This window comes from Azolla caroliniana, unplaced genomic scaffold, assembly GCF_043228905.1.
Source record: "Azolla caroliniana isolate FFs.n. ecotype wild unplaced genomic scaffold, voAzoCaro1.0.p SCAF_18, whole genome shotgun sequence".
NCBI lineage: Eukaryota > Viridiplantae > Streptophyta > Polypodiopsida > Salviniales > Salviniaceae > Azolla > Azolla caroliniana.
The window spans coordinates 4,540,083-4,612,171 of record NW_028230453.1 but is presented as its reverse complement, the minus strand read 5'-3'; the positions used below and the strand labels follow the sequence as shown (position 1 = coordinate 4,612,171).

The following is a 72,089-nucleotide window of genomic DNA, read 5'->3' as shown; positions in this document are numbered from 1 at the left end:
TTACAGAACACGGCCTATGGCCGGTGACCTTACGAGTTTATCTAATTCGAATGAATAAGCTAGTGGTTCCGCCTATAATTTTCTTCTCTCCCTTTCTGAGGTACTGCTCCTTGTTTAAATAACTTTTCCCCTTACACACAGCCGAGCCATCGGTGGCCCATGATACTCGGACTCGGCGTTTGCTAATTTCCTAATTTTTCATTTTTGTCCTCTGGACAACACCTAGCACGCCCGTGGGACAGGACCTTGTCCGTCGGACCCACGACTTACAAAATACTAACAATATTACAAAAATTGCCTTTTAGGCGTGATCCTCGTTTCATTCCTCCTTTAAGATGTTGAGGATGCTTTCGGGGTCCGGGGTGGTAGAAGGGTGGTCTGGTTGGACTGTCGGTGCGAGGGTTTGAGTTTGGTCCGGGGGTGGCATATCTTCTCGGCTGTCCGCCTCGGGTGCGGCCGATTCTTCTGGTGGGGGTGTGGGTTCGTGGGCGCTGGCCTCTCCTTCGACAGGCTCTGGTACCGTGTGGACGTCCATGGGGTGTCGGTTGGCCGGGGCAAGTTCCTCCTGTCCCATGTCCGTGATCTCCTCGCTGGGAGGTTCTTCTTTCTGCTCTGTGGCTGTTGGAGGGCTGGTGGGGATGGCTGCGAGTCGTTCTCGTTCGAAGGCTTCTGCTTCCAGGCGAAACAACATCTGACCGTCATTGAAGTCCTCCATTAGTTGCTCGATTGCCGCGGTGTGAGATTTTGCCAGAGACTGGTAATCCTCGGTTAAATCTGCACGCAGGTTTTGAATGTTGGCTTCGTCCATTTTGTAGAAGCCGCGGCCCTCCTTCCGTCGGTTCTCGGCGTCGGCGCGTAAAATATGCAATTCGGCAGCTTGGGCTGCCCATTTGTCTCCTGCGCGACTAAATGTTTCCTCGACCTTTTTGGTAAGGTGCTGGCGCTGTTTCTCGAGCAGTATGCGGATGCGTGTCTCATCCATGCCGGGCTGTGCTCGGATGGCTACTAATTCCTGTTTTAAGCCGTCGACCTCGGCCTGAATCTTCTGTGCTTTTAGCTCATAGATGGTCTGACTGTTCTTTGCATCCGCGGTTACGAGCTGGAGAGCTTGCTCGTAACGCTTGGTGAGTTCTTCGGTGGCCTGCTCCCGTTCTTTCTGACACGTGGCCCGGATTTGTTCTCGTTCAACGATTCTCTCTTCTTGTAGGGTGAAGTAGGAATCCGATAAAGCGTCTTTTTGCTCTGAAAGTAGCTTGCACTTGATGAAAAACTCGTCAGCCATCTCTTTAAGGGTCGTACGCTGACTCTGCAGCTCGACATTCTCCACGTTCATCCTCTCCTCCCGTTCGCGATTTCTTTCCTCCTGCCGCTGGTTCCAGTCGTGTGCATTGTCGAGTGCGGCCTGTAGGTCTAGAACCTCCGTCTCTTTCTTCACCACTGTGGCTGCGTATTCCTCTAGCTTGCTTTTGAGTTCGGCTTCCTTGGCCGCGGCTTGCGCTTGTATCCGGCCCAGTGCTTCGTTCTGGTCGTGTATCCTTCGGTCGGCCTGGGCTCTTATCTCGGCCATTTGCTTGGAAGCTTCTTCTTTTAGGCGAGCCATCGCCTCTTGGTTGTGCTCGGATGGCTGTCGAATGGTGACGTCATCAGCCGTGTTGTCTTCCGCGGCTACCTCCCCCTCCCATTCTTGGCAGGTCTCGGAAACTACCCTTTTTTGTTGGGGTTGGGCGGGTGGTGGTGCCGATGCGGTTTTTTGGTCGGCGACAGGGGGTGAAGGCGATGTGGGCTCCTCCCATGCTTCGTGGCTAATGGCCACGAATTTCTCTCTCTGCCTTCGTGGTGGTGGTGGGGATGTGAGTGCACGAGGGGAAGGAAGCGACGAGGGTGGGTATAGCACCATCAAAAAGTGGGTAAGAACAGACAACATCTTCTTACCGGACTGAAATGAAACTAAGGCGGCGCGGAGCCCTTCGCCTGTGATGATTCCCCAATCGATTCTGTTTCCTTCATAAGCGCTGATGATGATGGTTGCCTTGTTCTGCGGCATGCTCGTTGGGTTCGTATGCACGAATGCATACTCCATCAAGATACGAGCAATCTCCCCGAAAGCTTTGTTGGGTCCGCCATACGTGCGATATGCCTTCCCTGTGGCTGAGTACTCACTGAAGTATGCCTTCATCTTTGATGTCGGGGGTATGTCGACCTCATGGTTCCCTCCCCGTTGCAAGTTCAAAACAGCCCGAAGCACGTTGTTGGTGATGGCTTCGGGACTTATACGTTTCGCCACAGTTTGGGCATCTGGGTGCGCGGGAGCATCGATGATCTTCAGGTAACCGCCCATTCCTTGTTCCTGGAGCCAGGCGTGGGTTTCTGCTGAGGCGGTAAGAGGCATAGTGGAGATGGAGGCTGAGTTCGACTGTGTGGAAGCGTGAAGCAAAGTGATGAGGCGAGGGTGAGCTACAGCAGGAGCAGCAGGAAGTGGAAGTCCAGCAGAGAGGTTATGGGAGCGGAAGAGGACTTGAGAGCAAGAGCGCTTCGCGTGTTGAGAGCGAGATGGGGTTTCTATTCTTGAGAGCAATGAAGATGGAGAGCGATAATGGTCTGTGCTGCATTTTGGAAACGGTTTTGGTAACTTATTCCTAGGGTTTTGTACCTGCAGCGAATCCTGAAGATTCTGAGTCGTGGGTGCCATAATAAGTGACTAGCACCACATGTCCTGAAGGTGAGTGGGGTGCTTCTAGTGTGCTTTGCATGTGGTTTACATGTGTGAACAACTTAAATAGGTACTAACTGAGTGGTGGCGAGGGGTGCTCCTAAAATTGAGGTGCCTAGGTGGGTGGTGTAGGTTTAGCTAAACAGTGGCTAACTATGGTTAATCCTACCTACTACTACTTTTATTAATTTCAAGAAGGTGGGTGAGTCCTTATGCAGGGGGACACGTGGCGTCCTCCGTGGTGATCTCCCGAGTCTCGTTGGTGTCGTGTAGCTTGGTAAACGGGTTGGGTGGTGTAGTCCCTCGATATGGTCTAAGCCGAAACCCATTGGCCCAGCTTTTGACCGTGTCGCCGGCGAGTGTGCCGAGTTGGAACGTCCCATTGAACTCGTCGATAATCTAGAATGGACTGGTCCACCGAAATCTTAGTTTTCCCGGCATTGACCCGAGTCGTGTTTGGAAAAGAAGGACTAGTTTGCCGATGGTGAGCTCCTTCTCCAGCCCGTGTCGATGTCGATCCACGAAAGCCTTGTGTTGCCGTTGGCGTTGTTCGAGCTGGGCCATACTTTCTATCCTATCTTCCCCGAGTTCGAGGAGTTGTTCCAGCCGGTATTGCTTGGCTTCCGCCTCGGGGAGTCGTGCTTTGACTTGAACTCGGAGGCTCGGGACTTGGAACTCAACGGGCATTACGGCTTCTAATCCGAACGCCATTCGAAAGGGGGTCGATTGGATGCTTGTTTTGAAAGTCTTACGATACGCCCACAACGCGCTCTGGAGTTTGTCATCCCAATGGGTCCTGTTTTCATTGATGATCTTCTTCAGTATGGTTTGGAGGATTTTATTTGTCGATTCTGCCAAACCGTTCACCTGCGAGTAGTATGGTGTGCTTTTCTTGTGCACCACCGCGTAGTGGTGTGTAAGCTCACGTATTATATGATTGATGAAGTGCCCACCTTGGTGACTAACGAGCTCGATTGGACATCCGTAACGGCACCAGAGGTGCTCGTACACAAATTTAGCCGTGGATGCCGCCGTGTTATCTCGGAGTGCCTTAGCCTCGACCCATTTGGTGCAGTAATCTGTGGCAACAATAATATATCTATTCCCTGTTCGGGCTACGGGTGGTTTGAAAGGACCTACAAAATCCAAACCCCATTTTTGAAATGGGTCCAACGGAAGAATTGGCTGGTGTGGCATCCGTGACTGTTCCATTGGTTGCCCCAGACGTTGACACAAATCGCACTGCCGGCAAAACTCGTGAGCGTCTTTCTTTGTTGTCGGCCACCATAATCCACTTTGCCAAACTTTCCTTGCCGTGGAATCCCCGGCGTAGTGTCCCCCAGATACTCCCTGGTGGGCTTCCTGAAGAACAACGTTCTTCTGGAGTTACTGCTGAATCGCTCGGCGCCATATGCCGTCCGAGCCTTTGTGGTAGAGAATGTCCGAGAAGAGGCAAAAATTCCGGCTCCGCACTGCTAGGCGTTTTCTCGTGTCAATGGTCATGTGCTCGGGAGGTACACCGGTAGTGAGAAAATGGGTCATCTCCTGATCCATTCATCTCCGTTATCGTCTGGTACTGTGGTCAGGTTAAATAGGCTGGCGTCCGGTAGCTCGTCGTACGTTGTTTTCGCCGGTTCTCCTGACTCAAGACGGCTCAAGTAGTCGGCGACGACATGTTGTACCTCGGGTCGATGCTGAATCTGAAAATCAAACTCTTGTAGTAGGAGCATCCACCGAGCCAACCGTCCGGTGAGGGCTTGTTTATTGACCAAATAAAGAAGGGCCGAGTGATCCACGTGAAAGGTAAATTTTCGGCCCAAGAGATAATGCCGAAATTTATTGATGCTATAAATCATACCGAGAGCCTCCCGCTCGGTGGTGGAGTAATTCTTTTCCACGGTTGAGAGCCGTCGGCTGGCGTAGTACACGGGCCTATACCAATTCGGGGGTGTGCATTGCATCAGAGCACTTCCGATGGTGATGTCCGAAGCATCCACGAAGACATGAAACGGTTCGGACCAAACCGGAGACTGGACCACCGGGGCATGTGACAACATTCGTTTGAGGGTCTGATAGGCCATGTCTTTGACTGACGTCCATTGGAAAGGAAGGCGATGGACTGCCGCGTGTAAGGGTGTCGCGAAATCAGCCAGGTGTCGTATCATTCGGCTGTGCCACCGGATCTGTCCCAAAAAACGGCTTAGTGCCTTAGCGTTCGAGGGTGCGGTGGCCTCCAGGATTTCATTTACTTTATTCGGGTCCATAGTGATGCCTTCTTGACTAACAATGTGGCCGAGAAGGTTGCCGTTGGTGACTAAGAATGCGCATTTCGTCGAGTTTAAACTCAATCGAGCTTGGCGACATCGGTCCAGGCAGAGTCGTAACTGGGTCATGTGTTCCCGTCGATGGCCATACACGGCGAAATCGTCGAGAAAAACTTGCATGAACGTCGGGATGTAGTCATGAAAGATTTCAGTGATGATGCGCTGGAACGTAGCCGGCGCTATTTTTAGACCGAACATCATAACTTCTGCTACAAAAACACCCCATTCCGTGACGAAGGCGGTTTTCTCCTGATCCTCCGGGTGCATTCTTATCTGGTTATAGCCGTTGAACCCATCGAGGAAGCTGTAGCATTCGTGGCCGGCTACCGTGTCGAGGACGCTATCCGTGAATGGAAGAGGGAACCCGTCGGTGACTGTTGTCGCGTTAAGCTTCTGATAGTCGACGCACACGCGGATTTTGCCGTTCTTCTTTGGGACCACTACGATCGGGCTCAACCATGTAGCCCGTTTAACAGGACGAATGAAGCCCACTCAGAGTAACTTGTCAATTTCCTCTTTGACTTTAGCGGCGTAGTTGGGGTTCATCCTGTAGCGCCTCTGCTGAACCGGCCGAGTGGCGGGTAAGATGTGAATTTGATGTTGGTAGTATTGAGGATCCAGCCCCTTCATATCAGTGTAAGACCAAGCGAAAACATCCTGGTAGTCGATGAGTAATTTGACGAGGCATGCCCGTTCGCTGGTTGGTAGATTATTGGCAATTTGTACCGTACGGGGATTCTCGTCCGAACCGAGGTTTATTGTTTCCAGGGTTGATGCTTTCACTCGTTGTGAAACGGCGAGTTCGCATTTGAAAGCCTCCCGAGCATGACGTAGCTCGACAACTGTGGTTGTTGCGGGTTCATCTTGGGGTGGTGACTCCTCCGTGACTTCCTCGTCTTTAGATGGCTCGATGATTGGTAAGGCATTGATTTCGAAGAGAGGAATGATCGTCAGATGATCATCTAGGAAGTCATCGACCTCCTCATCGGCCAATCCGTCGAGCATATGGACCCCTTCCGCGTATAACGGCGAAGTGTTGAGGGCGACGGGGACTCATTCTTCAGTGATGATCTGGACTTTTGTCTTCCCTCTTCGGAACGAGATCATGTTGCGTTGCCAATGTTGCTTGATATTCGCTGTACGCAACCACAATCGACCTAGTAACATAGGATAGGCGCCTTGTGTCTCCAGTCGTAGCATGACGGCCGGGATCGTGAACATGTGGCCTCCGAGTGTAAAGTCGAGATGGCGGATTAAACCAATGGGTCGAACGGAGCGGGTGTCGGCCATCCGAAGCCAAAAGGGGCATGGTTCCCATTGATTCAGGCCGAGTTTGAGACACGTTGATTTGCTAATAACGTTTACGCCAGACCCACCGTCGATGATGCATCCGTGCAGGTCTTGTCCCTTAATGATGATTCGCACGGCTGGGTTTTGAGAATCCATGAGTGGTGGACCGGTTCCTACTTCGGTGAGGTGTACCGATGGTGTCACGGTCTTAGTATTGGCCTGTAGTGCCGCCAGGGTGTCCCGAAATCTCGGCATGAGTGGTAGCAGTTTATGTAGGGGCAGCGAGATGCGGGAATTGGTAAGCATATCCCATAGCTGGTCGTCCTCCTCCGACGTGGGTGGTGCCGGGGTTTGTGGTACTTCACTGGGCCCGTCCCTCATGTCCGTTTGCATGCGTGCGACATTATTTTTATTGGCCGTGTCGACCCATTCTTTTGCTGCTTGTCGTACTTCATCCTGGATTTGCCACTGAGTAGTCTGTGCTTTACTCCGGGTAGTGACCGTTTCAACATCGGCCATGATACTGTTTACCGCGGGTGCCTTGCCACGGTTGGTTGTCGGACATTGCGTGGCGTAATGGCCTAGTTGGTTACATTTAAAACATGTCACGTTGGCCGAGCTGCTGGTGTCCGCTCAGTCTGTGTGTGGAAGCTGTTGTTGTTGATCCTCGGTCTCGTTTGGTGGTGGGTTGTTCCGAGGTGCATTGGAGTTGCGCTGGTCATGTTGAGGAGCGTCCCGTCGGCGGTTGTGATTAGGTCTTCTGTTGTTGCGTGTGTTGCGATTGCCGTTACGCCGATCCATGCGTGAGTTCCTTCGGTCATACCGATCATCGCGATCATCATCGTATCGAGCATAATCGTCGTGCCGGTCATCGCGATAATAATCACGGCGATTATCACGTTGGTAGTCGTCGTTTCGGCGCCATCGATCCGGGGATCGCGGTTGGTCGTTATCCTGGTCACGGTAGATATATCGCTCGTCCTGCCGAGAGTATGTATTGCGTGGCTCGATCTGGCGGACCGGTGCTGTCGTTGTGTGGTTCAGCATATTATATTCGCACTGCTTGACCGTGTGAGCTCGAGACTGTTAGATCGGACACTGTGGTCGGTGGGGACATTCGAGGGCTAGGTGCCCTGATCTTGAACACGCAGTGCATTGGAGGGCTTGGCGAAAGCGATTGTCCTCTTGGGGAAGAGCGTTTTGCAAGGATGTCATCGAGAAGGCCGTGCCGTGCTGGTTCCGATCGAGGGCGAGAACGCGCGCTATGACTTGTTTGATAGTATGGTTGGCGAAATTTGTAAGTGCGAGAGTCGTTCGTAGCGGCTCTCGTAAACTGGATAGGAAAGTGTCCGGTATATGTTGTGCCGAGACATCATCGGCCACTTGTCTGTAGAGATCCTGGAACCGGATCGTGAACTGCGCGACCGTTTCGTGCGGTTCCTGGCATATAGAGAAGAATTGCCGTAACAGTTCCCGTTTAGGCACCTCGCGATAAAAAAGTTCAAGTAACTTTGAGCGCACGATTTGGAAAGTGGTGGCCTCTCCTATTTCGAGACGAGAGTACCATCGTGCAGTCGGTCCCTCGAGGGAGAGTGTGAACTCGGCAATCTTCGATGCATCGATTTCGGCTGGTGTGAGGCGGTGCGTGGAGTGGTTTGCCTGCCACGTGGATATGAAGGCACGGACGTGTGACTCCGTGTCAGGTCCATCGGCATATCGTGGGTATGGGTACGGCATGATGTCGTACTATGGTTCTTCTGGTAGCACCGGAAAAGGGTTGAGTTCCGGTTGATTGACCTCCGGAGGGCTCGACGGGGGCGCTGGTGGTGAATCCACTCGCGATCGAGTGTCCGGTGGCGAAGATTGCACTGGACAAGCCCCCGATTGATCGGGAAAGGATTGGTCAGTGACCGCCGAGTCAGAAGTTCCTTCGACTGGCTCAGGGCGTCGGGCAGGTGGCCGAGACCTCGTGGTGCGAGAGGGCGCCGTAACGGCGGCTGGTGGTTACCTTCAACGAAGTTCGTTGTGCACTCACAGTTGTAACCGGGCGTGCCAAATTGTGTTACCCGTTCCTTTGGGTGAACACCTTCGATAGATCTTCGTCTATCGGTCTTCAAGGGCATGGTACATGAAGGCTCGTACAGAGGCGTCGAGAGAGATATAGGGCTCAGAGAGAAAACACTAGCGAGGTTTTGATAGACGTGGCGGCGTGAAACTCATAGGTATAGATCGAAACATAGACTCGTGTAGCCGAATAGGCACAAATAAGATATATTACTATGGCAAAAAAGGATTACAGAACACGGCCTATGGCCGGTGACCTTACGAGTTTATCTAATTCGAATGAATAAGCTAGTGGTTCCGCCTATAATTTTCTTCTCTCCCTTTCTGAGGTACTGCTCCTCGTTTAAATAACTTTTCCCCTTACACACAGCCGAGCCATCGGTGGCCTGTGATACTCGGACTCGGCGTTTGCTAATTTCCTAATTTTTCATTTCTGTCCTCTGGACAACATTGTCCCTCCCAAATTGCACAATGGAGCATTAGCTTGAACATAATTCGCACGACAAATCTTTCAAGGTACAAACGGTAGAATCTTTTTCTAAGGTTAATAATCAATTAATGAAGGACAAACAATTGGTTTTACATAAAGTACAACAAGATGATAGGTCCATAGTTTTGAACGAGTTTACAACAAAGGAAGTGGTCAAGGTAGACCTACCACATGCTGACATGGATTGTGGCAATATAGTGGCTTTTACAGCTGCTAAGTCTTCTGATAGGGTTGCTATAGTAGATAAACATTTGCCAATGCGTGCAAAGTTGTCGGGGAAAGACATTTGGTCAAATAAGAGACAATTAAGGGTTGCGGAGGATGGAAGGAAAGGTAGAGAAGGTGCACTAGCTGAAAGGAGAGTAGGAGGGCAAAACATGAATGATGGATAGGTTAAATATTATTTCATGGAATGTAAGGGGCTTCGAAGGTAGAGATTGTTGTAAGGTAAGGAGTGTTTTCTGCCGTTAGTTAAGGAAATCTTTGATAGGTAGGATTGATGTTTTTCTTATTCAAGAGCATCATTTAAATGAACAAAGGATTCAAAAATATGGAAATTTGTTGCCAGGCCAGTGGAAACAATTCTGGGTGCCTGCAATTGGGGATAATAGTTTGAAAGCAGGTCTTTGCATTGCAATAAGCGATATTTGGTGGTCTTCTTTCTTACATTACAGAGTTTTGGCTTGTGGTAGAGGTCATTATATAATTCTTCAAATTGGTTTAAAGAAGTGAGGTTTGTTGAATATTTATGCACCAAATCATGCAAGAGATAGAACAACATTATGGAGGAGCATAATCCCACAATTACCAGTTGTTGAACATTGGGCAATTGTGAATGACTTTAATATGTTGGAGGATGGGTGTGATAGGTTAGGAGGCACATCACAGTCATTATTTGGTTCAGAATTATATGAATGGGAACGTTTGATCTTTTCTTTAGGTTTAATGGACTTGTGGCATGTGTCATCTTTTGTACGGATGCAAGATTCCTTAGCTTATTCACGATCGGATAGAAGACAATCACAGGCCAATTTGTCTAAGTTAGATAAATTTTATGCGGATACGTTTTTATGGGACAAAGGAGGCTCAATTGGAATCTTACCTTCATTTTCCTTTTCTGATCATGCACCACTTCGTTTAGTTATAGTCTTGCAGGAGCAACATATAACTTCTAGGTTTAGAATTCTGAATCATGTGTTTCTTAGCAAGATTGGGTTCTTATTGTGCATAATATTTGGAATAAATATGATTATTCATTATCTAGTGTTCACAAGGCTATTAGCGAAACACAACAATTTTTTCACTGTAAACCTAAACAAGTATTTTATGAGTCTTGTACTAAAATAGGAAGACTTCATAGGGGATTGGGATCCTTGCAACATCTGCAAGAGAGAAGACCATATTCGAGTTATATAAATTCCCGAGTGGTACATATAGGGAACCAGATATTGGAATTACAAAAGATTTCAGCGGATTTTAATTATCATAATATATCGTCTACATGGGCAGAGTCGGGAGATAAAGTCAATAAACTGTTCTTTGCCTTTGTGGAATTGCATAAGCAAGACCTAACGGTGTTATTTCTTGATTTTGAAAAGGCTTATGATAGAGTGGACTGGGATTTTATGGAGGGAACATTGGTTAGGATGGGTTTCCCAAACACATGGATACGAGGAGTATCAGCGTTATATCGTAATGCGTATAGCTCTCCTTTATTTGCAGGGCATATTGGTAGGAGATTTTCGATTTCAAGATCAGTACGACAGGGATGTCCACTTGCTCCTTTCCTGTTTTTACTAGTATTTGAGGCATTTTCTGTACATCTAAATTCTCAATATGTAAATATTAAAGGATTAGCACTACCAGTGTCGTATACTGTCGTGGATAACGAGTTTGCTGATGATACAACTTTATATGTTTAGGCCTCACAATTAAATTTGGCACAGGTGCAAAAAAAAAGGTTGTGAACAATTTCTCAGATGCATTGAGTGCATTGATAAATTGGGATAAGTCATCAAGTTTTTGGGTTGCTCCGGGAGATCTGCCAGTTAATGTGCCTTCTTTGGGATTCACCTAGATACCTCAAGGTTAGTCCATTAGGTATTTAGGTTGTAGAGTGGGTTTGGGATTAAAGGCAGACGATATGGTTGCACCCTTGTTGCTAAGATTAAGGAATAAGCTAATATATTGGAATAAGGAAAAGTTATCCTTAGCAGGACATATAGTTGTAGCTAATTCGGTGCTTTTGTCCTCGATTTGGTATATAGCATCTACATGGCTGTTTTCGAGGACAATAATGCTTAAAGTTCAACGCCTAGTACGAAATTTTATTTGGGGGAACACCATTTCAGACAATTCAGTAGCAAAGGTAGCTGGGTCAGTTCTTATACAATCTAAGCAGAAAGGAGGTCTAGGTTTGATTGATCCTTTTATGCAAAGTAACGTCTTACTTTCTAAACATGTTGTAAGGAGTTTATTGCCAGGAGAGGAGTTATGGAAAAAGCTATGGATTTAGCATTTACATAAGGTCAAACATCAATAGGTGGTCAATGGAATGATAGTCTTAGATGGTTTTTCAATGCAGATTTTCCATTACCTAAGTCTAATGTTGGATCGTTACGTTTCTTTAATGGAATATTTTGGGCATGGGAAAGTATTCGTCAAACACTTGTTTTCTAGCCACCGAAAAATTATACTCAATTCATGCATCAACCTTTGATATGGAACCCTTTATTTACGGATGAAGCTGCATGTGTGTTGGGTCTACGACCAAGGTTATCTTGGGTTGCAATGGACAATGGTCCAGCCCATACGGTTGCGGATTGGATAAAGTTTTTTGCAGACATCAACGCAGGACCAAAAGAATAGGTTGTCTAACTTAAGAGGGGCAAACATAATGGTAGCTCAATTGTCCATGGTGTATCAGATTACAATGCCAACTTTGCAGTTCGATCATTTTCAAAGTTGGTACGGTATGTTTTCGACACTTAATATACTTATAGGAGCTCTTTTATATTATCAAAATGGCAGCCTCTACTTTTATGAAGTATTGGATAATGGTAGGTTGGTATTAGTAGATGACTGTGTAGGATCTATGTATCGATGGAGTTAACTCCTCGATGTCATTTGCGGAGTTCGGACCGGTGTATACCCTTTTGATGGTGAATCAGGCGGAGATGGTTGTCGGACACCTTTGAGCCTCACACTCAGTTAACGATTAATAGATGATTAAGCACGATATCTCTCTCACTCTCTCAAACTCGATCTCATAGACAATAGGGTAATGAATATAGACAATAAGAGTAATGAATATGTTTATTAACCCTCTTTGCTAAGAGGTCTAGCACCAACAAGGAAGAGAGATTAGTGTTCTCTAATTAAACACTTCACTAATCTCTCTTAAGCTTAAAGGTTACAAGAAGGAGGAGAGGAAGCTCTAGCTCTTAAGCAATAGGGAGATCTTTACAAATGGAAGAACCCTTACAAAGCCACCACCATGTAGTTTATATAGCATTTACATTTAGGGTATGGACCTTTCACACTTGGGTGTCCCTTAGCCATCTTTCCTCTTGCCATTCCCTCTTCGTAGGTCCTTTAGCCATACTACGTCCTTGTTGATGCACTCTTCTTCATTACCGGTTGTGGTGCGATTCAAGCGCTTAACAATGACGAGTCTCCAATTATGTCTGTTGCAAAGCAGATACCAGTGAGAGTAATTGCTAGATTGGATAAAAAATGGTTTATTAACCCAAGTTCCTTAATTGCTAACTATTCATCTCTTATTTGGATTTTACACTCTAGGCCACTTGCTGATCTGGAGTGGGATCCAATGGATTATGGTTGGAAATGGTCCATTCCTAATAATTCCACTAAGCTCCTCCCATTCTTCACATATTCGGTGGCATTCGGGAGAAACTTTATGTTGAGTCAGACTGAGTCAATACCTACTGGAAAAAAGGTATTGGGAGGAAGGTAATGTCTCATCTTCTCATATGATGATATTTTGGAAACAATTTTGGTCAACTAAATGTATGGACAAGATATTACACTTTCGTTGGTTGATGATTCATTATGCGTTGTCAGTAGGTGATTTGATGAGGGGATCTGTAACTAATCGGTCATGTGTTATGTGTGGTTTTGTACGTGAGTCATTGCATCATGTATTTTGGGAATCTGTTGTTGCAAAAAATAATTGGTTTCGAATTCTTAGGTTACTAGGTCGTAAGTATAGGTCGGGGATTTTCACATGGGGTGCAGCCTTCTAGGGAAGGTTAGATCAACAAATGACTTTTTATCATCATCATTATTCTTGCTTGACATTACATGTCGGAAGTTTTCAGGTATACTCTACTTCAAGCTCCTTGCAGGGAATCAAGTTTTTCTTCCGGAGTTACGTCTAGTAGATTGTTTCCTCTTTGGCTTTATGGGTTCTTTGGAAAGCTAGTGTTCCAAGCTATACAATGATGAAAACATTCACATTGTGGATCAGGTTAAGTCTTTTTGGGACTTATTGGTACATACTATTAAAGGTGCTTATGATACTTATAAGGGTTCTGGACACACAACTAATAAGAAAAGAATGAGAATTCGTAGAGTCTGGTCATCTATTCCTATTATGTTGAATGAAGCCACAAATGTCAAGTGGAATTACGTACCACCTCGTTGGTTGTTCCCGGCACCAGCACCGTCTTTAGTACAAATAACATGACATAACATAGATGAGCAATGTTGTTTTTGTCAAGATAAGTGATGTTGTGATGATGTTGGTGGTAGTCAGCGACATGGCGTTTATCACCAAAATTTGATATTTTTATCTGACATTAAAAAGGGGAGTAATAATATTTTTATAATAGATGTAAAAATATTTGTTTTTTTAAATAATAAATAAATAAATGAATGGTTCTGTAATATTCTTGGGGTGATTTTGTATTCTCGAATATTACGGATGGCGAATTCCACGAATATCACACATGGGTCAATCTATGACTCCAATATATCCAAGAGCAGTGTATACATGGGGAGCAATATTATGGGTGGTGGTACATGATAAACCTATGGTATATGAACAGGAGGTTGAAGATGCTATTGTGATGAAATATGGTTCGATAGAAAAAAAAATTGATACCTTTGAATCCGCAAATATAGACTAATGGAAATTGGTAAGTGGTATTTTTTTTTTCCAAAAAAAAGACACTACTTCGCATTAGTTAGCAAACAAAGTACATCAATTTTCAGCAACCCTCACCCTGGCCATCTCACCAAAGTGCTCATAGTCCCCACCTCATTTTCAACAAAAGTATCCTAACAACTCCTATAACCTAGTAATTAACTTGTACCATATCTATACATATTTATAACACCTGGTCACTAATGGAAGCCATTGGTGGAAACAACCATCGGGGTGCTTGGTAGTTCCATTTAGGCCCTGATGATGATCTGCCCACCATAGGAGAACTACCCCATTTCAACAGGAACTTTGACCGAGCTCTTTCAGTTGCATCAGATTCCCCCTAAATCAAGTCATACCGTCCCCGCAACTAAGATACCCGCTCGAACCAGATATTTAACAACACCTCACCGTTAGGGAGCTTTTGCTATTGAAAAACGAACTTACAATGCCTGGTCCAAATGTGCCAGACCAATAAACAAGCTACCATCATCCATATCTCTTCAAAAAATTCTGAGTTAGTGCCAGATCGAACTCCAGCACGTTGAAACACCTTGCCACCCTGCACCACAAATCCATGACCGTGGGGGTTTAATTGTTTAGCCCAACCTTCCCTGTTAACTTCAGCCCCTGTAAGGACCCCCATACAACTCTCCCATTCACACCGCATGCTGCCACTATCCTGAGACTTCTACCCCAAATGTTAATAGCCTCTCTGCAATTCCAAAAACAGTGAGGGATTGATTCCAAAGAGTGTCCACATATCTTGCAACCAGCCTCACCACGACGACACCTCAACCACTCCCCCACCAGTACCGCTTTATCACTAAGAAGCCACAACCAAAGCTTTATTTTTTCTAGCATATCGAATGCCCATAGTCTCCTCCAAAACAACTTCAACAAGTCATCAAATATGCCTTTATCCCTCCAACTATTGCAAGTTAGAGCAAGGTTTAGGGTTTATTGCAAATGGTATTACAATTTGGTATATTTGGAAGACTTGATGTTTGAAGGCATTTCAAAACGTGACTAAAAGATTTGCCCAAATAATTTCGGGAATTTGGACAGAGATTGTACATAATCTCATATGTTTGTTGGATAGTATAAAAGGTAATACGCATCAAGCGGAGCTTAAGCATTTGGAGTTTCATGCCATTTGGGACATATGTATATTTTATAGATGGCTTTCTAATCAGGTGGAGTGGTTTTACTCAACACCAAAGTATTTATTTAAGCTTATGGTTAGAATTTAGAAAAATAAAGGGGATATGTAGTATACCTTGTATGCATAGATTGACATATTCGCATTCGTTGGGTTTCCCATTCGAATGCAAACGAATACGAATACGAATGGGTGGTCAAGTATCGTTTAACTATAAAAAAAAACTCTGTCTTTATTAATTTCCTAGGATAAAAAAAAGGAACTTGACAATAAATAGGGATATATAAAAGAGGGACTTGGGGATTTGAAACTACTAAGTTTTTATAATAAATGTATAACTTATAAGCTATAAGTATTCGTTTAATTTTTAATAAATAAATAAAATAAAATAAAGACTCATTAATTTCTCACTTTTTATTCCCTCAAAATTTATGGATATTTTTATTTTGACATTAAAAATAGTACTTCAAACTAATCGTATCTTTAAAGTTCATACTAATCATATATATATAATAAATATAAAAATATTCTTTTTTTAAAAATTAATTAATTAATTGATTAATTAAAATAAGTTTCATAAACTCTCTTGATAATATAATCTATTAATAAATCATTGTTCTTCTTTCGGTGAAATAAATTTATTTAAATAAATAAATAAATATTTTATATTTATTTTGCAAAACGAATGGTTTTCTAATATTCTTGGGGCCATTTTGTATTCTCGAATATTGAGAATATTGTGCAGGGAGAATATCACGAATATCATGCATGTGTCAATCTATGCTTATATGTATAGCTTTATAGCATTTTCTAATACTAATGTAGTTTTTTTTTTCGAAAAAAAAAACATATTCAACGTTGTGCGGGTTCTCATGAAGCATCAAAGAATATCAAAGTCAACACACACATTGATAGACACTCGCACTTTCATTGAATGGTTCAATAAGAAGATATTCCTCATTGCTTCATACAATCTGTAATCGATCGTCCGAATTGGGTTTATATTTGTTAAAATTGGTACATTTTGTCATGTTGCTACCTTATGCTAAAATAGCATATGCTTGTGCATTTAACAGAACTTGAAAAATGAAGGTGAATTTTTTGTTTTGGGAGTGTTGTGTATCGCATCATAATTGGGATATGTGCAATGCTTCCATGTTTGATAAATTGATAGTAGAGGAGTTAATGCATATCTATGGAAGAGAAAACACGTTCACGTTCACAAGTGGAAGGATCGCGCATTCCACTTGTAGAATCTTCTTGAAACTATCCAAATATACCCTCTCTACAAAAATTGGATGCACTAGTATCGCATGTTCCACAACTTGATTAGAATTTGCAAATATAAAAATACATGATAGGTCTACGAGTGGAGATCATTAGAAATTTAAATAAGTTTGGACGTGTTGATAAGTTAATGTAGGCATAATAAAGTTCAACAATGGCTCAATATGTCACTAATGTGCAACATGGGAAACACTAAGTTAAAGACTTATATTAATTTGGTAAGTTTTACAAAAATATGAGGTGTATTTGTAACCATACTAATAAAATAAGTTATAATTTATACTTTGACCTATACTCGCATGTATATAATTGTGGACAATGTAGGATAGTGCACTTTAGGATAATGTGATTGGAATAACTAACTTATTAAGGTATTTAATACTTGTATTTAAAGTTGATCTAATCTATTCCTCAGTTTGTTCGTATGGGATCAAACCATATGTATATAATTGTGGACAATGTAAGATAGTGAACTTTAGGATAATGTGGTGGAAATAACAAACCTATTAAGGCTTTCATACTTGTATTTAAAATTGATGTAATCTATTCCTTAGGTGATCAAACTCCGAACGATAACGCTAGTGGAACTACAAGCGTATAAAAACATGCGGATAACGCTAGTGGAACCATTATCAACACACTACACAATCTAAGCAGTAATGGAAGAGAAACATAACAGTTTTAACAATAGAAGACAAAGATCCATAATAACAACATGGACACCATAGCAACAATTCTATGACCATGTTATGTTAAGGTAAAGTTTGACCAAAATCAGCCTCCATTTAAACTAATTCATGTTTCTCCCTAAATTTGGTAGTCAACGATGCACGCGGGGAAACCAATGGCATAAGTCTACTAACCAAGTATATAAAAATAAAATTGAAACATATAGAAGATTATAAAGAATAGAATCCACCAAGTAAAACCCAAAATTTGTATTAATAATGTGAATTCCAAACAATACATTTCACATTTTTAAAAGAGTCTATTACATAGCAAGCAAATCGTCAATGTCGTTTTCTTCGTCATCCTGTATAGAACTCTCTTCGGCTATACGTGCATTGGCTTCCCCTGTTAGGCGAGCCAACGAAATATCTTCTATAAGCTCATCATCAAGCTCTATTAGCTCCCTCGGTTCCCCGGCTAACGAAGGAATAGGCTCTCTCGAAGCAGGTTGAAACCTTTCAGTATCAGCGAGGTTCTTTGCACTGACCTCCTCGTCCTAGTTTGGGCACTCCCACAAAGCCTTAATCCTCATGTTTATAAATATAACTTGCTCCGCGTCCTTCTCCAATGCAACTGTGTTTCTAAAGAGCTTCAATGCACATGCAGACGTTGTCCATGTGAAGAAAGTAACAAGAAGAATTAGTTCTCAAACAAAAAAGATTCAGTATTGGTTATCTCAACATCGTTAACCTAGTTCGAGGAATACCTATGCCAGAAAAGAGGTCTAATATCCAATCTCCTTCTACAGAAAACATCTCAGTCAAGCGCATCATAAGTCGTTGAGGTTTTTGGTATGGGTTGACAAGTCCCCATACTGTCGTAGTGACATGTCGCAATTTCCGTGTCACTACTGGATATACCAGCAGATTTGAACCTCCCACTTCATTAGAATGCTCCTTGATTCTTTGTTTCTTAATTTCATTGAAGTAGCCAACCGTACTGTATTCAATGACATTTACGAACCGAAAGGTTGGCCACATATAAATAATCCTTACCATGCAAGGTTCTCGATGCCATGGCAACGAGATCTCAAAGCTTGAGCTACCGAGTACCCTTGGTCCATACTATGAAAGACAACTATTCTCCACAAGGATGCAGTCGTTAGCTTAACAAAATCCTTGACCATCTTCTCTAACTGTTTAAACCTAAACAGTTCATCATCGTACGATGACCCTGCCATTCGAAATCCGTATGGAATATCGGCAATCATTAGCGTATATTCCTTCTTTGGCACCTTTTGGATCATGTCAACGACATCGCTGCAAACCACATTGTAGTAAAGATCTCTCGTAATATCCTTTTTGTGGCTAAATTTTTGAAGGAGCCATCTTCCTCAATTCCGTATGCCTTGACTAAGCGACGATCCTTTTCTTTTCTGGCTCTCTCAAGATGTGCAAGAAAAGATGTCGGGAAATCGTGTATATCCTTAACTTCTCCTTGTTTCTTGCCACGACACGGTTTCTAATAGAAGCAATAAGACATCAAGTATTATTACACAACCTCTACATATGAGAAAAGCTTAATGAAAAACCACCAATACTAACCCAATCCTTGAATGCAATAAAATACTCGAATAACGCCTTATATGAAGACATTAGAGGATAATCCTCGGTCACTTGTTCCCAAGTTATACATCCAAGTTGTTTCATCCTAACTTCTTGGATCTTCATGTACACCTTATGACTGTGAAATTAGAAAACGAGATTAGAACTTTCAATTGCACCATATTGAATTCAATATCACTATTTGAAATACTTACTTATTGAACTCAGGGACCATTTCTTCAAGGCTTAAATCTTTCACCACAACCCTTAACAAAACAGACACAAGAAGTTGCTCGTCCTTAATACCTTGCATCGCTCTCCACAGAGACAACTTCATGTCGTTGGCCGCTTCTTCAATTGTCAAATCAATTTTCTTGGCCACTTGTGACTTTAATTCTAGTTGAGGGTCTACCTTACATTTCTTTTGTCGTTGACCCTTAACCTCCTTATTCTCCCACATTTAGAAGATTTGATCTTGTAGGTCCCATACTTCTCCATCTCTAAAGGCAAGTTGAAACCAGGACTCATATTTCCGAAGACCATCGGACTTAACATTATCATCCACCACAATGTCAACTTCATGCAAGCATTGACGTCGTAGGCCTGGATGGATGTCGCTTCACACCGAACTTTTGTTTGACGTCCAAATACTCATGGTGGAAGAACCTTATACGCTCAATCAATGACATTTTCTTCCTATAGTCATTATCGTTATTGTGGTCCCATGCCAACAACTTTGCCTCTTCAATGGTGAGGCCCACATAAATTTTTCACTCGGCATAATTGAAGAAGAAAGTCGTTGGATGTTCTCTCACAAGTTGCCGATGTGCCTCCGCCGAATGCGATCCACCAATTACAAAGTAATTGTATTGATCATGCTTTCTTATATCGAAATCTTCAATTGTTTCACATTCTTCGGGATCTACCGTAACAATAAAAGGCACAACTATAGCATGTGGGTTAATTTTCATTTTTTTCTTGAGATTTTGAACACGCATTTGGTGTGGCTCTCTGATCTCAAGTGGTCTTCGTCCTATTTTTTCATCTATAGGGGGCCAATGGATGTGTGTTATAGGCAAATTAAACACTTGCCCTTTTCTGACTAGTTTACGTTGCATTAACTCTCTCTGTATCTTATTCTGCTTGGATGACAACACACCCGATGCCAGCTCAGCTCCTGGCGTCCCCTTAGTGTCCTCATCTTCGTTTGAGCTTGATGAGTCGGAGTCTGACATTTTAGTGGTCTTCTTTTTGTTGGTCTTGATTGCACTTTAGATGCCCTTTTCGGGGCCTTCACTAGGGAGGGCAAGGGCTCCCTTAGAGTTACATGGCCTTGTATATAAGGACTCAAGTTGACAATAAGGTTTTATGAGCTTTCTAGATCTTTTTTAAAAGATTCTGGCCCACAAGATTCCTTTACTAGTAGATCTTCAGAAATGTACACTTTACGTACCCCCTTAGAGCACTCAATCATTACAAGTATGTTGGTTGAATCTGAATCTTCAAAGTCAAATCTTAGAATACGGCCATACATAAATGCAGTTTCATTTTCAAGCTAACCGTCACCCTTCTTCTTTGTTGTATACAACACGACTTTTTTCTTGGAGTTGATGTATTGCATACACCATTCCTTGTCCATTAGATCATGGTCAAGAAGGTCCTCACCACCAGTAGCTGCTAACATTTTCTTTTAGCTGACCTCATTGGATAGTTAAGATTTTGTCTCCTCGTTGAAGAGAAGCTTTTTTCCTCTCTTCATGTTCTCAGGAACTAGTAGGGTCTGGGTCTCAATTGGAGAGCCCTGTATCCGGAGCTTTATCTTCTTCACAGGTCGGTTCGACAAGTTCTCAAACGACCTATTTAAGAAAGGACATGCGAAAACATAAGTTAGGTGGTCACGTTGTCGTAGTGTATTTTGTACACTACGTGAAAAACGTATATAGTATTAGATTCAATAAAAAATGAAGAAATAGAAGAAAATAGCAAAATAAATGGAACATGCATAGGGCAAGATTCGAACCTTGCACCTCCATGTTAATAATGTAATGTCTTACCATTACACTAGCATTTCATTAGTGTTAAAGCATAGATGTCCCACATAGAAAGGTAAATTCACGCTAGGATAAACATTAGAAAAACGCATAACAAAAGAAAAAGCTACACATACACATCTAGCGTGCATGATAAAAAACACACAAGTTAGAAAAAAGCATGATCACTTTAGATAAAGCATATAGTCTATCTATAGGAAAAGCATGGGGTCTATAGTTAGAGAAAAAGCATGGATTACTAAGACTTCCTCATCACTACATAAGGATGGGGAGCACAATGTAATTGTGTGTGAAAAATATTTGGAAACTGGATATGTTTCTAAAAAACACCAATTAATAAACTATACTCGTGGGATTCACGAGAATTCTATATCATTCTCTTTCAACCGAAGTTTATATTCTTATATTCATATTGATTAATCTAATACAAAACACTCGTGGGATTCACGAGTTTGCTATAACTCTTTCTTACAACATATTTATATTCTTATTAGCCTTAAAACTCTCCTCTTCCTAGTCCAAAACCTCGGCGGTTCCCACCCGACTCACGCAAACGATCCGGAGCCGAAAGGCACGACAACGTAGATTAAGGTTGTATATTAAAATATACATAATTAGACGAAGACTAAAACTAGCAAGCGATTTGTGGTAAACTACAAATATCAATCATGTATTGAGTGAACATGATAGTCCTTTATTCGGAAATCCATTCTAGTAAGGGCTATTCAACTTCGAAAATTATATATCTTAATAAGCATATAAGGATATATATCATCTTGAAGGGTAGGTATGGCTTATATTGATTCCATATCCTTATTGTAGAGAATTTGCATATGACAGACTTAAATTTGGTATCATAAAGGTAATTCGTGGGTTATTTTCTATTATTTTAAGCTATAATAGGTCATAAAACCTTTTTAAGTAAGGCCCCTAGTTGTTACAAAATATGGCAAATGTCATTAAAATAGTTTGAATTTGACAGAAAGTTTGGTATCTTTTCACACATATACTAAATTGTTCCCCCAAAGACACAATATTCCTGTTTAAATTTAGTGTTTTATACAGTAACTCAATACGCGGTATCAAGTTCCTATATAAAGTTCGTGTTTATACAGGAACTCGATACAAGGTATGGAGTTACACATACTTTACACAGGAACTCGATACGACGTATCGAGTTCCTGTGCAAAACATAAACTTTAAACAAGAACTCGATACGTCGTATCGAGTTCCTTTATAAAACACATACTTTACACAGGAACTCGATATGTCGTATCGAGTTCCTATATAAAACACAAACTTTTTACAAGAACTCGATACGCCGTATCGAGTTCCTGTATAAAACACGGACTTTATACAAGAACTCGTTACGCCGTATCGAGTTCCTCTATAAAACACGAACATAATACAAGAACTTGATACGGCGTATCGAGTTCTTGTTGAAAACGCAAACTTTATACAGGAACTCGATACGGCGTATCGAGTTCTTGAGTGTTAAAACATATTCACAAAAATGTCCAGAGTGTCAGATGCTTACCTGGACTGGAGTCTTGACGCTCGCTTTTCTTTGAAGACATGGTGGACGTTGTCGATGCTTAGGGGGAGATCTCAGTTTGGTGCTTCGTGCTCTGTGTGCTTTGTTTGCTTTGTGTTCTCTTGTGCTCTTGTGCTTTGTTTTGCGCGTGTGCTTCGTGTGATTAAAATATGAGGAGGTCTTCCTATTTATAGGGATTGACCACAGTGGTTAAAGTAACCACAGTCACTTTAATGAGGGTTGGCAACCTTAAGGTTAGTTAGTTAGTAACCACAATCACTTTAACCAGAGTTACTTTATTTAGTACCTAATCTTGAGTGCACCAATCACTCTCTAATGGATTTGAAATAAATGATGCTTTATGAATGCATCAATGATTAAATAGTCAAACTAACATAATAATGATTATTTTATAGTCAAACTAAGATGTAATGACTTTGAAGGTCATGAAGGAAGCAATGATAAAGGTTCATGAATGAACCAATGATTGAATACTCAAAGCAACATTTTTATGATTCTTAATTGCTTTATAGTAAAGATGTGGCCATGAATGAACCAATAATTGAAAAGTCTTATATTTAAAATGGTGGGCATGAATGAACCAATGATTGAGAAGTTCTATATAAAATATGGGTGCCATTAATTAACCAATGGTTTTAACTTTAAACCAACATATATATGGCTTGGTAATGATTGTAATTATATTATACTTTATTTAACTTTATACAGACCAGTGTTAGGCAAAGTTTGTAGCCCCTACCGGAAATTGTCCTGCTTCTCATGAACCTAACCGGAATTTTAAAATTTTGGCCGGCCACGTTCCTACCAACAACAATGTCAACCGGAACATGTTGAAAATTTTTTTGGCCGCATAACAAAAAAAAAATCTAATGCAATACCAAATCAAATCAATTACAAAATTTTGGAACCTAAAAACTAAAGATATATATTTTCCAAAAAAAAATCTAACTTTATAAACATATTTCACTTTTCAAACCTTTGTAAAGTAGCATTAACAACATATTAGATCAAATTAGATGTAATATATAGAAAGTTCCAAAACAAAATCGATCACATTTATAAAGTTTTAATCTATATCTTCTATGAAGTCCTCGATCTCATCATCATGCTCATGAGAAGTTCCTGTAAAAATATGACGATATGCCTTGCTTTCTCACCACAACAAAATGCTAGCATTGAAGTCATGTTCTTCTAGTTCAGGTCCTTCAATAGAGATTCGTATCAATGCATCAATCGCATTGTTTTTCAGCCTATTTCTAAACTTATTTTTTATTAGATTTAGGCGACTAAAGCCTCTCTCACACGCTGTTGTAGAAGAACATTGGATTAAACCTATCAATGCAATCTTTAGAAGTTCGGGTAGCTTTTCTTTCCACACATCATTACAATTTATCATACCCCAAACATCTAAGAAATCTCTTCCAAGCCATTCCGTGGTAGCTTGCCTTTTGAAAATTGCATATTCATCATACAATTTATCATTATCAATTATGGGAGAAAACGCTCTCCCATCTACCATTTTTTGAATGCCATAAAAATTTTCAAGTGTTTTCAACTCATTAAGACCCATAGTTTTTCGTGCTAAAATGCTTGTAGATCCGGTAGACATGTTCATTGGTGATAACATTTTCAATGCGCAAAGAGTTACCGGATCTTGAAGCCTCTTTTTTATTGTCTTTATTAATGCCTTAGAAAACAAAGTTTGGAATTGTATGGCTTCAATGAAGTCCTCACCATCAATACATCTATCCATGAGGATGCTTTTATACATATTACCTTTAATAGCATCTCTTAAAACTGAAAGCATTCCTTTTTCTCTACCATATTCTGGAATAATTGGATAACTATAGCTATCCTTCTCAAAACCATTTAGATCCATCATAACATGATGGAGAAATTGTTCTTTGATCTCCCCAATGGCTATCATAGCCAAACCTCCAATGCATGTCACATCCACATATTCCTTTTGGAATTCCATACTTAACATTGACATGATCTTAAGTACATCTGCAAGAAAGTGAAGCATATACACTACTTTGAAGTTTCTTAAACTTACGAATACATTGTATGCATCACTTTGCGATTGTAAAGTCTTCATCAAGGGTTCATACACATCACATACCCTCATGATAGCACCATGCCGACTAAGCCATCGTGTTTTCACAATCCCAAGAATATGCAAATGTGTGTATTCTAGTGCATCTTGCATCTTAGTTAATTCACATTGGCGTAGTGAGCTCCTCGAGAAATGTGCAGCCACCCGATTCACAAGGGCATCTAACTGCTTACATGTTTCTTTGACTTCAATGTTCTTTGAAGCCTCTTGCACACACAAGTTTGTTCGATGTGCACAACAATGTAAGGAAGTCATAAATGGGTTATATGACTTCAATCTTGTAGCAACACCTGTAGACATACCTACCATAACAGATGCTCCATCACTTCCGAATCCCATCATTTTTCTAACATCTAAGTTCCACTTTTTTAATAATGCTAAAATGCTTTCTGTTATTGTGTTTGATGTACCATCCTCTACTTCAAGTAACCCCAAATAAGAGGTTCTTACTTGCCTTCCTTCCACAAATGTAGCATAAAGAATCAAGTTCTTGGTTACGCTTATATCGGTAGCTTCATCTACCATAAGCCCAAACCAAGGACTTTTCCTCAACCTATCATAGATCTCAGCTTCAAGAGCCTTGCTAATGTGCAAGATAAAGCTTGCACAAGCCTTATTATCGTTATACATTCGTGGAAGGCCTTCCACACCACATTCTCTTAACAATCGTAAGAGGCCTTCCAATTTTCTAAATGCTAAATCCTCTTTAGCTATAAAATATGCACATTTAAACAATTTTTCAATTGCTACATCCACACTTGCTTTTCTTTTTTATGCACATTTTTCAAGACCATTCTTGTCACGTTCTTGTAACAAAATGGCATCTCGATGGGCCACACTTCTTGTATGTTCTTCTAATGCAGAAGTCTTAAAGTTTTTGGCACCTGTTTTGCCAAATGAAGACTTACTATGAGGATCACTCCTACAATAACTACACCATAAAAGACCAGTTTCTAAATCCTCTTGAAGCCACTTAAATTGAGTAAGCCAATCTTCTTGAAATTTTAGTTTGGCCTTACTAATTCTATTCATCTCATGAAGTAATTCTTCGGAGTGTTGATGGTCCTTTATAGGCTCTTCTAGAGACACATCTTCTTTAGATGGCAAGTTTTTCCTAAAGCCAGGCATTGTAAAGAGGCTAATTTGCTTTCCTTTGCCTTTCATATTCTTGTTTTGGGACATACTATAAGTCTGTAACAATAATGCAGAGAATGTTTGACTAACATAATAGGCGAAACCTACATACACAATCCATGTTTCCAAAAAGAAAAAACAAATTAAGATACCTGGGATATTTGAAGTTTCCGAGGCAATAAAGGATCAATTTTCCACTATGGACCTTCCAATCTATCAGAAAATAAAGAAGAAAGAGGATGGCTCACATTAGCTTACCCACATTAAATAAGCTCTAGTTTAGAACACTGAGATTTTGAGATACGCTTTAGAGATCACAAAAACTTAAGATATAAATTAGAATTGATTTACAAATGGGAGTAATGGACAGAAATTGATTTGCAACGGCCAAGAAAGACATCATATTCAACACATAAAATCACATGCTGCTAATGTAAATTTCCAAACAAGAAATATGTCAAAAAGAAGGAAATCATAGCTAAAATCATTTCAAATATGTCAAGAAATTCATTTTCCCACAAAATGCATCTAGTAGGAAAGATTTTGAGATACACTTTAGAGATCACAAACAAGATGACAATACGAATGCGAGGTAGTAATAGAATATACATGCCTCCTTGTGATTTATTCTTGTCTATTCCCATCATCTTTCTATGCTTTTCTTGTGCTAAGATAATTTGTTGTACATAATTCCCTCCCAATTTTCAACCTATCGTCCACTACATGTGTTTGAATTACATGATGATTCTCATCTCAAATTTGTTGGTTCATCTAGTTATATTGTAATAAGTAAATAGTATTTCATATTCGTTAATTTGTTTATCATAGTAGCCCCTTGATGATGATGATGAAGAAGAGCAAATCTCTTTCCACACCTAGTTCCATTACATCTTCACAAGTTCATGTTCACCCACTAAAAAGAAGCATGAAGATGTAATCCGCTTCTCCAATGCACATACTTTGCAATGATCCCACATCTTTGCCTTACAATGTTCAAGAGACATTTTGTAATAATTGATGGTCTCTAATGGATGTTTAGTATATCATCATCACTATTCTTACAATTCATTCAAACGAAGATACCAAACCAACGAGGTTTTTGTATAATGAGGGAGCTTAACATTTCAGAAATGTGTTTTAGTTCATTATGTTGCCACAAATGCGCAATAGATGTAAATGTATGTTTCTTTTCCTCTATACAAAGTCTTCGGTTGATCTTCTTTCGAGAAAAATATTTCAAAAGATATAGTATAATCAAGTAATAGTGAAATAGAAATTATGCACAAGGTCATATTTATGATAGGTTCTACTTTCGTTGATATTGTAATATACCTCTTATCAAAATTTCTCCTATTTCATTTTAGTTTGCCAAAACTACTACAAGACATGTCAATGGAAACATAAAACACATACAAATTGCAATATGACATCGTCCAACCTTATAACCACATCAATAAGGTGAAGCGGGATGCAAATGCCAAAATAATACATGATCCCTTACTTTACCACCAAAATCCCTAAATTATGTGACTCCAATTTTTTGTTAAAGGTTAACATGGATCGCTTTTATACAACAATGCTTTAGGAGTAGTTGTAAATTTACATGATCTAAATCTTTGAATATATAATGAACCAAACATGAAACTCATTGCACAAGGCTTGGCTTGGTATCCATTGAAAAGCAAGTGGTTTATCATGACATCACCATGTTTATACATTGGATCAATTTCAATGTTTAAATAAGCAACAGTTAGAATGAATTGGTGGGAGATTTAAAGTCTCTTACTTGGCGCATAAAGACAACACTTATGTACTGGCTCAATTCCTTCTCATCCATTCAATCAATGTGTTGGTGGAGACATCTAAAATCAATGAATCGTCGAGTGGTGAGAGTTGAGTGACGAATGATGGGCGACAAGTGACGAGCGGCAATCAGCGAGTGACGAGCAGTAATTTCTGAGTGATGAGAGGCCGCCGACAATCAACGAGGGAGAAGCAACGAGCTGTGGGCAGTGAGTAGTGAGCAGTGAATGAACAATGAATAACAAGCAGTTGTTAATGAACAACTAGGAAGGAGGAAGGAGGAACGGCAACGAGCAATGAAGAGGGAGCAGTGAGCAACGAGGAGGGAGTAACGAGCAAGGAGGGAGTAGCAGGAAATCAGACAACGACAGAGAGGGAGAAAAACAAAAAGAGGGGGGAAAGTAAAACAAAAAAAGGGGAAAAACATGAAATATATATATATAAACTTTTTTTTACCTTTATTTTTTACATAAACTATATAAATAGCCGGTTCAAAAAATATGAACCGGCTAGATTCCGGTTGGTAGGAAAACTTGGCCAGAATCAATTCCGGTTGTCCCCCACCTTGGCCGGCAAAAGTCCCAACCCAACCGGAACGCTAACACTATTCCTGGGACTTTGCCCAACACTGATACAGACTAGTTTAAGTAATTATTAATATGTTGAATACAATTATTATATTAAAAATAATATTTTTAGTTATTGTATTAATATAATATTAAATAATATAGACATTATATTGAGGGAGCTTTTGTTTAGAGAGGAGTTTATGTTTAGAGAGGAGTATATGTTTAGAGAGGAGCTTATCAGTTTTTTATGTTAGCCTAAGCACATAACTTAAAGAGCTCTGTGTGAACCTTAAGCCATGAGTGAAGACTCACCGTTCTTGATTGAAGAATATTGTTTGTCATCAAACTCTTCGTTTTCTACCGAAGAGTATTGTCTGTCGATAGACTCACCATTTTCTATCGAAGAATATTGTCTGAGCTCATCTTCACCTACAACGCTTGTCAATAATGACACATGTGAAGAGTTCTCTATTGAAGAATACGATATTAATAAAGATACGGAGAATGAAGGTAGTGCCAATAAAACATCGAATATCATGGGCGATGGTCACAACAAAGAATTGGATAGTAACAAGGTTACACCAACTTCTATGCAGCAAGAGAAATCTGGAAGCCCTATGCATATTAGAAGAATCCCACGAAGAATTCGCCTGGCTAGATTTAACTTGGTGACATCATATAAGCAGATTGGATTTGATGTCAAAACAATATGTTGTGCTCGTGGTTGTATGTCTATGATTGGAAAATCAAAGTTGCGAGAATTAAGGCAATACTATTTTTCGATGACTGGTGATGAGCAAGACACTTACCTCGGGTCACATATGCAACTAGTGTTTGACAAATGTACGGGGATCAAAGTATCATTCGAGTATTATATCTTCCATGCGCAACAAATATGTAGAGTTGCATTCAAAATTGTGTTATGTGTTAGTAACATGCGGCTACATAGAGTACAACAACATTTACTTAGCGGGGATTAGATGCTCAATTGTAAAGAGGTTCCAAGTATGAAAGGTGCAATTGGAAGACAGGCTATTGGTTGGATGAAAAGTTACTTTCAATTAAATTGTGAAGTAATTCCCACTACAGGTAGGATGCACCTCTCTAATAATTACACACGTCAGGAAGTTTATGATGTCTATCGATCTGATATGGTGGGCTCACGTAATAAGTCTATCACATATAGCCAATTCACAAGATTATGGAGAGCTCGGTTTTCAAATGTTATCATTCCACGTAAAGTACGCATGGGGTATTGCTCCATTTGTACAAATCTTAAAAGTGTCGTGAATCAACGATTCGATTCACCTTCTTCCCTCGGCCACAACCGAGTAGTTACGGATCAATGAAGCAGAAAATAGGAACCAAAAGAGAGAAATACACGATTACACAGGGATTAACGTGGAAAACCCTAGATGGGAAAAAACCACGGGAGTACAAGACTCCAAACAACGCTATACAAAGAGAAGTATACAATGACGAGCTCAAGGCGACGACCTTGAGCTCGCTGTCCTCGCCACAGGCGGCGAAAATACACAGAGGCGTCGTCCTCTTCCTCTCTCGCGCTCTATCTCTCTCTCTCTCGCACGGCTGCTCCCTCTTCACTCCTCTAAAGTGGAAAAACAGAAAAATAAGAAGCAACAGTAAAACTGTTTGCCCTAAGTCATATTTATACTTATATGACTTTGGGCTATTTACAACTGTAGCCACATGGGCCCATAGGAAACATATTCACGGATATGTCCCTGCATCCGGATCGCTCTCCGGGTACATTCGTCATCCGGTACCGAAACCGAAACCGGGACCGTCCCATCCGGATCCGACCATCCCATTCGAAGGGACCGTAATCCCAACAAACTCCCCCTTCACTTCGGCATGGGATGTCTCTCCAATCCGATCCTCTTCCGGCATGCTTCCAGCTTGTCGGGTGTGAGCACCTTGGTCAGCATATCCGACCCGTTCTCGTCCGTGTGGATCTTCGTCAGCACGAACTCCTTGTCTTCTATCCTTTCCCGGATCCAGTGATATCTTCGCTGGATGTGCTTCGTCCGGGAGTGATAGGCCGCGTTCTTTGCAAGGTGGATTGCACTCTGACTGTCGCAGTAGAGTCGGTACTCCTTCTGCCGGATACCGAGCTCTCCAATGAAGTCCTTCATCCATATTATTTCCTTGCCGGCATCAACAGCCGCCATGTACTCCGCCTCCGTGGTTGACAGCGCAACCGTCTTCTGCAGCCTCGACTGCCATGAAACAGCTCCCCCTGCATACGTCATCACATACCCTAATGTGGACCGGCTGGTATCTGCATCAGCCGACATATCCGAATCGGTAAAGCCGTCGAGTTCGGGCTTTCCGGAGCCGAATCGGAGGCACACGTTTGCTGTGCCCTTCAGGTATCGGAGTATCCACTTGGCCGCGTTCCAATGCTCTTTACCGGGATTGCTCATGTACCGGCTCACCACTCCGACTGCATATCCGATGTCCGGTCTCGTACACACCATGGCGTACATCAAGCTCCCGACGGCTGAGGCATACGGCACTTTCTTCATATCCTCCTTTTCAGCCTTTGTCTTGGGACTTTGCTTGCTGGACAGCTTGCAGTTTGTCGGGAGGGACGATCCGACCGGTCTCGCTTCCGACATGTTGAACCGGTGAAGCACCTTCGTCACGTACTTCTCCTGTGACAGCCACAACTGCTTCTTCTTCCGGTCCCGGATGATGTGCATCCCTAGTATTTGTCTCGCCGGACCCAGGTCCTTCATTGAGAAGGTTCGGTGAAGAGCCTTCTTCAGCATCCGTATCTTGACCTGGTCCCGTCCGACGATCAACATGTCGTCCACGTACAGGAGGAGTATTAGAGAGTCTCCTCCTTCGAACTTCTTCACAAACACGCAGTGGTCGGACTGCGTTTTGAGGTACCCTTCGTCGGTCATGAAGGAGTCGAACTTCCGGTACCATTGCCGGGGAGCCTGCTTCAGTCCGTAAAGGCTCTTCTTCAACCGGCATACCAGGTGCTCCTTCCCTTTCTTCTCGAATCCTTCCGGTTGCTGCATGTAGATCTCTTCTTCGAGGTCACCGTGAAGGAATGCCGTCTTCACGTCCATCTGTTCTACCTCGAGGTCCATGCTTGCCGCTATGCTCAGCACCGTCCGGATGGAGGTCATCTTCACTACCGGGGCAAATATCTCGTCGAAGTCGACGCCCTTCTTCTGCTGAAACCCCTTCACCACGATCCTGGCTTTGTATCTCGGGGGGTTTCCGGCATCTCCCGGTTTCAGCTTGAACACCCACTTGTTACGGAGTGCCCGTTTTCCTTTCGGCAACTCCACAAGTTCATATGTGTGGTTCTCATGCAGGGAATCCATCTCGTCCTGCATGGCACTCAACCACCTGCGGCTCTGGGTGTCATGCTTTGCTTCTTCAAAGCTCTCCGGCTCCCCTTCGTCGGTTAGCAGCACGTGCTCTGGTTCCGGAAATCTCCGGGGGGCCCTTCTCTCTCTTAGAGGATATCTCCGTTCCGGAGCTTCGGTAACCGGTTCTTCCGATTCTTCTTCTTCATCCGAATCCATTTCGGGATCGGGAACGGTTCCGGTATCATTTTCATCTTCCTCGGCCGGTTCTCTTTCTTCACCGTCTTCGGCCGGATCCTCGAGTGCTAACCGGTCCCTTGCCGGTCGGGACTGCTCCTCGTAGAGTTTATCCTCACCGGTCGACTTGGAGCTCTTCATCTTCTTCTCCGACTCCAAGTCGGCGAGTGTCTTGTCCTCCATGAAGATGATGTCTCGACTCCTGAATATCTTCTTGTCGACCGGGTCCCATACTCGGTAGCCGAACTCGTCGTCGCCGTAACCGAGGAATATGCATGGCCGGGTCTTTGGATCTAGCTTCCCTCTCCGGTCCTTTGCCACATGCACGTATGCGAGACACCCGAACACCTTCAGATGCCGGTAGGATACTTCCCTACCGGTCCACACTCTCTGCGGCGTGTCTCCGTCCAAAGGTACTGAGGGTGATCTGTTTATCACATATGTCGCCGTCGACATTGCCTCAGCCCAAAATCCCTTGGGTAATTTCGCATGCACCAGCATACTCCGGACCCTCTCCATTATGGTCCGGTTCATCCTCTCGGCCAGCCCGTTCAGTTCCGGCGTCTTCGGCACAGTAAACTCGAGCCGGATTCCCTTCGAGCGACAGTACTCCTGGAACTGCCCCCGGTATTCCCCTCCGTTATCCGCTCGTATCGCTTTCAGCTTCTTGCCGGATTCCCTTTCCACTCTCGCGTGGAGATCTTTGAAGACGCACAACACTTGGTCCTTTGTCTTCATCGGTGCCGTCCACAGTTTTCGGCTATGATCATCGATGAATGTTACGAAGTACTGGGCTCCGCCATGTGACTTCGTTTCTACCTGACACACATCAGTGTGCACCAACTCCAATGGTGCGCTACGTCTCGTCGGTGGCCTTGAGTGGAAGGAGGTCCGGTTTTGCTTACCGGCCAGACAGTCGGTGCACCTCTCCAGGTGCACATGCTTCACTGGAATAAGGTTGTCTTCTGCAAGCCTCTTCATCCCCTTCTCACTCATATGGCACAGTCTCTTGTGCCACAGCTCACCGGCAGTGTCGGCTGCCACATTCAGCTCTTCCGGACATAACCGGGCATTCATCAGGTACAGTGTGTTGTCTTTCCGGGCCCGAGCCACTATCAGGCTCCCCTTGCTGAACTTCATTACGCCGTTCTGGATGCTACCCGTGTAGCCTTCGCCATCTAGCCTCCCGGCCGAAATCAGGTTCAGTCGGACCTCCGGAACGTGTCGGACATTCTTCAGCAGCATTTTGCATCCAGTCGGGGTTGTCAGCCACACATCTCCTATGCCGGCAATCCGGCACGTACCTTCGTTTCCCATCCGAACACAGCCATGCTCACCGGCTGTGTAGGATGAGAAGTATCTTCTCTCCGGGGTCAGGTGGAACGATGCTCCGGAATCGACCACCCAGGTCGTCTCATCGCCGGCAATGTTTAGCTCACCTTCTTCGGTGATGAGCATGATTTCTTCTTCACTTGCCGCGAGTGCCGTCGTTCCTTTCCGGTCCTGCCCTCGCCGATCCGAACCTCTCCGGTCCGTGGCTCCCCGGTATGCACCGTTTCTCTCCGGTGACTTCTTCGAATCGGTGTCGTCGGCTCCGTTGTCTTTTCGGTAATGCCGACAATTCTTTCGGAAGTGCCCCGGCTTCCCACAGTGGAAGCATGTGGGCCTTCCTCTTGACTGCGACCGGGTCCCCGACTTCTCCCGTCTTTGCGGACTCCGGTTCCATTGTCTTCCCCGATCCGATTCGGTAAACAGCATCTTCGGTTCGGAGGCCGGTTCCTTGTCTCTCCGACGCGCTTCTTCGTTCAAGATACTTGTCTTTACCGTTTGCAAGGACAAGTTATCTTCGGTGCAGGAGGTGCTGAGAGTCACCACCAAGTTCTCCCAGCTGTCCGGCAATGTACACATCAGGATGATGGCTTGCATTGCATCCTCCAGCGGGAACTTGATCGCCGCAAGCTGATTCACGAATCCCATGAACGTGCTTACGTGTTCCACCATACTCTCGCCGTCCCGGTACTTGAGATTCACAATCTTCCTCATCAGGGAGGTCCGGTTCAACGCATTCTTCCTCTCGTAGAGGCCCGACAGCTTCTTCCACATTTCATATGCGTTGGTGTCGTTCGCCACATGTTGTAGGACGCTTACATCGACATATTGTCGGATCGTCGCTACGGCTTTCCGGTTCAGGAGCTTCCACTCCGACTCAAGTACCCCCTTCGGTATTTCCGACCTGTCAATCGGTTCGTACAGGTCCCGAACAATCAGAAGATCCTCCATCTTGATCTTCCAGTCGGCGTAATTCTGTGCATTCAGCACCATCATCCCCGGCTGCCCGCTGCCGCCGCCTTCCATTTTCTGCAGCAGTTCGCTCTGATACCAATTTGTCGTGAATCAACGATTCGATTCACCTTCTTCCCTCGGCCACAACCGAGTAGTTACGGATCAATGAAGCAGAAAATAGGAACCAAAAGAGAGAAATACACGATTACACAGGGATTAACGTGGAAAACCCTAGATGGGAAAAAACCACGGGAGTACAAGACTCCAAACAACGCTATACAAAGAGAAGTATACAATGACGAGCTCAAGGCGACGACCTTGAGCTCGCTGTCCTCGCCACAGGCGGCGGAAATACACAGAGGCGTCGTCCTCTTCCTCTCTCGCGCTCTATCTCTCTCTCTCTCGCACGGCTGCTCCCTCTTCACTCCTCTAAAGTGGAAAAACAGAAAAATAAGAAGCAACAGTAAAACTGTTTGCCCTAAGTCATATTTATACTTATATGACTTTGGGCTATTTACAACTGTAGCCACATGGGCCCATAGGAAACATATTCACGGATATGTCCCTGCATCCGGATCGCTCTCCGGGTACATTCGTCATCCGGTACCGAAACCGAAACCGGGACCGTCCCATCCGGATCCGACCATCCCATTCGAAGGGACCGTAATCCCAACAAAAAGTTTGGCTAAAGGTGCAAAGACATCAATGGAAAAGTATATGAGCAAGAAGTTACTACAAGAGCATCGTGAGGCACAATCGTTAGAACGAAAGAAGGCGAGAAGTGTTTGAAGAGGCCCGAACAATACATGTGCTTAATGATAGATGGCATGGACCTGAAGAAGACGTGCTTACCGCATATGCGGAGGCTCCCCAAAGACGTCAATGATGAGTGCCTTGTTCAAATGCATTTGGTGGGATGCTTGGCTTATAATAGGTCAGTTGGACCTCACGTCTTCATTACATACCCCAATGTTCACAATGACCCTAACCTAACAGTTACAGTGATTCGCCAAGTTTTGATGTCTTGGGGCCAACCATTCCCCCCTGTTCTATACATTCAATTGGACAATACTATAAGAGAGAACAAAAATTCAATTGTGTTTGGCTATCTAAGTATGTTGGTCAACCAAGGATTGTTTAGAAAAGTGAAAGTCAATTTTCTTTTGGTTGGCCACACACATGATCATATAGATCAGATGTTTAGCACATTCTCTAGACAGTTGTCTCGGCATGATGCTTTCACATTACCTAAACTATTTGATGTCATTTGTGATGCATATACACCACGCCCAAAAGTGTTACACTTGAAGGAGGTATATGACTTTAAGAGATATATATCAGATGGGGGTGTTGGGAATGTTAAAGTGCTCGCCAAGTTAAACAATATAAGCTTCGATCACATTTTTATGATAAAGAAAAATGAAATAAGTGGTTCTACGCTTTTGTATGCTAAACAATATTCATCTTCTACAACATGGGAACCTAAAGGTGGTTGCCAGTTATTACTTTGTATGTCGTGTACAATTGTCCATGGAGCTAAACAAATGCCAATTGAGAAGAAAGGACAGTTGCATAGTGACTTGGTATCGGAACAAAAACGGTTATGGCTCCAAGCCTTAGAAGAAAAAAGAAAGCATATTGAGGCCGCCAAGAAATATGCCGCACAACAAGACACGTCATGTTGGGATGTATTTTTTAGTGATCAGAAAGGAATTATACACAATTGTGTATTTGGTGATAATTGGAATTTGGAAACGCCATTCACATGGTTGCTACAACATGATCGTGTAAATAAAACTCCGCAGCAACCAGCAAATGCGATTAATGACAATTTGGTCCATCCACAACAAATAGACATTTATGTGGGACCAAGGATGACCAACAACAAGGGGAGTATACCTTGGAGATGATTGAATGCCCAACAACAAGGGGAGGTAGGAAGAGGAAGCGAAACATTCGTAACACCTCGACCCTTGATATCTCTGATGTGGATATCATCGTGTACGACTTCACGCTTACAAAAGTCAGACGATTAAGGAAGTCAACAATAGATATAATAAAAGAAAAATTAGCAGGTCTACAAGGTGGCTCAAGTCGAAGGCAAACGAGATCTGCTACATATAATCTAGAGTCAAACCATTTGGTTTATGACGAAGATCATGCACTGATTGGTACATCTGAGGATGACGAGGAGGAATCGTCATTGTATATTAGTTATAGTAATGATTCTCCGTAAAGGAGTGATCATGAATGTATTTTTGGCTATTAAGTGTAACTACATTCCGCTTGTAACAAATCAAGTAATATAAAAGCATATGTTTTGAATTCTTATGATTTCTAAAAAATCGTTTCTTATAAAATAACATTTGTTGTAAAGTTTGTGATATAAATTGAGAATTTAACTTTTTGAAATTTCTCTTTTTTTATTTACTTCTAAATCACGAAAATAGTGGATTTTTAACCTTTTTCATAGTATATTTGAACATGTATGATACTGGTATCAATGTGTTTTGTAAAATCATTGAAAAAGCCCTAAAATCAACCAAAATAGTCCTTATCCTTCCATTTATGCGCGATCCTTCCACTTGTGAACGCGAACATGTTAGAAGTTAAAGACAATATTGAGGTGACAATTTTGTTTATTGGATCAAGTGGAAATTCTCTCGGAGAAGAGTGATCTTCTTACATGTTGGTACTTCGACATGTCTCACCACCCATTTAGCAATGTGAGGAATTTAGGTGTACTAACATTCTTGTGTTTTTCACAAGCAATTAATGTGTGTATTTTCACCACAATAAAAATAATTGATGAGAGGGAGCGCAAAGCATTAAATGTAAATAATGGGCACTAAGTAGCGTTTTTGTTGTAAAAACTTGAGCATGTATGAATTATACGAAATATTACCAATAATACTAATATTATCTCTGAGGAATTGCCCTATAATGGCATTGAAATGTAACACAATTATGGAGACAACTCCAATCGGTCAACCACTGGTAACCTCAATTAGGTAGCGTTTTGTTGTAAAAACTTGAGCATGTATGGATCATACGAAACATTACTGATAATTTCAATATTATTTGAGGAATTGCTCATAATGGCATTGAAGTAATTGTTCTCCTTTGTGGTTTTCATAGGTCATCATGGCTAGAGCCATTGTAATGTTTTCATCTTTCATTCTACGTTTCGGCGCCGTTCAACCACTACGACCGCTCTTTGGTCGCTCTCCGGTTGACGTTTCTCCAGCCTCTCCTCTGTCGATATCGTTGTTCTAGCCATTGAGTCGTCTTAGTCCGGCTCATTCCGGTCCGTACCGGCCGGTTTTCTAGCAGTCAGTTTGGCTACTCCCGTCTTTGTTCATCTTCTCTGGCTCTGTGGGCGTCATTCCATCGTAGCTCTTCTTGGTCACTATCTGGCCGTCACTCTTCTTGGCCGATGTTCGTTCCAGCCGTTTGTCTGTTTCTTTTCTGTCTCGTATCTATGTTCATTCTGATCACCTTTTCGTTTTTTCTTTGGACCCCATCCTTCTCATTGCTTTCTCTTCTCTTTTGCAATTAGATCTATGCCAAATAGACCGAAGAAAAACCAACAAAACACACTCGAAAAGACATTAGTTTGCAGCAAAATCGTGCAACAATGAATTTGGCATTTTCATTCCCATTTCTCGTACACTTGTACATGTTGTTGCCATTCCTCGTTAGTTCACTACACAATCGTTTCGGCAATCAATCTACCATTTCCTGCTTCTTATGCACATCATGGTCGCCATTTGTTGCACATTGTCATCAATTCCATTTCTTGCAGATCATCACCACGTAACATTCTTCATCTTCCTTGCGCACAACATCACCTTGTTGCATTCCTCGACGGCTTCAACCACCATCACCATTTCTTTCACATTTCGTCATTGCCATGTCTTTGCCGCGTATTAATCTTCGACTTCGTCTTCAAAAGGGTGTCGCCTTAGTGGTCGCCAAAAGGCGTTATACGTTTTTAGGGTTAGGGTTAATATATTATTATGATGATGATTGATGATGAAGATAGACGTCATGTAATAGTGAAGATGATGAATGACATGATGTGAAGATGTTGACAAGCGTTGAGGGGTGGGGGGTGGAGCCATTCTCAAGGGGGTTCAACGTAAGAGGGAAGAGAGATTGAGAGATAAATGGTTATTGTATTCATTCATTCCCCATAAGGGGTTAAATAGGTACAAAGGGTTAGATACACAAGGGTGTAAGACCTTTGGCCATTCACACCTAGTCACAAACTCACACCTCTTTGTATCCACCACATTCACACTCATAATCGTATAACATTACACATACACATTACATCTTTCGCCCTCACTTATCACACTTATCAATCACACGTACGTCTCGTACGGTAACAATAAGTTCAAGTTGTTGCCTTTGGGCATTTTTAATACTACTAAAGAAAATCTTTCAAGGAAAAAAAAACAAGCAGTCAACCACTAGTAATCTCAATACTAACCTAATCCAATACTAATCATGTGCAATTCAACACTAATATCATTCAATCCGATTATAATTCAAATCCAAACCCCTCAATTTGAGCATCAATTATCCCTTAGTAATGATTGAATCACCACACACAAGTGTCAAGCATCCCATTGAAATCTTGACATATCTATTGTCTACCAATTGCATTTCAGTAAATTTCGAATGATTTAACATGTGGCATTTTGGTAAGTTCCCAAATTAAGGATGGTTTAACAAATGACGTCTTGGTCATTTTTTAAAAATTGGATGGTTTTATAGAATCTCCTAATGAATGTGGTCAAGTGGTAATAAAATGAACTACCTAAAAAATGGAACATGGTACACAAGTTAATATTGTAAAGAGAATCAACATAGAAAAAGTAGCATTCAAGTAAAGGTTGTGAGTCACAATATGAACATTTTAAGACCATCATTTAGAATAAGAATCAATAACATGGGCTTCTCTTATCTTCTCGAAAGATAACGTGCAACACATGCTTTGATGGAGATATACTCGCCATATGATAAAATAAAGGAATTAATTCCCCAGCCGACACTCTTTTTATGTGGTACGTGATAAAGTGTCACAAATGGCATTCTTTAAATGACCCAATTTTTTTTTCTCAATTGATAAAAAAACTAAAGATTTAGGTAAATGTTGATTAGGGAAATGTTGATTAATCAATATATGGTGCAAAGTTCATTAGTCAAGATTTGGGCTCTAATTAAATAATGTTATAATATGTATTTATTTTCAAATCAATATACATGCACTATTAGAATAATGTGTTTGTCAAGATTTGGGTGTTAATGGTTTGATTTGTCATGTTTCCAGAGTAAATAAGAGATGTTTGAAATCTTGACAAATGCAAAACAAAAACCAACATTTATAAACTTTACTAAACACATGTACAATTTGTACTATGTAGTATGCTCACAGTGGGTCACTGAGGATATTCTATCTTATGTTTTGCAAAAGCTTGGCTATGACAGTTGCCCAAAGGATATAGTATGGTCGCATGAAAATGATAGTGCAACTACACATGTGATCAAGTTAACTTTGAGATATTCTTATCTTATGTTTTGCAAAAACTTGGCTATGAGAGTTGCCTGAAGGATACAGTATGGTCGCATGAAAATGATAGTGCAACTACACATGTGATCAAGTTAGAGCAAGGCCATCTTCGCTATGACCTTATTTATTACTACATTGCATTCTCAACATATATACAACTTTAAGAGTATTGTTGGCTTCTCATTGTTAAGTGATAAATTTATTGTTCTCCAATGCTTAAACATTCGAAATGTTTTTATGGATGTGATATCATTTCAGTAATCATTGACGTGATATCCTATTGTTTGGAGGTTGCATTGTTAGTTTCATGTATGATTGTATGTATATGCAAGTACAATCGAGTGTATATACTTATGGATGGATGTATGTGCTTTTGAATGATTCCATGTATGTGTGTATATCATATGCATGAATGAATGATTGAGTGTATGCCTATTGTGTGTGTGTGCCTATGCATGTATGTATGTAAAGTTGTATACTTATGTATGTTCGAACAAGTGTACGTGCATGATTGTATGTATGTTTACATTCTCATATGTGTATGTTGATGGTGTGTATATATTTCCTATGCCTATGTATGTTTGAGTAATTGTATGTCTATGATTATATACATGCAAAATAATTTGTATGTATGATTGCATGCACAAATGTTTGAATGATTGTACGTGTGTATGTGCGCACGTGTGTATGTTTGAATGATTGCATGTGTATGATTATGTGCATGTAAGATTGTATGTATATATGTATTCGGTTAGTGCCTCAAGTCTCCCCTTAGATAGCCCTATATCCTAGAAACTACAAGATTGTTTTGATCTTCCATATTGCCTATGTTCTAACAGAAACATATGTGTTCTGTAATGGTGAGGAAATTAATACTCAGAGCTTTACCACATCTATATATTATGTAATTCAAAGAGCTTTATTATGTTGTGTTTTATGGCTGTTTTTTTTCCCAACAGTTTTTACAAATGCTAGAATCAGTTCAGATATACTGGTGGAGAAGAAACAATATTATGTACTATTTGTATACTGCCTCCGGGCTTTTTATTAATACCAATGGAGCATATGTTTTATGGTAATTCAAAGAGCTTTATTGGGTAAGTTGTAGCTCTAATACATATAAGTAACAAATTTATTAGATGAAATTGGTGAGGATGCCAAATTTCCTTTAACTATGTTGTTTTTGCTTCAACATCAAAGCCGAGATGTTGCCTAACTAACCATACTATATTTAAGTTTATAATGCAGGTTGTTCTGAGGAAGTCTTTGGAAATTTCAGTTGGCATACTCACATGCATGTCCTAACATGCACCATATCGATCCCGAGCCACAACACCAACAAAAGAATCTCTACCTTTTTTATCGCAACATTGCTCTCTCACTATCCTAACGCATAAGTATATTTGCGACAACTTCAATATTGTCCAAATAATCAATCTTCTCACGCCTATTTTCGTTTATATTCCTTTTACTTTATTTTGAAGATCATTTTGTAGTTTGATTCCTCAATCGTCTTTTTTGTTTCTAGGACAAATCTGTGCAATATGGCAATGATCGCACCTTCAAAAATAATTCAAATAAAATTTAGATCATGTAAAGAAGTGCCATTTGATTCCTGGAGTTTTTCTGTGTAGTTTTTTTAGAAACATCATGTTGAATTCTTCTCATGGAATTTATTGGTTGAAAAGCATGAAAAAAGCATGAAAAATCTTAATCATTTTACGTTTTGATGCCCATTACGTAGCTTTGTAGCTTACCAAGCAGGAGAATTTGTGGACTATTCACATACGTAACGACGTTTTCTATTCGCCATCAATTTCTTTTGCGAAGATCATATGCTCCTAACTTATTGAAGTGAATGGGAGAGTTTTCTCAAAAACATTCATACGAGCAAGAAAATCATGCCTTTCTTTGCTAACAAAATTTCATAATATGATTAATTCAAGTGGCGTCTTTGATGTATACACCATTGAGCTTAGCTTCCCCCTTCGCTCGCATGCAGAATAGGTTCACAACCACGCCTTCATAATGAACTTAAAGTACTTTTCAATGGATACATATATTTTACCTTTTTTACAATTAGGTTACCTACCTTGTTCACTACGAAAACTTGTTCATGTTTAGCCCTTGTTTTTGAACATAAAAAATTTATCACATTAGCATATATGGTATATGTACTTATGATTTCTATCTCTTACATGTTACACATCCAACTCTTATGTCTTTCTCTAGATCCATTGGCGAACATGATCCGGTGAATCGGTGATGATGCTCCAACAACTTTCATTGAATAAACATTGTAATCATATTTTCATTGTTATCCTAATTCGTTTAAGTTTGGTTACCTACCTTGTTCATTAGAAAAACATGTTTATGGCTGGAAAATATCCTTCTCACATTGGAATATATGATGTGTGTGCATTTGTGTTATTGTCCCTGACGTACTACTCTAGAAAGAGCATTCATTTACGTTTCATGAATCGTCAAAGCAAGGAAGAGAATACTCTTTAAATGATGAAAGTCTCAAGACTGCATTTCGTGGTCGTGTGGTTTATCTAGATGATGTAGTTGCACGATTATACCATGTATAAGGCTAGGCAATACCTAACTATTGATCGGTATGCATTTGGTGAATCCTATGGTAGGAAGAAAAAATAACATGGACGAAAGATCCAAATAAGCAACAAACAATTAATTGTGTTGATTAATATCCATTTGAAATATCACTACTTGAATGAAATGCTCAAACATCATGGATGAATTTTTGTAGAGTGCAATGTTTAGGTGTCTGCTACGCTCTCCTCATGTGATATCTTTGAGGAGAGAATTGCACATGCAAAAGCAAATAGCTCTCATTAATTGGAGAGAAGTCTCATTAATTGGGGAAACATGAAACTTTAGAGAATTGTACATGCAAAAGCAAATAGCTCTCATTAAATTTAGTAGATGACACAAATACTATCTTTATCGGATTCTAGTCCCATTCATGGAACATGATAAGGTTAAATCTATTGGTGAGTGTATCCATGTACAACAAGAAGAAGAAACATTGTAAAGTCAAACTAAATATAGCCAATGCTAAATGCATCCAAACGACAAGAAGTTTGCAAGTGGAGAGAGCCTATCAAATAACAATACCACCAAAAGACATTGATTCTACATGTTGAATTAACTAGTTTGAGCTAATGGCAAGAGGGCCATTATTGTCGACTTTTGCACTCATAAAGAACTTCTTCGACCATGCCAACCTATTATACGAATGCCAACAAATTAGTAGCATTGATTAAGAATTGCATTCATGGGAGACACCGATGCCAGTCATTTTCAAGGAAATGATCACAAAAGGTTATTAGAATCCTTTCTAGTTTTCCCTTGGGGATTCCACTATTTTTCCTCTATAGCATTAGCACCATGCAAAGGCGAAAGACCATGTTATAATATTGGGGTTTAACATAAAGTCAACACAAATATTTATACATAAATATACCCATTATCTGCTAGGATTGAATAGGTACCCACTCGTGTTTTTGTAGGCCACAAATGTGAAGGCACGTATGAACAAAATATGCCACAATCTTCCATTTTTCATGACCTAAAGTTGTGGAACCTTTGAGACAATGCAAGAGAGGTGCTGAGTTGACTGATTCTCACAATAATAAATTGTCCTCAAACTGCAAAACGTCTAAACGTAATAGCATCTTCAATATGCACACAAGCAATTCATGAACGAGAAGACATCATTGGCATGTAGTGAGTGCACGGGCATGTTTGGCATCGAGCGATAAGATGCAATGGAATGGATGGTAAGTTCATGCAATGAGCATACAGGTGGGACCAAAAAGCATATAAAGATATGCCACGTTCAATGCAACAAAAGGGATCCATAGAGCTAATAAAACAATCCATGTGTGAAATGAAAGAAACTCTAGGGGACAAAAGAGTCAATCCCCAATATGGTTAGGATTTGGCAACGGCTTGGCTCAAGCCTAAATTGAATACAAACGGTTTGGAGGTTCGGTTCATGTTTGAGCTTCCTTAACTAGTTTGAGGCCAGTTATGGGATTGCTCAAACCAGTTAAGCCTAAACCGGTTACGAAGCTGATAATGGCTTAATCGGTATAGTTTGGACAAGGCCAAACCGGTTAAGCCGAAACAGGACAGCTGCCGATTCCTGAATATGGTCGTAGTCACAAGCAAAGAGAGGCACAGACACACACGCACATGAAGGAAGGTCATGGAAAGCACGAGAGATCCATGGAACGGTCGGTTGTTACGGCCGCCCGAGTGCGAAACGGACGAAAGTGAGGAGAGTCAATTAGCCATGGAGTTACGTACACGAGAGGGGGTCATCGGAAACACTAACACGGGAGAGTAGGGGCCAGAAGCACGAGAGAGAAAGGCGGGGGAGGCCCGAGAGACAAAGCGGGACTTGACTAAAAAGCGGTCAAAGATTGTGACTTGACCAAACAAGAAGTCAAGTCACCATCATGAGGCATGACCAGAGGGCAGGACAAGCTCAAGGGTCATGCAGAGAGAGAGAGAGAGAGTGTAGAGAGAGAGAGAGTCTAAAGTGAGAGAGTGTAGAGAGAGAGAGTCTAAAGAGAGAGAGTGTAGAGAGAGAATGGGAAGCATAAATGAAGGGTCTTTCTGTATGAATGGAGGAGTGAATGGATTGGATGGTGGGGTTTAGAGAGAGAGAGAGAGAGAGAGAGAGAGAGAGAGAGAGAGAGAGATCATTTCTTGACACATTTGTGCAGCTATGGAGTAGAGTAAACTCAGAAGAAGGTTCCTGGAAGGTTCATCTCTCTCTCTCTCTCTCTCTCTCTCTCTCTCTCTCTCTCTTTGAATCATCGCCGTCTTTCGTTGAATTCTAACATTATCGTTGACAATAACCGCAATAACAGACGAAGAAGAAGAAAGAAGAAGAGCAGGAAGAACTAGACACAAGGATCAAAAGGCCAAAGGAGCAGGAAGAAGGTGAAGAAGAGAGATTCAGGATTTCTCTTAGATCAGCAAGTTTCTTCCTCTTCCATCAGATCGTCTTTCTTGGAATAAGTTTTACTCTCGTTGTAGCTAATCCATTCAAAGAAGAGGAAAAAGAAGAAAGAGGATAAGGATAGGAGGCTTACGGCTAGCGTTTCTATCAGAGGAGGTCATATCAGTGACCTGACCCAAGAAAATCCTCAGGTTGAATCGAAGCAGACTTTGGATAGACTTTTGTTTACAGAATTTAGTCGATGCAACCTCAGATCATCTACCTTTTTGATGAATTGACCCTAGAAGATATTTGATTGAGGAAAATTTTCTGGGAGACCTTAAAACATTAAATCTTGCGGGAATTTTGACCTATCAGGTTCTTTGATCCTAGGCAAGAACCAAACTTGATTGAAGAAAAGCATTTCTCTAGCAGTTTTCATCTCTTCGGATTCAAACTATAGGGTGCTTTGACCATCCAATTGAAGAAACATATTTGGCTGAAGAAAGCTTGGGCAAGCATCATATCTTGTCTGATTTGATACTGTACTTTGAGCATGCCATCAATTTTATCCAGGCCATTTCGATTTGATTAGAAATTCCTTCTTTCAGAAAAGTCCCTTGAGATATGGGCTCTATGGAGCATCCAAACGACAGGAACCACAGAAGAAAGAAGAAGATAAGGCTAAGTAAGCTTTACTCCTACTCATGTGTACGGCCTGTGGTAGAGGAAGGTGATGCCAAGGTTCCTCTCGGAGGTCCAGGTTTCTCTCGAGTTGTTTTTGTAAATCAACCTGAGAGACATCTACAGAAGCCTTTCAATTATCTGTCCAACTACGTCTCTACAACTAAGTATAACCTCATCACATTCTTTCCGAAAGCTTTGTTTGAGCAATTCAGACGAGTAGCAAATTTGTATTTCTTGCTTGCTGCTGGACTCTCTCTTACACCACTCACTCCTTTCACACCGGGGTCTATGATTGCTCCCCTTGTGTTTGTGATTGGAGTGAGTATGCTCAAGGAGGCCATCGAAGATTGGCGACGATTCTTACAGGTTTGTTTGTAAAACTGAACACTTCTTTTTCCCTACAATGCCATAGATATAACTATCACATTTTACACCGTCAATAGTATATGTATGTAGACATATCTACTCATATATTATAATATAGCGATATGGTGACATTGTAAGAACTTGTCCTGTTAGTCGTATCTTTAAGGGCATCATAACTGTTAGAAAACATGTATTTTGTGCATAGAATACTCTGAAGTATTTAACACGTATTTTACATTTTAGAACTGCCAGCTTAAAACGTTTCACGTATTTTATAAGTATTTTACGTTTCCCAAACATTTTAAAATTTTAATTTTAGAAGTTGACTTAAAAACAATTGTTAGATGCAATAAAAATGTAAGAAGTATTACCCGTATTACCCGTATTCTACCTTTAGAATGCATATTCTAAGGATTAAAAAAAAGGTAGAATATGTAGCATATGTACTGTACACATATTGTACGCAAAGTATTCTACAAGTATGAAGGGCATGGAGTTATTTACCAGTATCTTAGGGATACGTCTAGTAGACCATATCATTCAATGAGATGATATCTCTTGATGATGTTTCATGTGCTTGGTGATTTATTGATGGTGATATCATTTCATACAGGATAGAGAAGTCAACTCTCGCATTGTGAGAGTGCATGTTAAGGATGGTATATTTGTTGACACCGAATGGAAAAATGTTCGGGTTGGTGATGTTGTGTTGGTGCAAAGAGATGAGTTCTTTCCTGCTGATCTCCTTTTCCTTTCATCAAACTACCCAGATGGTATTTGCTATGTGGAGACCATGAACTTGGATGGAGAGACAAATTTGAAGCTGAAGAAAACAGATGACTCCACCTTGGGTTTGGAAGGCAATGATAATTTCAAAGGGTTTTTAGGAACCATTCAATGTGAGGATCCAAATGCTAATCTATACAGTTTTGTTGGAAATCTGGAGTTTGAGGATTCGATCATTCCTCTTGGTCCTCAGCAGATATTGCTCAGGGACTCGAAGCTTCGCAATACCCAATATGTATATGGAGTAGTGATATTTAGTGGTCATGATACAAAGGTGATGCAGAATACCACTGATTCTCCTTCTAAAAGGAGTCGTATTGAACGTAAGATGGATTCCATCATATACTTCCTCTTTGGGCTATTAGTCTTTATCTCCCTGGTTGGAGCGATTACCTTCAGCTTCCGAACCAAAAATGACATGCCCCAATGGTGGTATCTTCGTCCAGATAGTGCCTCGAGCTTTTACAATCCAGAAGGTTCTGTTCTTGCTGGTTTTTTTCAGTTTGTTACAGCTCTTATCTTGTATGGCTACCTCATACCAATCTCTCTGTATGTCTCGATAGAGATAGTGAAAGTCCTTCAAGCCATGCTCATAAACCAAGATATTCACATGTACTATGAAGAGCTTGATAAGCCAGTTCACGCTCGCACATCGAATCTTAATGAAGAGCTTGGTCAAGTAAACACAATTCTTTCAGACAAGACGGGCACTCTTACATGTAACCAAATGGATTTTTTAAAGTGTTCAATATCAGGGGTCTCATATGGAGTTGGAGTAACTGAAGTAGAGAGAGCTGCAGCAAAAAGGACAAAGAAGAACTTTATTGAGGTATCTAGCCAATCAGAGGATGCAGGATATATGAAAATTCTTGATGAGGAAGCCGTTGAGATGGTAGAAAAGCCTCATATTAAAGGTTTCAATTTTTGTGATGCACGCCTCATGAATGGAGCTTGGATATCACAGCAACAACCAGATCTTATCAGGATGTTTTTTCGCGTCCTAGCTGTATGTCATACAGCTATACCTGAAGAGGATGATAGTGGAAACATTGAATATGAAGCTGAATCACCAGATGAAGGAGCATTTGTAGTTGCGGCACGAGAATTTGGATTTGAATTCTTCAAGCGAACTCAAACAAGTGTTCATGTGAGAGAGTTTGAGCCATCTCTTGGGATACTTGAACGGTATGTTTTGTTAAAAGAAGCTTTTAATCTCTATGAAATTTCTGTATTACATTTAAAGCTAAGTAATAATCATGGTATACTGAATGAGGGCTTTTTGACTAAAAAAAGTTGTACTGCACATCAGAGAATACAAGGTACTGAATTTGCTAGAGTTCAACAGTACACGAAAACGCATGTCCGTTATTATCAGAGATGAGGATGGCCAGATTTTCATTCTCTGCAAAGGAGCAGACAGGTGTGCATCTAAAGTAGCTTTTTCCTATTATAGACCATTCTATTATAATAAGGCAATTTTAATTAAAAATACTTTTTTCTTGTTAAAATAGGGCTTCCTATTAAGTTTTCAAGTCTCATTGTTTTGGTTTTTTGTGATAGTGTGATTTTTGAACGGCTATGCAAAAGTGGAAAAGAATTCATGGATGAAACAAAAGTTCACCTATCCAAGTATGGGGATGCAGGGCTCAGAACCCTGGCTTTGGCATACAGGAGGCTGGATGAAGCAACATATCAAGAATGGAATGAAGTGTTTCTAAAAGCTAAAACTACCATTGATGGAAGCAGGAATTCAAGATTAGATGAGGCAGCTGAGATGATTGAGAAAGACTTGATGCTTATAGGAGCGACTGCTGTTGAGGACAAATTGCAAAAGGGGGTTAGTGGGCTAAAATTTGAGAAGAATTTTGATCTAGTCGGGCATACAAACTGATTGCTTACTCTCTTTCTTTAAATTCTGAATTCTTGGTAGGTTCCAGAATGTATTGATAAGCTTGCTTTGGCTGGTCTGAAAATTTGGGTTTTGACTGGTGACAAATTAGAAACCGCCATCAATATTGGGTATGATATATTTTGGCTTTGATTAGATAACATTTTCTTGAAATTTGAGTAGAATATCGAATGTGTGAACCCTTCCATTGTACTGGATCTGCAGCTTTGCTTGCAGCCTCCTCCGGCAAGATATGAAACAAATCATTATCACGTTAGAAACACAAGATGTCCAGGCAGCTGAAGAACTAAATGATAAAGATGCCCTCATCAAGGTTTATTTCTGTTCCAAATAAGTGTAGAAATCCACAGAGATAAACACATGCCCAAAATGAGAGTCATCAGTTATTCACATTTTTCACTTCTTATTCAGGTTTGTCAAGAGACTATTTTGAACCAACTAACTATTGGACAGCAGCAAGTAACGCTAGATCCAGGGTCGAACATGTCTTTTGCGCTCATAATTGATGGCAAAGCCTTGGGATATGCTTTGGAGGATGCGGTGAAAAAGAAATTCTTTCAAATAGCTATTAAGTGTGCATCAGTAATATGTTGCCGTGTTTCACCCAAGCAGAAAGCTCTGGTATGTGTTTTTCTAAGAGCTTAAGTTTCATATTTCCTTTCTTTAGGTAATCAACTACACAACAAATATGCTTCGCTGCTTGAGTTGTCCTCCCCTTTTTGCCATATAGGTCACTAGACTAGTCAAGGAAGAAACAGGGAAGACTACTTTGGCAGTAGGTGATGGAGCAAATGATGTAGGTATGATTCAGGAGGCAGACATTGGCATTGGCATTAGTGGGATTGAAGGAATGCAGGTTTGTTTGTTAAGATCATATATATTAACTCATAGAGTTTTGTCTATTTTCATAGTAATCAATCAGTTCATTATTTGCATTTTATTAGTATATTTGATTTGCTATAGGCATTTGGAAGTATATTGGAGGTATATAAGTATTAAAAACTGAGAAACACACCTTTATTCTCAAGGATATACATATAATAGGTCACAACAGGAGAGAGAAAAACACAGAGATCACTTTTTACATAAGGAGAAGGTTCCTCTTAAAGGCCAAGATCTGGCCGTTGGGATAACTAGCTGTTGGAGCTGACTAGCCGTTTTGGCTATAACTTTAATCAGTCTCAACACTCCCCCTCAAGATGGGCGAAAGATATCCACTAAGCCCATCTTGTCACACAATCTAGAAAGACTTACTGGCCCAAGTCCCATTGTAAGACAATCTGCTACTTGATCTTTAGTAGAAACATGACTCAATTTTAATATCCCACTATCAAGCTTCTCCTTGATAAAGAATCTATCGATTTCGATGTGCTTGGTCCTATCATGCTGTACCAGATTGTTGGCAATGCTGATTGCTGAATTATTGTCACACCAAAGCCTCATCTGATTTTCTTGCTTCATCTTTAGTTCTACTAGGAGAGTTCTCAGAATCTGGTACACTGCATCCATATGATCTTTCCTTGGATCATGCATGTAGTGACTTACCACACTTACTGCAAATGAAATATCTAGACGAGTATGAGTCAAATAAATCAGCTGACCTACCAATCTTTGATACCTTTCATGATCAACTTTCTCTCTTGCAAGTTCAGTTAACTTGATCTTTGAGTCAATTGGAGAAGCTACAGGCCTACGCAGCACCATATTGAGTTTGAACAGCTCTATGAAAATCTTTAAATCAAGCAAATACTTCATTCTTATTTTTCATCAAATATGACCAAGTAACAGGAGAGAAGCAGTCAATGAAAGAGACAAAATATCTAAATCCATTAATAGAACTTGTGGAACACGCTCCCCAAACATCAGAGTGTATCAAATCAAATGCATGGGGACTCCTATGACCTGAAATAAGATACGAGCTTTTAGTAAGCTTACCAAATTCACATGCATCACAAACAAGTTTCGATTTATCAGCCTTTTCAAAAAGGTGTGGATACACCCGACTCAAAACCCCATAAGAGGTATGTCCCATACGTTGGTGGTAAAGTATGAACAAGTCCTCACAACTCATTTTAGATCCCCTCACATCTGTTCCCTTTACCATAGATGCTAATGTTGAATCCAGCCCTTCACAATCCAAATACCATAGTCCATTATGCCATGTGCCATGTGCCAGTCCCAAGTCTCCGACCTGTCCCTTTCTCTTGGAATGTCACCTTGGGAATATCAAAAGAAACAACACATTTTAGTCGGAGTATGATAGAACTTATGGATAATAGGTTTACTGGGAAAGGAGCATGCAACACATTAGTCAATATCACAGAGTTGGTACATTTCACTGTACCTATACCTACTATAGGTTGTGTTCTACCGTCAACAGTTTGAATGCTCTCTGGTATTGCTAAGTGAGTATTTGAGGAGAACTTGCTAGCATTACCCGTCACATGCCTAGATGCACCAGAATCAATTATACATTCTGGTGTAGAGGCACGAGTATGTGTTACTAGTACCTTTGGCCGAATAAGCATAGGTAACAACATTACCCCTTGGCATAAATGTGGCTCTTTGCTTCCTCCTAAGTTTTTCTAAGAGAGCTTGATCCTCTTCGGTGAACACCACCTTAGCTCCTTCCTCTTCTTTTGCTACCATCAGGCTTGCCTGGTGACCTCCGCTTTGGCCCCCACAACGGCGACCTCTAGTTTGTCCACGTCCTCCGTATTCTAGAAGTCGAGGTGGGGTGTTCCTGTCACACTTCCAAACGCTACAATCTCAGCCTGCTTCATGAATTTCACCAACGTTTTCACATGATCCTTGTTCAATTTTGACCACCTCATCCATCTTCTCAACCCAGACTATCTCTTCTCTTTTCTTCTGACTTCTTTTCTGAAATCACCTCTCATTCACATGGCACTGTCATCCTAGAAGGAGAAGCCTCCCTTTCCTCTCTTGGATGCTAGGACAGTGCTGTTCCGATCACAGTTACACCAGCAGAGGGACGGATCTAGGGTTTGGCAGAGGGGAGGATCTAGGGTTTGGCAGAGGGGAGGATCTAGGGTTTTGCAGAGGGGCGGATCTAGGCTCTGATAACATATTGAAAAATGAGAAACACACCTTTATTCTCAAGAATATACATATAATATGCCACAACAGGAGAGAGAAAAACACAGAGATCACTTTTTACATGAGGAGAAGGTTCCTCTTAAAGTCCAAGTTCTGGCCGTTGGGATAACTAGCTGTTGGGCTAGCCGTTTTGGCTATAACCTTTAATCATTCTCAACAATAAGAACTTTCCCCAAGTTGTTGGACCAGGCTACAAGAATTTTGAGAAGAAAAAAAAGATAGAAAATTTGATATACTAATGTCCCTACAATGCTATGTTGGCTAATACACTGATACCATGGTTATGTCTTTCGAATGGAGTACTAATATCAAAACTGGTGCCTTCTAATTGCGAAAATCTCCATTATGGGGTAGTCTAACATGGACAACATAACGAACCATGAAAATGTTGTTGAATTAGTGAGATCTGGAATGTCCAGATGATGGTGGTGGTGGTTGGAGGGCAATGGCTTCATCCATAGTGACTCCTCACTAGTGAGGTTGATATTCATAGAGAAGATTCTATGTGACAATTGTATCAAATAGCCACAATTTAGTTCGTGGCTATGGGACTGTGTACATGCACATTGCCTTTTTAGGCACCAAGGGCTGTACATCCACGAGAAAGTTGGCACAAGAAGCCTCCCGTAAGGAGGACCAGGTTCTATGAATGTTACTGCTTGGTATGTGTAGGATCATGTATATGCCACCTTTTCCTCTCCCAAAAAGAATTCTAGCTCTGATCTCGTTATCCGTGCTTGATTGGTGTTAAACATCATCATTTTCGTTTTATCTAGGTTTACTGACAAAACCTTTGTTTGTACAAAATGTTTTTAAGGCGTGTAAAGGTATTTGTAGTTCCTCTGGAGAGTTGAAGATTAATACAATATCATCAGCATATAGTAATATCTGTATGGCTGTACTCACTAGCCATGCTGTATGGCTGTATCCACTAGCATCTCCTGAACCACCAAATCTCTCCATGTAATGCAATGCCTCATCTGTATAGACCTAAGAGAGTGGGTGATAGTGGGCATCCATGTTTAACTCCAATTGTGCTAGCCACAGCCTCCGACAACCCATTGGGAGATCTCAGTTTTCGTGACATGGATTCAAATAGTGCATAGATTCCCCATTGCATATCAATGGGGCACCAAGGGCTTCTGGCTACTACATGAGCTGAGCATGTTATGCAGTATTGAAGGTTTTTCAAAAACAGAAGCAATAAATCCTCTTTTTATGGCCTCTGCCCTTTTCGACAAGGGCTCAGAGGGTCAATATGTGATCCAAAGTTGTGAACCCCTTTCAAAAGCCTGCCTGTCCAGCTGAACATCAACCATTTGTCTCTAGCCATGCAGTCAATTCTTACTCTAGGATCGAGCCACGTAATTTAACCAAGTAGCCACCAATAATAATTGACCTATAATTGGTCAGCATCATGAGGTCTCCACTCTTGAAAATTTCAAAATGGTATGTTCTGTCCAGGTAGTAGGGAAACTTTCTCACATAGCTCTATTAAAGATGTTTTCTGGCAACGGGAGCAAGGTGTAACGGGCATAGATAGTGCGCACCTAACAATAATTGATGATCTTGGGTCATCTCAAATTGTAACTTATCAATGTTGTTTCTTACATTTTGTGGAATAGAAAAGGTGGATAAATGTGGGTGTAAACCATGTTGGTTGGGGATATCTTATGGTAGCTTTACATATTCGTGCCATACATGCTGTTTTACTTTCTATTCCTAAGAACAATGGATACATATGAGCTTCAATATTTAGCCAAATATGATCTCTTCTTCTTCTTCACAAAGTGTTGAAGGTTGCTCTTGCCTGTTTGTATGTACAAATCCCCGAAGTTTCTTTGCGTTGCAAGCATCTCCTAATTGAGGTGACCAATCGTTTTCCATGCTGTTTTACTTTCTACTCCCAGGAACATTCGATACGCTCGAGCTTCAAATTTAGCCAAATATGATCTCATCTTCTTCTTCACAAGGCATTGGAAGGTTGCTGTTGCCTGTTTGTGTGTCAAATTCTCAGAGTTACTTTGCGTTGCAAGCATCTCCGAATATCACGACACTCCTCATCATACCAAATATTTTGTATAACTATACCAGTTTAGGGTGCATTGCCTGTTGTGGGAAGAAAGACAATTGTGTCTGCTTCATGAAATAACAATCCTTGTGTGACTTTCTCTAAGGGTGCGAAAGGATCCAAATCTAGCATACCTTGTATTTTCCACAACTATATGCATCAATTGTCTCTCGGGAAAACTGATATGTAGCTAGCCCACTCTCCTTCTTAACATATACATGTTTGTGCATCCATCCTTCATCTCAAAGCATAGATATGTGGGATCTGCTGCCAAGCCAATAGGTATATCAGAAAGAAAGAAAGAAAGATATATTAACGTCTTTTAAGAGGCCAAAATGGCCTATAAGACCGAATAAGAGATTACATCTTAAATGTTTTCTCGTCTTTGAGAACAAATCAAAATAAAGTAAATATTACACAGTAAATATAAAAGTAAATAGGATGAAAAGAAAAGAGACGAGAGAATCTGGTTTTTGGCACATGCGAGATTCTCAAGTTAGGTGTATTGTAGCTTTTGTCTCCGAAAGATCTCTATCATGGGTCGATCCAGAATGGAAATGTCTCCGAAGCGAGGGAAGCACCTACGATGGCGGGAGATAATGGCTTTTATTTGTCGATGACAAGGGTGTCGAGGTCGTGGTCCATGGGGCCGGGGCCTACGTGCACAGCAAATTGCCATTGCCCGATCAATCGTAACCCCTTTGTTATATCCTGGTCTGGATCCCATTTCTGTATCCTGGGGTTGACTTCTAGCATTAGGAGTGATGGAGCTAAAGAAAGTTGTGATTGTTCTTTGTGGATGAGCTTGTGTGGCTGTATTCTTCAACAACTTTTCCCGATGTCTCTTGAGCTCGAGCAAGAAAAGTCCTAGGCATCTTTGGTCCTCATATTCCATTACCTTGCGTAGTGGGCCAAAGCCTTGTTTAAAGAGGCAATGGTATCTCCCTCTGATTTCATAAAAGACACTACAATGACAAACATAGTGTTCTTCAGATTCCACTCCTTGATGACACAATTGGCAAATTCTCTCTTCTAGAGGTAGTCGTGTATATCTGCCCACCTCAATCTGTAGCTGATGTGATGAGGTTCGCAGCTGCCCTATCACACTACGCAGCGCATAGGATAGATGTATGTCCATATAAGGTAGCCTTATGACAAATCCATCCTCCGATGTATGTAAGAAGTGTGTCTTATAGTGGGCCATCTTTGTACCAAGTGCTATTTTGGGGCTGATCCATGTTATCTTGTTTTCTAAGTTAATAATATCAGTTCGGATCACTCTATTCTTTTCCACTTTGGTCATATTGAGATGGGGACAGTCCAAGCTATATTGGAACGGGGGTAGTGCATTTATACTCATGCCATGTGACTCGAACCATTGTTGCATTTCAGCATACCAACAGTGAGTGTCTCCATTTTCAGCCAATTGTCTTGATGACATAATTGCCAACCTTGGGTACCTTCGTTTAGGGAGCTCCCAAAGACGTTGGATAAATGTCACTGATCGGAACAATGCCTCGGTTATTATAGGTGCTACTCCCATCTCTGCCCGGATTATATCGTGGGGCACCAATGCTTTGCTCCTTATCATGCGAGCAATCATTGACACTAAAGGTCTCTCTAAATCTTTCCAATGATTTGCCTTGTTAAGACTCGGTCCCCATGTCTCTACTCCATAGAGAAGAGTTGGTGTGATAAGTGTATCAAATAACCATAGCTTAGTTCGTGGCTCTTGGAACTGCAAATGTGCACATTGTCTTTCGAGAGCACCCAGGGCTGCATATCCACGAGAAAGTCGGGCACAAGCGGCCTCCTGTAAGGAGAACCTAGGTCTTGTAAATGTTACTCCTAGGTATGTGTAGGAGCGTGTGTATTCCACCTTTCCTCTCCCAAGAAGAATTCTGGTTCTGATCTTGTTACCCATGCTTGGGTGGTGTTAAACACCATCACTTTAGTTTTATTCATGTTGATTGACAAACCTTTGTCCGTACAAAATAGTTTTAAGGCATTTAGATGTCTTTGTAGTCCCTCCGGAGAGTCAGAGATCAGCACAATATCATCAGCATATAGTAATATCTGTATAGCTATACCTGCTAGGTGTGCTCCGGAACCACCAAATCTCTCTATGTACTGTGATACCTCATCTATATAGAGACCGAAGAGTGTGGGGGATAGTGGGCATCCTTGCTTCACGCCAATTGTGCTGGCCACCGCCTCTGACAAGCCCTTAGGAGACCGAACTTTTCCTGAAACAGATTCATAGAGTGCATAGATTCCCCATTGCATATCTATAGGAACACCAATGGCCTCTAGCCGCTGCATAAGCCGAGCACGTGGCACGGTGTCAAAGGCTTTTCGAAAATCCACAAAGCAGCAATAAATCCTCTTATTGTGGGCTCTGCCCTCCTCAATAAGGGCCCGGAGGGTGAATATGTGATCCAAAGTTGTGAAACCCTTCCGAAAACCTGCCTGTCCAATTGAACGGCAGCCATTTTGCTCTGCCCATATACTCAATTCTGATTCCAGAATCGAGCCATATAGTTTAGCCAAGTAATGGCCAATCATGATTGTCCTATAGTTGCTTGGCATCATGGGGTCTCCACTCTTAAGGATTGGCACAATGGTATGCTGAGTCCATCTAGTAAGAAAACCTTCGCACATGGCTCTATTAAAGATGTGTGCTAGCAATGGGAGCAAGGTGTCACGGGCATAGATAAAGTGTTCACCCACCAAGCCATCATGATCTTGGGCCTTCCCGAATTGTAGCCTATCAATGGCATTTCTTACATTTTGTGGTGTAAAGAAGGTTGATTCATGTGGGCGTGAGGCATTTGGGTGGGGAAGAGGAGGTTGCCCCGGGGTATCATATAGGACCTTTGCATATTCATGCCACACCTGAGGTGAGGTCAATTGTGTGGTGGGTTGCCTCTCATTAAACATTTTCCATGCTCTTTTACTCTCTCGTCCTAGAAACAAGCGATACAAATGATCTTCAAATTTAGCCAAATACAATCTCTTCTTCCTCCTTACGAGGCGTTGGAAGGTTGCTCTCACTTGGTTGTATGTATAAATGCCCCGAGTTATATCACGTTGCAAGCATCTCCTTGTATCACGACATTCATCATCATACCAACTATTTTGTATTACTCTACCGAGTTTGGGGGGGTTAGCCGTTGTGTGAGGGAAGGCTTTTGTGGCTGCTTTATGCAATGATTTGGATAAACCTTGGGTAAGTTCTTCAAGGGGTGCGAAAGGATCCAAATCTAGCATGCCATTGTATACACCACAACTATAGACATCAATTGTCTCGCGAGTGAATAGATACCTAGCCAGCCCACTCTCCTTAGCATATACATCCTTTGTGCATCCATCCTTTACCTCAAAGCGTAGATATGCATGATCAGCTGCCAAGCCAATAGGTCTTCCCGATATAATGAACACTTTTATTTCAGGTATAAGAGATGGAGATCCCATTAGATAATCGATTGTGCTTGAGCCCCCTTTTGGGTTCCAACATGTCAAAGCATCTGATCCAGGCCATTGTGACAAGCCATTATATATCACAAGTCCATGCGCGCTTCCCAAGGCTAGAAAGTGTTTTCCATATTCAGTTATAGCACTCATATCTTGAGCTTTTCTCTTTAGACCAACCTCTTCCACCATAACTTCTCCATAGACAGCCTCGTCGGTGTTAAATATAGTTGTTTGTTCATCCTTGGTTCGTGCATTAAAATCTCCTAATAGTATTATATCCCCCATAGTAGCAAATCTTATGATATCATCATATAGTGGTAGATATGGTGATTCACCTAGAGGTGCAAACCTTGAATAGGCAGGTGGAAAGTAGCAAATTGCAATATATAGCTCCCTAAGATCCCCTCTTTTTATGCATATCCACATGTAGCGTGCATCCACATCCTTATGTACAACATGCACTCTACCATGGAGCTCCTCTTTGTATAGCATAGCCACTCCTCCCGAACCTCTAGTGCTTCCTGGTGTCCGAGGTTGGGGGCGACATATTGACTCCCATCTGTATCCTTGGACCTCGGGGAGTTTGCTAGCCATACATTGGTGAGTCTCTGTATACATAGCAATATCTGTGTTTTTCAATGTATCTTCAAAATATCCGACATCTGTCCGTAGAGAGCCGTTGCAATTCCATATGGTCATGCGTAGGGTCTCATAGGCCATATATCGTCATGCGGTTCTCTTCTCTGTAATAATGACCTTGCCGTCTCTATATACGGCCCATTTACCTTCCTTTCTTGCATCAAGCACTCGTGGCATGTTTTCTTTGCGGTGTGCCACTTGGGCTGGAGTGAGATCGTCATCTAAGTATATCTTTTCACCCTTGAGTGCCTTTCGTTTAGAGAGGAAAGCTTTTTTCTTGTCAATATCCATGAAGCGGATGATAAGGGCTTTAGCTCTAGACTCATCTCTTCCCACTCTCCATGCCGAAGCAAATGGAATATCCGATGCTCCAATCTTTGTTGCGAGATTCTTGGCATCTTCTTGTGGACTTCCCTTTTCGGCCCAACCAACCACTCGTACATGCAATGCACGAGCTTTCCTCTTTGCTTCTTCTTCTAAAGTAGCATTCATCATTGCCATCCTATCCGTGGATGTTCCTTTTTGCTTTTTTACTACCTCTATCCAAGGAGCATTTGCTTTAATTTCGTTTTGGGCGTGCTCGGCTTGAGCTTTGGCATCTTTGGCGATGTCTGCCCATGTTTGCATTTCCTTCATGACATTGGCTTTCACTGTAGAGATGCATCTTTCCACTGCTTCTTGTCCTTTTTCAAAATCCACTTTTATAGCTCCTAACTCAACTTTACTTGAGGATATTTCATCCTTAAGGTATTGTGTCATGTCATCCTTGAGCTCTAAGTGTGATTTCTCCACATGGCTTATAATGTCTTTCCGCATCTCTTCTAATAACTCAGCCTTGATAGAGGCGTACAATTCTGATTTCTGTTTCTCTATCTCCTTTTTCATTTCTTCCTTTAGTGCTATTTCGATATCTTCTCTAATACGGTTGATCTCTTGCGCAAGAGATGGACTCTCGGGCATAAGAGATGGAGGTTCGATCAGGTAATCAACTTTGCTTGCACCTCCCTTTGGGTTCCAACATGTCACAACATTTGATCTAAGTGATTGTGACAAACCATTCTATATCACAAATCCATGCGCACTTCCCAAAGCTAGAAATTTTTGCCATATTTTGTTACTTCACTCATATCTTGAGCTTCTCCCATTATACCAACTTGTTCTGCCATAACTAACTCCATACCCTCACTCGTGTCAAATATAGTTGTATGTCCATTCTTAATTTGTGCATTGAAGTCTCATAGTAGTACTATATCCCCCATACTAGTAAATCGTCATATAATGGTAGATATGGTGATTCTTCAAGGGGTGCAAACCTCAGTAGGCAGGTGGAAAGTAGTAAATTAGATTCCCCCCTTTGGAGTCGTATCCAGATATAATGTGCATTGACATCTTTATGCACAATGTGCACTATCATGGAGCTCATTTTTGTACAGTACAGGAACTCCTCTGGAGCCTCTAATTCTTCTTGGTATCTGTGGTTGGGGACAACATATTGACTCCCATCTATATCCTTGTACATCAGGGAGTTTACAAGCAATGCATTGATGGGTTTTCTGTTTACTTCGTGATATCTGTGTTCTTGAATGTATCAAAATACTCAATATCTGTCCTTAGAGAGCCATTGCAATTCCAGATAGTCATGCATAAGGTCTCATATTCCATACACCGTCATGTGGCTTTCGTCTCTGTAATAATGACCTTACCATCTCTATATACAGCCCAATTGCTTCCCTTTCTTGCTTCTGAGCATTCATGGCATGTTTTCCTTGTCATTTACTAGATTGGAGTCTCAATATAATTTGTCACACTTAGTGCCCTTCTCTTGGGTTGGAAAGCGTTTTTTTTACCATATTCGTGAAATGGATGATCATGTCTTTAGGCTTAGACTTGTCTCTGATGGAATACCATATTCGTGAAATGGATGATTGTGTCTTTAGGCTTAGACTTATCTCTGATGGAATATCTGATGCCCCGATCTTTGTTTCGAGATTCCTGACATCTTCTTGTGAGCTTCCTTTTTCGGCCCAACCAATTCGTACATGTAATGCACGAGCTTTCCTTTTTGGCTTCTTTTTCTTCCAATGTAGCATTTATCATTTCCATTTTATCTACCAGTTTTCCTTTTTTCTTTTCTTGCTACCCCTATCCAAGGAATTTTTGCTTTTAACTACCTTTTTGAGCATGATTGACTTGAGCTTTGGCATCTTTAGCCCTCTACCCATGTTTGCATTTCCTTGTAAATTGATATTTAGCTAGCCCACTCTCCTATGTTTGCATCTCTAGCCATTCTCTTTCAAGGCACTTTTCATGTCATCTCTCATATGATTCGCCTCTTGCTTAATCAAATGGTTAAGAGATGCATTTTGGGTATCTTATCCACCCTTTAGGTACTAGTCGGAGTGCTCCCATCCTTTCCTTTTCTAGTTCAGTATCTTCTTGGGGTCTTTCATTGATCCGTCCATCTTAATGGGTATTGAGAGCCATATATTCATTCAGTAGGACAAGTACAAGGATTAGGTCAGAGCGATTAGGTTAAGTAAACCTGGCAAATAAACACAGAGGCAAGGACAGGGAGCACAACAAAAAGATTAAGCTAACATTGTAAAAACCAGAGAGATTAGGTTAAATAAACCTTGCAGGAAAACAGTGGGAAGGAATGTAAAGATTAGGCAAACATTGTGGAAACAAATTGATTAGGTAAACATCTCAGTAACACAGGGATTTGACAAAAATCAAACAGGCCTCTTGGAAGACTAAATAGAGATAAGAGAGATACTTGACAGAGAAATAAACTACGTAGAACTCTTCTATTTCCGTAGGAACATATATAATATGCGAAGAAATTAAATGCATCTTCACAAGAACTAAATGAATAATCTCGTAAATCTTGAAATAGATCTTTAAAAGGTGAAAGTGATAGTGGGATGGAGAGCCATACCTGAAGAAAGTAAGGATTTTCATTGTTTTTTCCCAGTATGAGAGGGCACACATTAAGGATTTCTCTAAAGTAGTCTTTCCCAGGAAAAACTTGACGAAGAAAGGCAAAAGCCTTTGTGTACTGTGGAGTGATGTTTGTGAGCAAGCCTTTCCAAACCTTGATATAAAAGGGTATTCAATACTGTTACTGAAGATTTCTGAAATGAGTGAAACATTTTGTGATGTGAGCCGATAGGTTATTTGTTGATTCAAGAGAGAAAAGTAGCAGCATTTGAAACCGACAAGGTTGAATGTAAACATTACAGTTTGTAGAGATAAATTTGGGATTTGAGCACTAGAATGGGAGTGATAAATATAAAAAGAGATTGAGGTCTGACGGAGGAAGTGAAATGGCAGAAATAAAATTGTGTAACATCATTGTGACAGGCGGTCATGGCAAGTGATTTTTCTATAGCACAATTCCGCTTTCTTGAAAGGCTTTTGATCGTTCATGGTCATTGGTGCTACAAAAGGATAGCGACCATGGTATTTTTTTACTCTCTCATCAAATATTCCCTATGAATTAGACTTGTTTTCCTCTAATGCATGATTTTATTAATTTGTTTAAGTTATGCATGATACACAGGTGTGCTACTTTTTCTACAAGAACATACTCTTTGGATTGACACTGTTTTACTTTCAAGCATTCTCGAATTTCTCAGGGCAGACCCTCTACAATGATTGGTTTAATGCACTTTTCAATGTTTTTTTTACATCATTGCCAGTGCTTGCCCTAGGAGTCTTTGAACAAGATCTTTCGGCGAACGTATGTCTTGAGGTGTGTCTAGCTATTTTCCTTTAATATAAGAAGAAAACACCAAAATACCCCTAGCTTGTTGGATATTTTACTTGCTAAATTCTGTTCACCTCAGGAGAACTCGTGTAATTTCTGAAAACTTAGGGGTAGGGGTATCTTGGAAAATATCTAACAAGTTGGGGATATTTTGGTGTTTTTCCTTGATATGCTATAGCTGAGTCTCTCTTTTGATTGACTAGAGCATATTCAATCTCTTGGTTGTCAATAGTGCTTAATTTGCTTTTCCTTATTCCATTTGCTCTCTTTTGTAGTTTCCTAGCATATATCAACAAGGTCCAAAGAACATGTTTTTTAGTTGGATTCGAATTCAAAGTTGGATGATGAATGGCGTATACGGTTCGATTGCAGTCTTCTTTTTGACTGTTGGCGTTTTCCATCCTCAGGCATTCAGAGACGACGGTAAGGTGGCTGGGTTTGAAGCACTTGGTGCGACCATGTATACAACCATCATTTGGGTTGTCAATATCCAAATTGCTCTTGCAACTAACCACTTCACATGGATCCAACATCTTGTTATATGGGGTAGTATCTTACTTTGGTACATTTTTCTCATGATCTATGGGATAATTACTCCACTCATCTCTTCAAATGCTTTCTTAATCCTTTCTGAGGCATTAGCTCCATCTCCATTTCATTGGTTTTCGGTGCTTGCCATTGGAACCGGTTGCATCTTACCTTACCTTGCCTTGTCAGCATTTCAAAGACGATTTCAACCCATGGATCATCATATTATCCAAGAGATCAAGTATCTCAATAAAGATAAACTTGACCCTGAGATGTGGTTGAAAGAGAGGGAGAAAGCTGTTGAAAGAGCTGATTTTGGTTTTACTGCTATGGTTCAGCAAATTAAACGCAAACTGCGTAAGCCACCTTCTCACAAACTCAACAAGATAGATCACCATCATGTGGAGATCCTTTGATTTTGTTGCTATTTTTTGGTCTTTGATGGCAATCAAAGACCAGAAAATAGCAACAAAAGAAGATTCTCTGGTATCAAAAGATTCCCTGACATCCAAACCTACAGCTATTATCACATTTGAGCAACCTTTGAGGGTCATAGAACTGATGGATAGGATTCCAGAAGTAGTTCCTGTGATATACGTTCAACCGTATTCTTTTTTGTACATTTCACATATTTTTTCTAACACCGAACTAAAAATGCAACCGACCGACCACTTGAGTCCAACGGTGTATTCTTTTTGTACACAGTCCATGAGATTCATGTTAATTGAATAAATGTACTTTTGTTGAATTAAAGGGAAATTGACCTTATTTTCTACCACTCTTCCGTGAGGAATGGAAAGAGGTATAATAACCTCATACAAATATAAACCTTGGGGAGGTTACACAATAAATAGCTCAGAATCAAATCAGAACTATCATGCACCAAAAAAGGAATGCTTTTGAGGAAGAACAATATTAGGATTTATATTACCCCTTCAAGAGCAAAGACTTGGTCATTACTAGTCGATCTATTAGAGAAACCCGATAGCTTGACCCCAATTGAGGATCCACAACTATACAATTCTCATGTTAAAAACTTGAGATATGTCCCAATTTTCTAAACTCATGATCTTCCTTGGTCATGTGACGAGACAAAGAAACCATGGCCTTTACTAGAGGATGAAGTCAAACAAGTTGCGGGAATAAGGTTATAGATTAAACATGAGAACATACTAATAGAAATCAAGGTTAGAGAGAACATTTTGCCAATGCTAACCTACGAAATCCAACAAGAATTGGATAAGAAAAACTTAGAAAGGGACACGTGGCTATCAAGGCCAACGATTGTAGAATCAAGGCTTGCAATGGATACCCCTCCCACTAGATTAGATACATGAGTTGTTAGCACATTGCCTTCGAATTGAGGATTTCATCAACCTCTTACTAATCCATCTCCTTTAGTTCCATCAGGGAGGGTGGTCACAAAGTGTAGCAATTGGGAAGCATAGATGTGTAATAAAACTCTAGAAGTGATGTGTGGAACATATCATGGTGTAAGAAAATGCACAAGAGGGACGAGTTGGTACACCACCAAATTTGGGTGCCCCCACCACCCACCCCTTCTAGGTGGCACGCGTAATTCAAGTGAAGCCCAACCATCATGGGTTTGACACAAAACTTTCATGTGGACAAGGCATACATGCTCACATTGAGGTCTTCTTATAAGAGAAAAAACCTTATGGGAACCTCAAGCCATCTTGTGGATTCTCCACACAATAGGCAGTGAACTATCATGTAAACTTGACCACAATAAGGTTTACTCAAAGGGGTCCCTTCATGGAAATTCCCCACAATCATGGAAAACCTTTGCGTAAAGGTAAGCACATGAAGTCATTCCTTCATGAAAGGCAATTATATAGTCATCAATCATCATCGAGGAAAGGAAGAGAAGGAACATGTGATAGACCCACTTCCCATCAATGCAATTGCAATTGTTGTGTGGCATCGTCAACCAATGCATGAGGCAAGCCAACAACTCCATTCTACCAAGCTTAGACAACACACCTAGTTTAACCCTTCCCCCCCTCTTCCTTACACTCATTTCCCCCTAGTACTCGGCACACGTGCACACATTTAGTTAGGTGACACACTAATATACAAAGCTCTCTCACGCAAATTGAACACAAAATATTGTCAAAATCATAACCATGTGTCAACATACTCATCCAACTCCCACAAACTTTCATCAGTAAAGAGTCAAGACATCAATTCCATTTTCTTTGGTTCAAGGCGTCGATGATCCCGCTTGCATCTTTCGTGCCCTTCTTGCAAATTCTCACAACATTGGTTGACAATGTACATATTTCGTAGTGCCTAGTTCTGATAGATATATTTGTAACATAAACTTCAAAACTGGTTTTGCAAGATGAACATTAAAGTTTAGAGGAATCAACTTAAAAAGCCATGCGAGTTTTATGTATGAAACTATTCAAAACTTATTTTATAATGCATTTTCTTATGTTATTGTATGTACTATGTCTTGATATGTCTTTGACTATGTTGACTAAACATGTTTTCACTTAAGTTGGTTGTCACGAGTGTTCTATGAGGATCCTTATGCAAAGAGAATGTCAACTCTATTTTCAAATTTTGCTAAATGTTGTGTTTTCAGTTGTCAAATTTATGTCCTTGTCCCCAAAATGTTCCCATTCGGGGTAGTTATGCTTGAAATGAAGCACATTATTCTTTGCATTATGCTTCTAGCCTTGGCATGGTCAATCCTAATTAACTCAAATTTGGTCAACATGCATTTGATTCTTGTTGACGTTTTCAGCCACTTAGTATCAAACACTATATGCTTGTTATGTCTTCTATGGTATTGATTGGCTCACTTTGAGGTTTCCTACTTGTAAGATGAGATGTTGCTAAATTGTGCAATATTGAATCCCAAAGTATTGACCTACTTGAACTATTTATGTCATAATGTGGAAGCATCAACTTTGTCTCAGTGGGCTTGTGAAGAGCAAGAAAAACTTTTGGAATCTTATGAAAAGGTCATGGGAGTTAGGATTTACTTTAGTTATATATAACTAGGTGGAGTGGCATAAGACCTGCAACTAGTCTTGAGTGGAAACATAGTTTCATGCACATAGTAATTTGCTTCTCATATTGACGAAACGGAGGAAATGTTGACCAACAACCGTGTCTAGAAATAATGATTAGTGGATATTGGTATCATCACTGAAGAGTGAGCTTTAGATCCAGGATGCAGTGATGAAATATAAATGTTTGGCATTGATATATCAAGGACATATTTTAATTGATCCATATGCCTAAAACTTCACTTTCTAATAAGATGCATTATTAAATAATGAAAAATGTTCTAAATCTTATGAATTTCCACTTTATCGTAAGTTGGTGTCTTTATAAGTGTAACTATCATTAAAGACATGTTTTGTAATCGATGAGTGATCTTCAATCTAGACCATTTACCATTGTTGGACTAAGTGTCAACAATCATGTGTGGTTGGTGTCGAATACATGTGTATAATGGACGTATTCACACCATCCCGTTTCGGCCATTTATGTAATTAGCATAAAGGGTAGTTGCCCTAAGTCGGTCACTATATATAGTGACCTTGTAACCTCTTTGTGAGGTTGGTTGTTGTATTATTGCTTTGTGAAATAAAGAGTCTTTTGTGTCTCTCTCTCTCTCTCTCTGTGCAACGACCTACATTCTGTCATACACAGGGAATAAACAGGAATCGAGTGCTTCAAGATCTTCCGCACTGACGACATTGCTTCCAACATCTGGTATCAGAGCCTGCACAGTAGTCGGTCCTTCAATCCGCTGTCGGCCGTCGTCTCTGCATTCGGTTTCCTGCGTCATTCGAAGAAAGAGAGAAGAAGAACAAAAACGAGGTTTGCACCTCATCGCGTTAGATCCCCTTGCTTGGAGTAAGCCAGCAGGTTGTACTCTGTCCCTTGTGATCGTAACCGCTCGAGGTGAAATCCCCTTGTGCAACTTTGACAACAACCCAAATTCGTGCTTCATCTGGCTGATCGACATTCGGGAGGATCAGTCGGATCCGTCTCTCTCGTCGCTGCAGTCACCCGAAGCCGAATCGGTCCAGATAATCGGTTTCAATAATCGGTATTCGGCATATATATCCGAAGCGAACCGGGCTCACTCCGACTCGGCGACATTCGGGAAGACCAGTCGGTTCTGTCCCTCAGGTTACCGTAGTCAATTCGAGCAAGTTCAACAATACATATATCCGAAGCCGAACCGACTCGGGTTCAAATCCGACTAGAACGATATCGGGTGAGCCAACAGGCTGCACTCCAACAAGATTCGTAGTCAACTCCGAACCGAGCTTCGTCAACCGAAACCAAATTTGATGGCATCAACATCCGGCTCGTCAGAAATGAGTCTACGAAAGTTCGATGGATCGAACTTTAACTTCTGGAAGGAGCAAATGCAGGACTATCTCATAGTCAAGGGGCAAATCGATCCCATCGAAAATGAAGAACCTCCAGAAGGATACAAACCAATTGAGTGGCAGAAGCTGGACAGAATCGTCCGCGCCACGATTCGGATGCACCTATCGGAATCGGTATACTTCACGGTGCAATCGTGTACGACAGCATTCGAACTGTGGAAAACATTGTCGGACACTTACGAAAAGAAGGTCGCCGCAACGAAGATGTTTCTGATCCGGCGCCTCTACAACTTGCGGATGAAAGAATCCGACTCGGTCCAAGCACACCTAAATGAGTACGAAAGCATAAGCTCCCAAATCTCGTCACAGGGGACGGCAATCGAGGATGAACTCAGAGCAATGATACTCATGAGCAGCCTTCCCCCATCATGGGAAACTTTCGTCACAACCGTGTGCAACGCGTCAACCACGGCTGTTAAATACTCCGAAGTCACGAGCGCAATCCTGACCGAAGCAGCTCGGAGAAAGTCTTTCGCCAAAGACTCAACAGACGACGCCTACGTAGTACAAGGTTCGACAGACCGATCGAACATACGAGGACGAGATTCCTCACGGCCGCCGAACAATCAGCGAAGACGGAGCCAGTCGCGGGATAACCGAATCTGCAACTATTGCAAGAAACCCGGACACATCAAAGCCGACTGCCGCGCACTCAAGAACAAGAACAACAAGAAGAGTGGCCGGCATGAGGAGATCAATTACGTCAGCTTCTCAGCTGATGTACTACCGGACGACCCGAATATACTATCAATAGAAAATCCAGTCGGATCAGAAGTTCTACTCACGACTGAAGAATCGAGCACATGGCTCTTGGATTCGGGCGCGTCATTTCACGTGACTCCTCATCGATCCCAATTTCGGCAATATACGATCCGTCACTCCGACTCAGTTCGAGTCGGCAACTCACAACACTGTGACATCGTCGGAATCGGCACAGTAGAGCTCAACCTTGCAGGGGGCTCTACACTTGTACTCCACAATGTCTGACATGTACCCGAGCTCACAAGGCCATTGATCTCAGTCGGACAACTAGATGAAGACGGCATTCGTGCCGGTTTTTCTTCGGGAGGGTGGACACTCCACAGGGGGAACCTCCTGCTTGCTAGAGGACCCAAGATACACTCACTGTATCCGTTACATGTTACGCTCAGAGAGGGTAACCTGTTTTTGGTGGATATTCCTGTGTCATCATTATGGCACCGAAGATTAGGACACCTCAGCAAGGCCGGCATCACGCACCTATCTAGCGCCGGATACATCCCCAAACTCTCCTTCTCGGACCATCAATTCTGCGAGCATTGCCAGTATGGCAAACAAGTAGCCGCATCACACCCGACATCAGCACCAAGAGAAACGAGACCTCTCGATTTAGTCCATTCGGACGTCTGTGGCCCAATGCCGCATCAGTCTCTAGGCGGTGCCTCTTACTTCGTCAGTTTTATTGACGATTCGACTCGAAAGGTGTGGGCTTATCCAATTCGCACCAAAGATCGTGTCTTCTCGATCTTCACCGATTGGCTCGCTATGGTAGAAAATCAAACCGACCGAAAGCTGAAATGCCTTCGGACAGACAATGGGGGAGAGTTCAAATCCGATGAATTCGTCAAATTCTGCCGACAACGCGGCATCCGACGTGAATTTACGGCACCACACAGTCCGGAGCAAAACGGGATTGCCGAACGAATGAATCGGACAATCCAAGAAAGGATAGTTTCCATGCTCCAACACTCCGGACTATCGGATGGCTTCTGGGCAGAGGCTCTACTCACGGCAGTACACATAATCAATATGTCGCCAAGTAGACCTCTAGGACTTCAAATTCCTCAGGAACTATGGATCGGCAGTAAGCCGAATTACGACAAGCTGAGGATCTTCGGATGCGAGGCGTACGCCCTCATTCCGAAAGATGATCGCCGAAAACTTGCACCTCGGTCCAGGAAATGCATTTTCCTTGGATATGGATCAGACGGCGAAATGGGATACCGACTCTGGGACCCCGAACGCAGACAAATCGTTCGAAGTTCGGACGTTGTGTTCAACGAGTCGGCTATGAATCCATCAGTCGAAAAACCGATCGAAGTCCGAAGGGTAACATTCTCCGATGTGCCGACCCTTCAAGAAGGCCCCGCTCTCAACACACGGTCAGCTTCACGGGTAGCTGAACCTTATACTACCGACTCGGACAACTCTGACTCGGCACAGCCGAATGATTCGGTTTCGGACCATCCGACCTCGATACCCGATGCGACCAGTCCAATCATACCTCGACGATCCGAGAGACTGTCGCAACCTCCGGAGAGGTATTCTCCTGGAATTTTCTTCACCGACGCCGGCGAACCGACGTCTTACGAAGAAGCATCGACATCTGTCGATTCGGCCACCTGGCATCTGGCGATGGAGTCGGAAATGCACTCCATCCGGGCAAACAAGACTTGGGATCTGGTCGAATTACCTAGGAACCGACGTGCTCTTCCTTGCAAGTGGGTTTATCGACTAAAAGAGACGTCTGATTCGACCACCCCAAAGTACAAGGCCAGATTAGTTGCGAAGGGCTTCCGACAAGAATATGGCGTCGACTTCGACGAGATTTTTTCACCAGTGGTGAAAATGACAACCCTTCGTCTTCTGCTCGGCGTCGTGGCAGCCGACAACTTGGAGCTGATTCAGCTAGATGTCAAAACAGCCTTCCTCCATGGTGATCTCGAGGAGGAAATTTATATGGAGCAGCCAAAAGGCTTCGTGGCAACTGGCCAAGAACATCTAGTCTGCCGACTCAGGAAGAGTCTATACGGCCTCAAACAGGCACCGCGACAATGGTACAAGAAGTTCGACGACTTCATCCAATCAATCGGCTTCTCCAAAAGCGATGAGGACCATTGTCTCTTCACCAACACAGCTCGAGATGGATCACCCATCTTCCTCATCATTTACGTGGACGACATGCTAATTTCTGGACGCCACGCGGGCGAACTTGCCGATCTCGTTCGGCAACTGCGGTTGAAGTTTGCCATGAAGGACCTCGGTCCGGCACGACACATCCTTGGCATGAAGATTAGTCGGCATCGCAATAAACGACATCTTTTTTTGTCTCAGACCGACTATATCGGACGTGTCTTGGAACGCTTCAACATGCAATCAGCCAAATCTGCTTCAACCCCACTCCCTATGAATCTTCGGCTCTCTCAGCGAGACTGCCCGACATCCGGTTCGGAGGGGGAAGATATGAAGTCGGTACCGTATGCACCGGCAGTCGGCTCCCTTATGTACCTGATGGTCGCGACACGGCCTGACATCTCTCATGCCGTAGGAGTCGTTAGCAGATTTATGCACAATCCTGGCCGATCGCATTGGAACGCAGTCAAGCATGTGTTCAGATATCTGGCTGGCACAAAAGACCATGGCATTCTTTTCGGACCGAACCGAACCTCAGGCGTAGTCGGTTACACCGACTCGGACTTCGCCGGCTGTATAGACAGTCGGAAATCAACAACCGGATACTGCTTCAAATTCGGCAATGGAGCAATCTCGTGGAATTCGAAACTTCAGGAGTGCACAGCGACCTCAACGACCGAAGCAGAATATGTAGCTGCGTCCGACGCAGCAAAAGAAGCTTTGTGGCTCGGTCGGCTGGCGCACACGTTTCGACAAGTCGAACATGACTCGGCTCCAGTTGTCTACAGCGACAGTCAAGGTGATGTTGCCTTGTCGAAAAATCCGGTTCACCACAACGCCTCCAAACATATCGACGTTCGATATCACTTCGTTCGGGACTGCGTCATTTCAGGGAAAATCGGTCTAGAGAAAATATCCACAACCGATAATGTCGCAGATGGAATGACCAAATGTCTCTCGGCAGACCGTTTTCGGTCTCTTCGGCATCAGATGGGCGTAACGACAAACCAGTCCGGTTAGAGCCGGACACAGAGCAGGATGGTTCCCGACAACCGACATCAGCTCCTTAATGATCGGCTTCAACTGTTCCGACCCGACCAGTTCGGTCTTCTGTCTTCGGATCCTGCCGACTCGAACAAAGCTGATATGTCCGAGAACCTAAGTCTATACCTGTAATCTTAGATAACCCATGTATACGCCCATTACGGGGGAGTGTCGAATACATGTGTATAATGGACGTATTCACACCATCCCGTTTCGGCCATTTATGTAATTAGCATAAAGGGTAGTTGCCCTAAGTCGGTCACTATATATAGTGACCTTGTAACCTCTTTGTGAGGTTGGTTGTTGTATTATTGCTTTGTGAAATAAAGAGTCTTTTGTGTCTCTCTCTCTCTCTCTCTGTGCAACGACCTACATTCTGTCATACACAGGGAATAAACAGGAATCGAGTGCTTCAAGATCTTCCGCACTGACGACATTGCTTCCAACAGTTGGTGCCGTCCTGCTTGGAGATGCAAGTCTGTATAGTCCCATATTATTATATGCATATAATCCTTGAGAAATATCACCTTGTTTCATTTATGGCCCTTTGTTTATTTATCACTAATGCTCAAGAGTTACCTATGATCTCTTACAATCTTGATTTATTTTTTGTTCATGAATGATATGGTGAAGATGTGTTTGGGGCCATGATTATCATAATGAGGAATGTGGTTTAGTGTAGATTCCTCGAGATTTAGAGCAAGTTAAAGTTAAATAAATTCAATGAATTGGGAAAATGCAGTGTACCATGAAGGCATGATTTAGAATGAGGTAAGGACATTATAGGCATGATAGACAATGGAGTTGGGAGGGACGTTTGTAGTCGTTGTGTAGCAATGCAATTAGTATGGAGCCCAAATGCTAGTGTTGATTGCCCACATGGAACAAATTGTGTTGTTCTATTGTGTGCATGTATTTCAAAGGTTTGCATATGAAGGCACCCATAATCATCAGCTCAAGGATTATTAAGATTAACATCTACCAATTTTGTAAATTTTTTGAAATTGCGTTTATATCTTTCTTTGAAAGCACATATTTTTATGCATAAACCATAAATTACCTCATGCAAGTGGTTGCATAAAAGTCAAGCATGGGCTTACTATTTTTAAGCCTCCATTCTCTCCTTTTTTTTCTCTTTTTTCTTTTTTTTTCCAAAGAAAACTCCTTCCATTAGTTATAAAATTTTACAAATGAGACTATTATGTACAAATCCTTGTAGGGACGCGATAGTTCCATCTTATGTGGATGCCCACTGACTCAAGAAAGGGAGAGGACGACCATTGTTGGATGAAGGCTATTTGTTGTCTTTCAACTCCATCGGAGCCGCCCTTGAGGCCATCATATTGGCTCTTTAGAGTGGCTACAATTTCACTCCATATCTCTTACAGTAACCTTGTTGGATGCACAATTTGGTTGGAGAAGACCCGTCTACACCGTTGTTTCCAAAGAGTTATTGGGCTGACCAATTCCAACACAACTTCAGATTTGTCATTAAGAGGAGTTGAGTGGACATTGCCACTAGTGGGGAAAAAAAACATATTGTGCTCTTATCACCAAAGTCATCCACTCCTCCTGATGCTCATATCTATCAACTGGGGTCAATCATGATAGCCAACATATATATCCCCACTTGATTGAGCCTTGCACCTAGCATAATTGCAACAAGCGGCCAACCCCCTGCCATATTCGATGGGACGGTGGGCAGCCCCACAGAGCGTGTCATATTGATTCTACTACATTTGGGCACATTACACAATTAGGAGAGCTAAGGTTCCCACATTGCCATGCTCCCACCGGTAGTGACTTATGTATTAATAGCCATTGGAACGTGGTAATTCGCCTCACGTGTTGTTGTTTCCAGATTTTCTGCCAAAACTTGGTGATAATTGTGTGAGGAACTTGAAATGTATGCCAGACCTTTGCAATTGCTGGCTCTGAGGCGGT

The 72,089-nt window shown here is 41.7% G+C and overlaps 3 protein-coding genes and 1 pseudogene across 3 annotated transcripts; 1 reads left to right on the top strand and 3 right to left on the bottom strand.

Moving 5' to 3' along the window:
* Positions 1-23,526: 23,526 nt before the first annotated feature.
* On the bottom strand, positions 23,527-25,744 carry LOC147852173 (uncharacterized). The gene is made up of 3 exons (XM_087334422.1): positions 25,736-25,744; positions 25,281-25,680; positions 23,527-25,199 (listed from the first exon to the last, which is right to left on the bottom strand). The coding sequence occupies exons 1-3, from the start codon at positions 25,742-25,744 to the stop codon at positions 23,527-23,529; spliced, it is 2,082 nt and encodes a 693-aa protein (XP_087190548.1).
* An 18,692-nt stretch (positions 25,745-44,436) lies between these two features.
* Positions 44,437-62,520, top strand: LOC147852170 (putative phospholipid-transporting ATPase 5). The gene is made up of 11 exons (XM_087334337.1): positions 44,437-45,471; positions 46,085-47,442; positions 47,567-47,677; positions 47,818-48,094; positions 48,188-48,276; positions 48,371-48,479; positions 48,578-48,787; positions 48,897-49,022; positions 60,834-60,932; positions 61,033-61,224; positions 61,515-62,520. Exons 1-11 carry the CDS (start codon positions 45,046-45,048, stop codon positions 62,181-62,183), a joined length of 3,666 nt encoding a protein of 1,221 aa, XP_087190463.1. The 5' UTR covers positions 44,437-45,045; the 3' UTR covers positions 62,184-62,520.
* LOC147852172 (uncharacterized) lies at positions 53,652-57,691 on the bottom strand (annotated as a pseudogene).
* Positions 57,558-58,636, bottom strand: LOC147852171 (uncharacterized). Its single transcript, XM_087334391.1, has 2 exons — positions 58,589-58,636; positions 57,558-58,529 (listed from the first exon to the last, which is right to left on the bottom strand). Exons 1-2 carry the CDS (start codon positions 58,634-58,636, stop codon positions 57,558-57,560), a joined length of 1,020 nt encoding a protein of 339 aa, XP_087190517.1.
* Positions 62,521-72,089: the final 9,569 nt, after the last annotated feature.

What these genes read in the sequence shown, in the direction of transcription:
- LOC147852173 (XM_087334422.1), bottom strand. An exon ending in ACAAGAACGTGACAAGAATG is followed by an intron (nt 25,200 to 25,280) that starts GTCTTGAAAAAT and finishes CATATTTTATAG; the next exon opens with CTAAAGAGGATTTAGCATTT.
- LOC147852170 (XM_087334337.1), top strand. Translation starts at nt 45,046, where the DNA reads ATGGGCTCTATGGAGCATCCAAACGACAGGAACCACAGAAGAAAGAAG. An exon ending in AGGACAAATTGCAAAAGGGG is followed by an intron (nt 48,095 to 48,187) that starts GTTAGTGGGCTA and finishes AATTCTTGGTAG; the next exon opens with GTTCCAGAATGTATTGATAA. An exon ending in GTGGGATTGAAGGAATGCAG is followed by an intron (nt 49,023 to 60,833) that starts GTTTGTTTGTTA and finishes TCATTGTGACAG; the next exon opens with GCGGTCATGGCAAGTGATTT.
- LOC147852171 (XM_087334391.1), bottom strand. Translation starts at nt 58,636, where the DNA reads ATGGCAGAACAAGTTGGTATAATGGGAGAAGCTCAAGATATGAGTGAA. An exon ending in AAGCTCAAGATATGAGTGAA is followed by an intron (nt 58,530 to 58,588) that starts GTAACAAAATAT and finishes TTTGTGATATAG; the next exon opens with AATGGTTTGTCACAATCACT.